The sequence below is a fragment of the Pogonomyrmex barbatus genome, unplaced genomic scaffold (genome assembly GCF_055798465.1).
Source record: "Pogonomyrmex barbatus isolate J1 unplaced genomic scaffold, ASM5579846v1 scaffold5, whole genome shotgun sequence".
Taxonomy (NCBI): domain Eukaryota; kingdom Metazoa; phylum Arthropoda; class Insecta; order Hymenoptera; family Formicidae; genus Pogonomyrmex; species Pogonomyrmex barbatus.
The window spans coordinates 7,460,210-7,532,298 of record NW_028297149.1 but is presented as its reverse complement, the minus strand read 5'-3'; the positions used below and the strand labels follow the sequence as shown (position 1 = coordinate 7,532,298).

At 33.8% G+C, this 72,089-nt stretch overlaps 4 protein-coding genes across 4 annotated transcripts; 3 read left to right on the top strand and 1 right to left on the bottom strand.

Moving 5' to 3' along the window:
* The first annotated feature begins 15,438 nt into the window (after positions 1 to 15,438).
* apd-3l (apidermin 3 like) lies at positions 15,439 to 44,311 on the top strand. The gene is made up of 5 exons (XM_011638878.3): positions 15,439 to 15,908; positions 38,911 to 39,640; positions 42,037 to 42,328; positions 42,418 to 42,765; positions 42,905 to 44,311. Exons 2-5 carry the CDS (start codon positions 39,629 to 39,631, stop codon positions 43,075 to 43,077), a joined length of 825 nt encoding a protein of 274 aa, XP_011637180.2. The 5' UTR covers positions 15,439 to 15,908; positions 38,911 to 39,628; the 3' UTR covers positions 43,078 to 44,311.
* Positions 44,312 to 51,279: 6,968 nt separating this feature from the next.
* Positions 51,280 to 54,375, top strand: LOC105427218 (uncharacterized). The gene is made up of 3 exons (XM_089081544.1): positions 51,280 to 51,704; positions 52,120 to 52,552; positions 52,922 to 54,375. Exons 1-3 carry the CDS (start codon positions 51,696 to 51,698, stop codon positions 53,179 to 53,181), a joined length of 702 nt encoding a protein of 233 aa, XP_088937670.1. The 5' UTR covers positions 51,280 to 51,695; the 3' UTR covers positions 53,182 to 54,375.
* A 5,939-nt stretch (positions 54,376 to 60,314) lies between these two features.
* LOC105427244 (uncharacterized) lies at positions 60,315 to 62,147 on the top strand. The gene is made up of 2 exons (XM_089081718.1): positions 60,315 to 60,974; positions 61,780 to 62,147. The coding sequence occupies exons 1-2, from the start codon at positions 60,653 to 60,655 to the stop codon at positions 61,938 to 61,940; spliced, it is 483 nt and encodes a 160-aa protein (XP_088937844.1). The 5' UTR covers positions 60,315 to 60,652; the 3' UTR covers positions 61,941 to 62,147.
* A 7,258-nt stretch (positions 62,148 to 69,405) lies between these two features.
* LOC105427219 (uncharacterized) lies at positions 69,406 to 70,633 on the bottom strand. Its single transcript, XM_011638880.3, has 2 exons — positions 70,469 to 70,633; positions 69,406 to 70,082 (listed from the first exon to the last, which is right to left on the bottom strand). Exons 1-2 carry the CDS (start codon positions 70,520 to 70,522, stop codon positions 69,657 to 69,659), a joined length of 480 nt encoding a protein of 159 aa, XP_011637182.2. The 5' UTR covers positions 70,523 to 70,633; the 3' UTR covers positions 69,406 to 69,656.
* Positions 70,634 to 72,089: the final 1,456 nt, after the last annotated feature.

Below are 72,089 nucleotides of genomic sequence, written 5' to 3'. Positions count from 1 at the left end.
CAATATTTATTGCGTTTGATTACAAGAACATGTATTAAATTCTTCGCCTTACTTCCTCTCACTACATCTACTGTAATCACGAGTTGGATATTTTTTTTTACTTCAATTCCTGCCGCAATAATTTTTCTTGTTTTTCATATTTTAATTTTTTATTCTATGTTTAAGTAAAAATTTCTTTTCTTGTATGTGTATCGTCATTCTTCGATAACTTTTAATATTAAAAATATAATACTAAAATTAATATTAAAGTTTAAATATTTTAATTAGTATTTTATATTTTAAAGTACAAATTTCTCTCTCTCTCTCTCTCTCTCTCTCTCTCTCTCTCTCTCTCTCTCTCTCTCTCTCTTGGAAAAGTATTTCAAATAAATTATATATAATGGATATGGATTATATATGATTGAAAATTAATTCAAAAAAGTTTGCAATGCATAAAGATGATATATTGACTCAATGCCATTCCTGAGTTTTTCTGCAACGTGTGTAAAGTAGTCGGTCGCGTTAGACTTTAAGCTAAAAGGCAGTGAAAGTGTTCCTGTGAAGCATGACAAGAGTAATGACATTCACACTAATGCCGCGCCGGAATATCTCCACTAGTTCAACATATGCTGATTTGTTCGAACTATTGGCGTACGCCATTTCTTCCCACCGAGCAATCACCATTTCTGTTCTTCTCATTGATATGAGATCATTGATATGAGATAAAAAGGTGATGATTTATGTAACGGATACACGCCAAACTCCCTCATAATATCTATAATAACATATCTATAATAACATATCTATAATTGTAACTCGCTTATACCACTCGTATTATTGCAGATATTTAGAACTTATATCTACGGTCAAATCATTATTAGATTATTTTACTATAAAGTAAAATAAGAGAATCGAGGATTACAATGTGCCGATAACTTTCGTTATACGTGGAAATGTATACGTGGATGTAAAAAAAATCTGAATTTACCGAAATTTTTATTCGTGTTATTTCTAATTTTCTAAAACTTTTTAATCAACGCATTGTCGAGTTGCAACCCCGAATTCCATCGCGCTGCGTAATCAACCCCGCTTCAGATATATCTAATCGGCAATCCGTTTCCGGCTTATGTTTCTAGGCCATTTAGAAATTCGATCGGTCCATCGCGGTTTCTATTGGTGGAACCGATCTAATTCGCAACACGGCAATGCTTCCTGCGAAGATCGAAATGAGAGCAGGCTCCAAAATGGGAAAAGGCGTAGACGCGAAGTCCGGTTTTATTACGAGAACTTATCCCAACACACGCGTACACATGAGGTGGACATGTACACACACACGCGAACGGCATACACACGCGTGCATTTACGTGCGGCGATGCATGCTCAACGTAACGATCGCATGCTCACGCCACGTGATTACCATTCGGAATAGAAATTTGTAGCACAGATAAGTTTCGCATTTGGTGTGCCGTTAACGTGCAACAAACGAATATTATCATAAGTCGACAAATTAGTTTTAAACAGCTAGCAATTATATCGTATATTACCGATTGCACCAGTTGATGAGCTACGATTTTTTTTTCTTTTCTAAGTAATTTACATAGATTTCTCTTAATAATGTCTGATGCTGTTTCTTTATGTTTCGTAAAGTACTAAAAAATACTGATGGAAAAAGAAATCGAGTGGCCTAGTTTAGACCAATATGAAAAGTGTTAAGAGATAGAAGGAGATAGAAGGAAGAGGAGAATGAGCCGGAAAGGGAGCCTATAATGCGTGAATTATTCGGACAGAAGATACGACATGGACCAGCTGTTGCTTATTGCTACTTGCACACATGGTGCCGACTCGTTACGTCGCACTTGTTGTAGAGCGAAACTTACCTTAAAGCATGCATGAGCAATGCGAACAAACGTGAGCTAACGAGCGATAGAATTCGAAAAATGATTTGAAGAATCTTCTGACTCTTTGTTGAAATATTCAAGAAAAATTCTATAATTATTTGCAGTAGAGAGATTTTCTTGCAGGTTTTAAAGATAATTGAATATTCGCAGAAATCACGGAATTTCACGTCACTTATAAACAAACCAATACAAATAGGTTGCGTTACGCGATTGTAATTTCATTTTATGATTATATATAAAATATGAATGAATGATTATATAAAATATCAATGATTATTAATATGACGTAGTACATGCATTAAGTTCATAAAAATATAATAACAATTTTATAAAAAAGAAATTATAGATCTTCTATTTTCTATAATTTTTACTGTGACAGAGACCAACAATCGATTATGCATAAAAATAATTATTATGTAAATGAAAAAAATATACAATAATAATAGTAAAATAGTAAAAAAATAGTAATAAATAGTTAAACAACAATGTCAAAATATTTTTTTTTAATGTTATTATAAATGTTATTATAAATGTTATTATAAATGTTATTTAAATGTTATTATAAATGTTATTATAATAAACATTAATTTATCTTGAAAACAGCTGCTGTATTTTTTTCACTTCTTTATCACTACTTGTTTTCTTTATATTCTGAAACATTATTTAAGTTTTGATCTAAATAATATATATTGTAAATATAAAAGCCGTAAGATTAAGTAATCAATGAGATTTGGAAATGATTTTGGGAAGTCGTCGTAGCCATGCAGATTAAATGTCACGATTCGTAAACAAAAGATTCTGTGTTTAAATCCGAGTCGCTTTCTTTAATTTTTCCAAACTTCCTATTGGGGGCTCATCCGAATTAAAGACTGTGAATTGAAAAACGAGTTGATCGAACAAAACGATACTGGATTGTACATCTCTCTGAATTGCAAGTGCAACGAGTATGAGAGATTGAATCCGGAGAAAGAATTGAGTTTGAGAGACAAAACATTGAACTGTGATGTCACTGAGTGCAACGAAGAATAGAATAGAACTTTTGGATAAATATCGTTATTAGAATAGTTTTAGGAAAAAGCTCTAAAATTAAGTAATTGATAAAATTTGAAAATAATCATCTTAGAAAGTCATTGTGATCATGTGTGGACCAATTGTAAGTGCTGCGATTCAAACAAAGAATCCTAAGTTAGAATCTTGGTCAATTTCTTTAATTTTTTTAAAATTTTTTTAAAATTTTTTGCAAAAAAGTACGCTGTTAAATTTTTTAATGTAGTTTATCAAATTTAGATTTATATCAAAAGAAATAAAATTTTGAGTAATGGCCGCATTTCCGCATATCAACAATTATAAATATGTAAAATATAAATTTTCTAACAAACTATTTTTGTAAAAAGCAAAAGCTTCATTAATATTTTTATATTTTTTCTGTTCTCATTCGCAATAAAACAGAAATAATAGTATTGTTGCCTACATTAAACAAGAAATTATTACGAGAAACAATTTCACGCACTACTGTTTCATCAAACGAGCTTTAATTTCCGACTAATAAAAGAATAGAGATATTTTAAACACAATGTTCTCTCTGAAAATGTCGCTGGTTTTATAACCAGCTCTCTTTATAGAGGCGTAAGATAAGTAATTTTTTTGGAAGCAAAAGAAAATTTGCTCGCTCAATATTCCAGATTACTTCCTAGATTGCCTACCGGATTTTAACAATTTAGACGAACCTTCCTTTGTGATTTCCTTACCTCTCTGGAATTCGTGAATCCTTTGTATTGGCCATACTCAATGTTTCACTTCTTTTCTTCTTTCTTTTTCACTCATTCTATTCTCGGCCATTTCTTTTATCTTCTTGTTCATATTAGAATTAAGGAAATTGAAATCTCTTATTCTCTTACAAAGTCTTTCGTATTGTCACAACTTGACAATATTTCTCTCTTATGTTCTTTGTGTTGTGTTGTGTTGTGTTGTGTTCTTTATTTTTCTTTTTTCTTTTTTTTAAATATTAGGCTCATGGATATTTTAAAAAATTAAAATAATACATGTAACAATTTTGCATAAGTAAAATTTTAATTGAATTAACGAATTCTTATTATTATTATTATTATTATTATTATTATTATTATATTTCGCATTGATTTATTTCACTAATTTAGTAATTTAGTAATTTTAATTATATGGAACGAATATTAATCTCTTATTATACCGACGTTTTGGAAAAAAAATTTTGGAATGAAAATCCAAATTCAATTACTACGATAAATATTTTTTAATCATTTAATAATTAAAAATTCTCGTATACGCTACATAAGTACCTACATAAGTACAATCTGTTTCCATTTTTTTCCATTTCCAGTTAATTCTCTGCCACTTACAGTATTACTCATATAATTTTTTTATATAATTTTATATAATTTATACATGACAATAGCTATACTTTAATTTAATATCTATCATCTAAAAAGATAAATATAAATTATCTTGTCTTCTTAGTATTGCTTAATACATAAATTACTGTTTCAAATAGCGTTAGAATATTATCCTTATTCCCTGATCCGCTTTATAGCTACTTCACTGGTTGCATTTTCGTGCCAAAATTGCGAATGGGATTGAAAATAGAACAGAAAATAACGAATAGCGGAGAAAATGAAAGCGCGATAATAATTCGAGGTGAACCTCATTGCTGGAAATATATTGGATATCGGACTGACGATATATTATTCCATTGCATATTCAGGGAATGCTAGCGCTTATACGATTTATCTTTTTTCTCTCTTTGTCTATCTTTTTCTATTTTATCCTCGGGAGGCTTAGAAACGTCGATTTGCACGATGGGTTCCTCAGGGCAATCTCAACGTGTCAGAATTGAATTATGTGACCGTCGTGTCACCACCGCGCTATTGCAGTATCGCGACAATATTATAATATTGTCTCGTAGTTTTATTCGTTGCGTTTAGTCCTGTCACTTATTTACGCGTTGAGGATAAAATGACATTTCTAGAGATTAAACTTAATACAAATGTGATAAAAATTGGAATTGCGGTTAGATACATTTTATTATCATATTTTTAATATATTAACTTCAATTATATACAATCATAAAAAATATACAATTGAAAAAAGCTGTATACCTGCAGATTTATATTCTAATTCTAAATTTCTAGCTGATTTTTTATGCACATACAGAATTTATTAGCGACAAGTTTATTTTTCAATCCTCTTATATTACCAATTTTTTCCTATTAATGTTATCAACTTTTTATAACCTTTATTATTTGTTCATTTTTTATTATTTTTTTATGTTGTTATTTCTTTTCATATTATTTATAATATTAATTTTTTCTTATTAAACACGTCTGTGATCAATTGCATGGTTACACAAAATTAATCGCATATTGCACAATATTGTGTTAGATGAATAATAAAATAGGTTGCATGCCTCGTTCTTTATTCAATCTTAGCATACATAGAAGAGAAATATCTCGCAAAAATCATATGATAATATATAATGGTGTAATGCTCTTGGATATTGAAATACCGTAAAACTTTGCGCCTTCTTCGTGCATTCTCTCCACGCCTATCGCCAAGCTCCTTATCATAAAGATGCACGTTGCAATTTCGATAAACACCGTGAGACATTATCTGCAAAATTTTATATAAATGTTTTCTAAATATTTTTATCGTTTGTTTAAATAAAATAAAATGTAATAATTTATCTAAATTTAGAACTATTTCTATTAAAGATTCTTAAATTTCCGCATAAATATTAGAAAGAAAATACTTTAATACGTGATATTTTTAATGTTTTTATCGATGAAAAATTTAGAAGAAGGATGTAAAATTACTTGATACTTTCCCTTGAATGATCTGAAGGGCATATTAATAAATAAGAGAATTATACGCAAAGTGGAAGTGCAAATATTATTGTATTTATTCATTTATTATTTAAGTAATTTAAAAGTAAAGAAACTCATGCACGTAACATGGATGAAAGGATCATTTACTTAGTTAGGGAAGTTAGTCGTCTTGTAGATCCCGTATCTTTAATTTTCAAGCGAATATCTACTTCCACGATTCACCAACTAAGTAAAGCTAAGGGATTCGTCGGAACCGCCAAATCCATGAATCAAGCATGACGGCCACAGTTTGCCGAAGGAGCAAGGACGGTTTCGCTTGACGAACGTCTTAGTGTTGTTACTGTAAGCAAACCTACGTTGAAGCTCACCGTTTACATTGGTGCAAGCCGTATACCACCGTGGATGGGCACGAAAATTTCACGGATCACCAATACGATCTATCTCGAGTATTTTGCTAACATGGTGCAAACGAACGCCTTTAACTCCTTCAGCTCCGAGAGAGAGAGAAAGATCCTTCGCACGGCATTCAGAGCTCGCTTTGACGCGATATCCGTTTCCTCTTGCGAGTTTCTTTAAATATTTTATGATTTCTAATTTTGCCGTGGCCTCATTTGATTCAGAAATCTTGATCTTCTTCTTCTTTAAAAGTTGGCACAGAAGAGTAACACCAGTAGCAAGTAAACAATTTTTTATACTTGCGAATACTGTAATTTTATTTATATTCATAAAAATTGCGAAGTTACTTAAACATTGTTTTTTTGCATTATTTTTATGCATTATATTACTATAAAATTTTTTTTATTAACAATTGTTGGAGGCATTTACATAAAAAAATCAATATCTTGTCCACCTTCATATTAAATACGATAATTGAGCAAACTATGTCAAGTCAATCAACAACATGTCTCTTTTTTGCGGAGATGACTAGAAGAAATATGCAAATAGCGAAATAACAAAGTTAGGAGCGATGATGACATTGTACAAAGTAAAATTATAATTCGCAGAAATGAGATACTCTTGGATTCGTGCGTGCATTTCACAGTAAAGCACGCCCGGAATTTAGTTAAACAATACGAAACTTTGCGAAACAGATTTCGGAATTAGAGACAGAATAAAGAGAGACGCTGCTCGTGACTTTGCTTTGAAAAGGAAGCAAATTCTAAGAGCAATGTTAACGTATATTTTCCACTTTGTTGCTGCAAAATCTCTTGAATTAATGGACATTTAAGTGACTTTATACAAAAGGGCTTAGTGAATAATATTCATATAATTAAGAAAAATAAAAGAAAAACTTATTGAATATTTTTATCTAATACCAGATATATAAAAATTGTAAATATATTTATAGTGGTAGAGATGTACAAAGATAAAAAACATATAAACAATTTTTTCATTAAAACAGAAAACTTTATTTCTATTAATTGTAATGCGTGTAAAATAATATTATCACGAACAAATTTATATTTATCTTGGATATTAATGAAATACCACTTTGTGAATACATTAATAAGATAACGCATTTTAATTGCACTCCATCACACATCATAATTATCATTAAATCATGAAATTTTAAATAAATATTTTTTAATTACATGTATTTGTTCTTAATTAAGATAATATGTATTAAATAAACATATTTTAATAAATTTAATAAATAAATTTTAATAATTTATTATTATTTTAATAAATAAATTAAATAATTATAATGCTTCAAATTAAATATTCTAATGAAATCACAGCAAAATTCTACTGCGATACTTGCTTTTATGATAGATTTACGAAAGATTCTTTAACATCGAAGATTGAAAAACGATTGTCGAGTGGCCTTATTGTGGATTTCTTTGGAATTTGCTTGTGCCCGCGCATATTATGCGTGAAATCACGTTGGCGCAACGTTAGCTTTTATTCTGTCGCGCGCTTATTCGAACTTACAATTATATTCCATATGTCCTTATCGGCCTTTCAAATCGGTATACTCGATATAGGCACAGCTAATGCACGATAATTGCAAAATGCATCGCATTCCACGACCCCGCACTTAACTATGCGTATATTATGCACGATAATATACGCACACATGTATGCGCAAACACACATACGCGCACATATATCACTATTTTAAATTAATTGCAAACACGTCGCAATCACTTCAAGTTGAGTTAATATAAAATAAATACTGCATGTTAAGAAACAAAGTTACGAAATATGTAAACATACTCATAACTCTATACTTGACGTGTAATAACTGTCCATAATTAATTTATTTATCATTCACCTGACGATAGAAAGCGTAACGCTTGCGCGAATTAATTGCTTTTCATGTCGGATCTGCAATATATCATGAATTTCGCGCGATTTCCGCGCAGGAACAATTCCCATCGATTGACAAGGGGATGCGCACCACCGGAAATTAATGAAGCGCGTAATTGACTGAACTTCAGAGAAGCGATCAAGCTTCTCTGCTATTAAAGTGGCTTCAGATTAATGCTGCACGCGCCAAAATCCGACCGCGAAGTTTAATAATCTCGAATCTTCGGCAAAACTTTATGACACATCTTCAAACTTGAAGTGTTTAAACCGCTTATCAATTTCTAGCAACTTTAAGAGATCGAGATATGATTTTGGCGTGTGAAACCGCCCGTAAATTTGCGTTGAGCTACATAATCGTTTATTTTACAACTTACTACTCATTAACCGAGTACTAATCTCCTTGACGAAATGTTGACGAAAATTCACGTATTTCGTCGGAACATTTAAATTACTTTCATTCATCATAAAACTCGGCCATTATTCTGTTTCTGTTGCCTTTTCATAACTTTGTCCTTAATTTTAATGCGTTAACAATGAGTTCTGTTGCAAAAGTTCTACCCGTTGATGTCTCCGAGTTTATACCCAATTATCAGTTTAATCCTTATCCAAGAAAGAAAATGCAATCAGCGACTAATAATTAAACTTAATTACGTTACTAACAAAATATCGAAATGATTCAGTTACTTAATAATTATTTAATAATATTATTTAAAATATTAGCACATTTGAAATTCATATGAATTGAACGAAAAATGTATAAAAGCTTATATTAAAAATATGTCAAACTATTTTAAGTCTTAACAGATTTAAAAACGAGATATGCAAAAATAGTAATTATACTATATGCATATTAACGCATAACATTCTTTTTAGTAATTTGCTGATAATCATCTGGACGCGTTCGCAAAAATAATAATACGGCATAAGAACGGTCGGAACAATAAGAAATTGTGCAATATCCAAATTTTATTTTGTTGTGAAAATTGTACAAATACCGGAACGATTACGTTTAATATCACCTTTCACTCACCGGCAAGAAAACGATATACGGCTCCTTGTTTTTCTTGACCGGTGTCGTCGGGCCATGCGATTCAGCAAAAAGAACTTCGCACGACTGTTCTAGACATTTTTACATCAATGAAATAAGCGTGGCTGTCGGTCGACAAGTAGTCAGGTTCGATCTCAAAGACGCGGAAATGAAGCGGCGCCAATGCGACGAGAAACCGCCAACTATGAAAATTCTCCGGGCATTTGCGGAATTTTCCGCGAGTATTCGAATACTCTGAATTTGCACGGAGCAAAGAATGTCGCTGACTGGAAATATAACCGATTCGAGTTATATATAGAACACACACACACACACACACACAAAACACGTTGATGGATTCCAATTAACGCGTGTAATGAATGATGAATACATGATGAAACGATAATATGGACGAGCCTATTTAATAGCGATATAATTGAATAATTCAGGAATTATAAATGTCTTTTATAACAATTAAAATTGTGATTGCATGTATTTTAAAACTAAATATGTTGTTATAAAAAAATAGATAAAATACATATGTTGAATTTTTCAGTGTCTATCAAGCACCGCGCATTTGATAAAATCTGAGCAAAACAATCTCCGGTAATAATAAGTCTTGTGAAGCGTTCCAGAATTCTTTCGGAAATGTTCCTATTCTTCAGTTTTCGCGGTAGTAAACACGCGTAATTTACTAGCAGCGCGCTGTAACGAGGTGTAAAAAAGACATTTCGAAGTAAACCGACGCGCAATGCCTGTTTGCTCGTTCTTCTCTACATCCGACACAAATAGCATTGTTCTCGCTTCTCGTTTAAAATATAACATGTGATTATTCGAAGAATACATAATGTTACATGAGACCGAAAACAATACAATATTTTTTGATGATGAAACCTTAAAGTTAGCTTAGAGAAATGATAAATAATAATTTAATAAAATTTAAATAATAATTTTAATAATAACTAAATAAAAATAAAAATTAAATAATAATTTTAATAAAATAATTTAAAAATACTGATTTTTTTTTTAAATACTTTTTAATTCTTTTCAATAATTTATATGAAAGTAACATATGTGTATATATGCAGAAATTTAGAATGTTTTCTCGCAGTATTATCCAGAAAAGTGTTACGTTTACGAAGCAAGAATATTGCTGATGATTTGTATCAAATCGATACTGTCGCGAGCGATAAGGATCGTCGAGAAAACGCGGTTCGTTTATTTCGCACCTTTCTGTTTTTCTTCGACGACGTCGACGATCCCGATACATCTCGTTAAAGCACATAATTAAATTTACTTCATTGGCACTTTCCCCGCAGTTCTGTGAAAAATGATAACATAATAACCCCAGGCTGATAACGTAATGCATCGAGGTGCTTACGCAACGAATTCCCACCTGTGTGGTGCGCCAATCGCGTTTCTCCATGTTTCGCCATCGCGCTTAGCACATAAAAGTCAATGTAACTTGCTATCCGCACCCTGTCGCTCGTCTTTTTATTATCTCTTCCTTTTTGAACATTCATCGACGGCCAACTAATTGAAATTGTGCGTATCAAAATGCCGGAAATAATGGCGAAGTATACGCATAAGACAGAGTGAAATTCATAACGTCACATTTGATTTCCTTTCAATCAATATTCAGCCGTACGTATGTGTCTGTGGAGTAAACGCTTTCACTATTACTGAGAAAGAAAATACTTCGGAGAACACGATCAAAAGCATGATAACGAGTTTAACCGACCGAGCGAAACCAAAAAATAATTTGTAATTTTTTTAGTAGTTGATAATTTTAACATCTGATGCAAAAATGTAAGAATAAAAATAGATATCTTTTTGTTTTTATACGTGTTTACTAAATTATAAATACTTGTTATTAAATGATATACGCTACGCAGATTTAAATACACGAATTTATTTACACTCACTTATCTTTCTACGACAGAAGTTTCAACGTACATTTTCCACTGACAGTTAACTCTTGTTCGTACAACATGCAAAAAATTTACGTTATTAAATTTAACCGCCTCTTCACTGGATTCAGATTAAATATTGCGTAATTGAAAACATCGCTTACTAGCAGCATACAATGCTTTTCATATCTCTGTTGTTCCATTTAGTGCTTTAAACTGCTTAATTTAATCTCTTCGATTACTTTATTTCATTATTTCACTAAATTGACGTTCTCCTGCTTGTCTGTGGGCGTACTTTGCAATTTAGCCTCTTAACTCCGCTATGCACATCACCTTTGGCATCACAAGGGAGTAATTATAGCGTTCTTTTTCAAGGCCGAATTACGTGCCAATTAAATTACATAGTACCGAAAAGTATCAAAATGTACTGTGGTCTATGCACTTTATTTTTATATATTGCCGCTATGCACATCAAATTTGAAATACTAATGTAATAAATGTAATTTAGAAGATTAAATGTCAAAACTATATATTCAAAACTATATATAGTCATATAATAGAAGTCACATAGAAGATTAAATATTTTACTCATATGATGATGAGACTCGAGATGAATATTCAAGAATTTTCTTGATTAAATATTCTATTTTGAACATTGTAATTGACATTTTATTACTTTACCTTTTACTTTATGACATTTATCCTTTTATAATCATCGACTATTTCAATTAACTTTATGCCGTTTTCATAACTACAATAATTACACTATTATGCAATAATGTTAAAAATTCGCAATTCGCGTGTTGTTCTCTTCTGTTGATGTTATTGCACAATACGCGTAGACAAGGATTTACATTACGCAATCGATTTCTCGATGTATTATGTTATAAGACATCAACTTCAACAAACGTGATGCTCAAACGTGATGTTCTTCTTTTTCCACCAGAAAATAATCATAGTCTTACGTAAGCTATCGATGTCAGTAATCGAGAATCGATGTATAGGCAGAGGTACACAGTTATAAAACTGGCGTGGTTGCAGTTATTTTTATCAATCAAGTTATCTGTCATAAATGATAGCAAATCAACATGCGAGAGAAAGAATTAATCGTCATTTCGCGCGAAACAGCGCGCGCAATATTACTATGAATTATACCTCTCTTTGTGGTTCTGCTGCTGCTAAATCCCGCACGTTTAATTATTTATAACTCGTCGATCAAATGCGTGGTCCCGCAAACTATTTTATGTGCATTTCAACAATGTAAGCAAAAATTATGTAGGGATGCATTATGTATGTGCTCGAAATTTTCATGATTTGTTTAAGTAAAATAAAAAAGTAATTTTTTAAATAAGGTAAAAAAATAATTTAATTTTTCAATGTTCCTGAATTTCACATTATTATCTTTTTTACACTTTATACGTTGCCATACTTGCGATGATCGATACAAAACGGTTGAAGCAGTAACTATTTATTAGACGATAGGAAATATATGGCTGTAGAAAAAGAAAAATCTGACAGCGCATTAAAATCGCCGTGTCAGCGGTCGCCGGTGTTGCACGCGTCTAGAACTATCGTATTATGCAATCGCGGCTTGCATGCACCGTTGACTGCGCAAGGTCCCGCGACCGGACTCTCTCGAAGAGGAGTTAATCGAGCGTGGACGAAGTAGCCCGGAGAAGAAATTATCCCGGCGTCACCGCGGAAAGCGATAGAGAAAAAAAAAAGGAGGAAAGACGACTCTTTATACAGAACGTGTCCCTCCCCCTCTCCCTCCTCCTCTTCGTTATCCCCTACGTCTCTACCTTTTCCTTCTGAAAATCCTACCTACGTCCCGCCCTGCCGCCCTTTTTCGTCCGTTTGCTACTTGACACTGGCGTTCTGCCTCTTTATCCACTCGTCTTCCTCCCGCGGAGAATCCCTTTCGCATCCTTTCTTTCTTTCCTCTCTACGAAGCCGGCGGAAATTAACGACTCGGAAATTCTAATTCAATGGCAAGGCTGCCGGCACGACCCTAGGTCGCGCCTTTCTTTCTTTCACGCCTTGCGGCTTCCCGTCTCTCTATTCCGAGACTCATCCGGTGTTTTTGTTACACGTTTCTTCCGCCGACCCACAAAAGATCTTTCTTCCCTGGCCAGCCGAGATACAAGAGGCGGATAAAAAAGGCGTGGACCCTTCGCAGGCGATTAAAGTGGTAACGACTGCCTCCTCGCGATAATGATGATGCAAGAGAGGAGGAAAGATGAAAGATACAGATGCATCCTGTCCCAGGCTGATAATGCCACTTTATTTACCATTAGCCATTTTTATTAATCTAAATGATTGCGACTTTTAATAATAATTATTATTATTATTATTAAAAGTCGTCATTATTATTATTATTTTCAATGAAGAAGAAGTTTATAAATGTATTAGTTATAAAAGTAAAAGTTTTTCGATAATGTTTGTAAAATAGCTGACTATTTTGAAATACAATAATGTGCAAAACTAATCTTTTTATTAATGATGAAATTATACGAACAATTACGTACTAATGTGAAAATATGAGGTATGCTATTTGAATACTGATATATATCAACTATAAATAATGCGAATAATTCTAAAAAAAATGTAATTTTTGAATACGCGAAAAACCAGTTTATCGGTTGAAAAGTCGATTGAAAAATCAATACAGTATAATAACTGGCTTTATATTTTCTACAATTCTTGCGTACTGTGGTAAATAAATGATAAAAAATTGTAACATACAAATCAAATATGATTTTCTGGAATTTAGAGAGAATCGTTACATCTGGATTGCAGATTGCAGAGTGGAAATTTCAACGTATCGTATATTGCTGCGATACATTTTTGAAAGCTTCAGTTTTGGATACCGATTTGCGTTTTTTAGTTGCACAAAGTGCAACGTTCTGCAATGGATAATAAAACTATCAGTGATAGGTTTGGGAATAAAGCTACTGGAATCTTTTTGTTATTTAGATAAATTGAGCCGTACGTTTTCATATAAAAGTACTTTATGATATTAATTTATAGAGGTAATATTAAGTGCATTTAAACTGATAGAATATTTTCAAAATAATAATTTATATATCTGGTAATCTCATATAAATTAATGTAGAAGGAGTATTAATTAAATGGCCACTGATATTAATATTTTATTAGCGAGAAATATTTAGATGGTAGCAAATTTATCTTAATTGCTTTTTGTCAAATTATTATTCTCACTTTCTCCATTCAGTAAAAGCTTACGCATTAATCTCGATTTTTGTGAATTAAAGCATCCTTGAAGAGCATCCTTTTTCTACTCTCTAAATAACAATTTTGCAATTAAATTCAAAACGTATAAGTATATGAAAAACTCTACGTGAAATTATTGCGAAAAAAGTAATAACATTTTTATTCGTTTATTGAGTTGACAACTTCATGTTTCCACACATATTCAATATTAACGCACATAAACTAATCAATCATAATAAGTCAATGACGAAATCAATAATTCAATAATAAAACATCTAAAAGCATGCGAGTCGCATGGGACTTATTGAGGGCGGCCGCTACACATGTGCATAATTAAATGCCTGATGTTTACAGCATACCCGATTGAACTAATAATGTGACGAGCGGACTGTGAAAATCATTCCGCGTGTTGTAATCGGATTAACTTTCCCGTGGACATGAAAAGCCACGAAAAATACAGGCGACGCGTGATCAAGTTGTCTGCATTTGACGCGTGACGGAACCAGCGCAACGCTGAAATATCATGGTACGCCAGCGACGATAGAAGTCGTTGTTGGATCTGTTGAAAAGATCTCGGGTTCTCTCGCGTCGAAACTGATGGAACCACAACAAAAATAGGCTCAAAATAACGCTGGCAGCATGTTGTCCCGTCATTGAAACCCCGCCGCTTCGATTCGGAATACGCGGTTCTTCATGTTTATCTCCGACGCGAGAAAAATGCGATTTTCGTAAATCTGAATTTCCCTCCGAAATCCGACATCAGTCTATACGGATACCAGTGTTAATCGAGTGCAACTCCGATAAGCTGATTGCGAATGTATTTGCATGGAAGTAGATAGGGATGGGGGAGGGGGAGGGGCGACGAAGGAGATTATCGGCTCGATAGAAAACGTGATAGGGATAAACTGTATTTATTGAAAATTTTGTTTACCGGATTATCATTCAAGCGCGGCTTGTTTTACATGGCAATGTGAGTTTTACATCAAACGCGTTTTACCCAAAGAAAAGCTTCAATTGTTCCTTTTTTTTTTTTATAAAAAAGAAATCGAAAATGTACAGCTCGATTTATGCTGAAATAACGTGAAATTACGTTTTACGTTCAATTTACACAGCGTTGAGGAATTCGTTGGCAATCGTGCGCGTTCGTTAATAATGAAGTTATTGAACTTTGATTTCCGCTTTAGCATTCAGTCCGATTTCACTTGTGGTCGACACACGCCGAAACCTTTATGTAATACGCTGCGTTACGAGTGCGCCGCGTAAACGCAAATATTTTATTTGCCGCACGTTCGATTTTATTCAGCGATTAAAAGATTATTCTATTATAAAAACAATCTAAATAATAATTTGCAATTTTAAAGTTACAAATTGTGGTTGATTTTAAATGAAAATTAAAAATTATTCAAATTTACATGCAATTTTGATATATTTGGATTTTGATATGTACAGCTTCTCTATATTAGAGATGCAAGTCAAACTCATCAAAATATTCAAAATATATCTGAAGGATGTTTGAAGGAAGCTCAAAAATTCAAGACATATTTCAAGACATGTTGGCGACATTTTATCTATTTTTATGTTTTTTGAAATTCAAAACGTATTTAGGAGTCCATTCAATAATTTTGCGTGAGAATGAGTATTTTATGGGGGAAAGCTAGGAAGTCGAACCGGTTGGTCACCAGTGAAATCTCACGTATGTATATATACATTTTTTTATTTTCGTATAAATGCATCCGACCCCAATCGGCGTTGTGCGACCGACCGCATGAATTCCGCGGCCCGACTTCCGCCGCCGCGTGTGGGGTTACTACAAGTGAAGTAACTGCAGGGATTTTCTCGTAACAAACCATGCATGCAGCTACGTAACTACGCCGAAACATCGACTTTCTGCATGCCGATTATCTGACCATTTGTGTCCAATTCTCATTTCACTATCAAAGATTTGCGATATTCTAGAAACCGATCTTATATTTTCATAATAATATGAAACAGATACATAATTACTTAATCTATCGATTAAATATTTTGTAAATTTTTATGTTAATTATTTATTTGTAAACGCAAATTAAATAAATGAAGAATACACGTGGGAGAAAAACTGATAATATAATACAATTTATTGATAAAATTGACATTCCATCTTCAATTCTCTATCTTTTGTATTTAATCGGAATTCTTTTAAAGTATGTCAAAAGTTTTAAAGCCTATCAATTACATCGAACCCGAAACCCGAGAATAGAGTACTATCTTCACAGAGGTGCAATTATAAGTTATGATTATATTCCGTAATATATATATATACATATTTCTGGTATATAGATTTAGTTTCTAAAGTATAGAGAAACTTTGAGCAGCACATGTTCTCCTGTTCTAGGGACTAAATAAGTCTATATACAGCTTGAGTGACGCATTCTGTCCGAGATCACCAATACGTATATCCATACTTTCGTTGAAACCATCGTTGAAATTAATACATGCGTTATATAAAATACATAATCACGCTTTGCTTTTTTTAGAAATATTCACTACAAAGGAATGTTAGAATCAAACGGTCAAAACTGAATGCGTTGCCAAAATACGAATCGCAAAACGTTTCATTGCGTAACGCTGCGGAATCCTTTTACGTGAACATTTGCGGCGTTGCGAGCTCGGATTCGCGCATGGTGAGCACAATTGAATTTCGCCAGCCGCAAAATTCAAAATGTTCGTGACAGAACGTTTTGTAAAGCCAATTCGCCCCATTAGCAGTACTGAATGATATTTCTTTTTTCTATAGATTCTGAATAATTAATATGGATTATAATGAGTAATTCGATTGCATGATTGGATCTTCATTTGAAATCCTCTTGATACTACAGTTTAATTTTCTACTTTTGCAAATTAATAAGGATTTCTAAAACTATAAATATATCTTTGAAGAAATATACAAGTTATTTTGCTGAGATATTATTTGTAAATTAAATATTAAGTTGATATGAAATTAATAAATATATTATAACATTATAAAAAAACATTTTTGTGTAAATAACTTGAGTTTAAAGATAAAAATTAGGAAATTGCTTTTATAAAATTATTATTAAATTTACATTTTTTATTTCCTATTTGCAAATAAAATTAATTTTTTGCATTAAGTTCTTATCATTTACTTTATATAAATTTATTCTGACATATTCTTATCTAAGAAAATAATTTATAAAAGCATAGTAAAAAGCAGTTTCATGATTAATATCATAATGGTCAAGGTGAGCGATTTCCTTGAAGAGTGAACGCAGTGAAAACTTCGCTATTCTTGTCTCATTACAGATCAAGAGCGAAAAACCCGCAAAGCTAAGAAAGTCGAGTACGAAGCTTTTTTTTGGCATATCAGAATTTTTCTGTGGCCTTCGACACGAACAATTACAATCAAGCTTTCCTTTCCTTCTCGTTATTCTTGCGTCGTAATTTAAAGGAATTAGAGGGAGAGAAAGCGCAATAAAGAAAAGATGAAAGGACTTGGATGCAATTTGTAAATTTTTTATAATGCAATTTACCTTCTATCGTTTATCTGCGCGTGGGTACTCATGACATTTGCGTTTTTCCGCAAAAACTCGAATTCTAAATCTCTCGATTACCGTGCCCGATCTCTCTAATCGCAGCTGCAGTCACGGTAGCGGGCAAGATAGTTCAGCTGAGACCAGCTCCGGACTTAGGCGTGGTTTCTTGCGTAACGCAAAAGCGAAGCGAGTAACCAGCGCGCGTTGCATATACGTACGTGTGTGCACCGCGCACAGAGATATGTCAGCCTAATGGTGTCTATCTAGATGCGTGTGGTTTCAGCGACCTACCGAGAAAGAGAGAAAAAAATCTATGTTCACCCGCAAGCAACCTCCTAAGGACGGCCGATTCTCGCGAGCCAGTAATGGAAAGTAGAAAGCCGCGTATAATACACGTAAATTATAGCCATCGACCTTCGATATATTAATAGCAAATACTGTATAATTGCTGTCGCTAGGCGAAAGCTATTCGCGTGTCCTTAGATTATCAAATGATGAAAAACGTCGCCGAAAAGAATGAATATTTATGAATTGAGAATAAAAAGAGCGACTGAAATTAATTTCGGTTAATTTTGTAATAATTAAATATAACCAATATGTTAGTTTACAACTACTTCCAAGTTTTATCTCAGTATCTATGAATTGAAGAGAAAGGCGCAGATTTACAGATTACGTGTGATTTCTTATCTGCATGAGCGATTAATGACATAAATTTTATTTCTTTAAATAGAATTTAAAAACTCAAAAAATTTAATTAAATATTGATTTAAACATGTTTATTATAATCATATAGCAACTTGCTATATGATTAAACTATAAATAGTTACAATGTGATAATTGATGATAATGATTATCAAATTACCTTTGCCTTTCCACGGAATAATATTTTAGTTATTTTCTCCTTGTTGCATTCGATCGCTCATAGTAATTTTTATAGTAATTTTCGGATGGAAAAGCTTAGCGAGTTACGAGAGAGTCACATCCCTCGTCCATAACGGTTGTATAAGCACATTTTATGCTGCATATCATATAAAGCTGCCATATGAAACCACATACTCGTAGCGTATATCAATTCCCACTAGCGCGGGATATGACGGGTTTAGGTTCATGTAATTCCCTTTGAGAATTTCCCGATACCTTTGTTAAACGCGCAGGATTGGGTTTATAGTTGCGGAAATTCTCCTCACTCCCATTAACAGATCAATTAAATGAAATCCTCAGAATTCAATATCCAGCTTGAAACTGCGTGCACCATAAAAAATTATGGGCGGCACAGTTTAAATTCGATTTGTTGCAAGTTGCAAGGAATGCACTTTTTTCTGCACGCGCGAATTTCTTCTAGTACTTCGAACTGTTCAGAATCATGAAATTCCCGTGGGAAATGAACACATAAACGCCTGCTTCTACTCGTGTTAATAAAATTCTAATTAAACGTCGGCACGGATGATCGTCGCCAACTTCTTCCGTAATTGCAGTTTTGGAAGAATCCCCTGCGGAGAGATCTCGCCAGGTCTTTCCTCTCGGCGCAACAGCCGGGAAAGAAAAAATAAAAAATACGACAGGCGGTAACAGGCGCGTGGAACGTAATTAGAACACTTAACGTTATCATTTTGAATTCCGAACGGACGGAACACAGTCACCGTTTTCCACTTATAGGGACGCGACTTGTGCAACGCACAAGCGAATTTATCTCGCTCGTTACACGCATCGGCCGTTCTATTAAAAGCATTGGAAAATAGTTTTGCAATTTCTCGAATATATTTTCGTCGGACGTCGGACTCACTGTAATTTAATTTAAACAGAAATGCGAATGACTCTTGATATTTTTAGTATAAAATTTTTACAAAGACAAAACATTTTAAATTTAACGAGCTGTTTACACACACACACACACACACACACACACACACACACACACACACACACACACACACACACACACACACACACACACACACACACACACACACAATTATTAAATTAGAATCCTTTTAGATTTTAAAATGACTGCAGAAAATTAACTTTTATTTATCCCTTTCTACATTTTTGAATGTAATTATATATTTTGCTATTCATAATTAATATATGTATTATTTATTAACCTAAAATATTCTAAATAAAATAAAATTACAAATAATAAATGATATAACAAATTAAAGCAAGAAAAGGTTCTTGTATCATCATTTTAATTGCTTTTAATATGCTATCACATTGCATATTAAAAAGAATTAGATTCTTAAAAGGCATTTCTTAATATATGATCGAAATATTAAGCGTTGTTCAAGATGATTTAACAGAGAAAATAATTTAAAGTTTTGTCAGTCTTTTCTAATGGATGTACCGATCACCAACCACCGTACTTGTAAAACTATTCTTAAACGCACATATAGATATCCCGTTATGGAGACGTAATTTAATCATAAGAATTTGCATTCAGGATTCTTTGCGGTTTTATCATATTTTTATATAATCGTAACCTCAATGATAGCTCATTTTCATTGATCGTAATCTGTTGTTGTTACGATAGTTTGCTACGCATTCTCCAGGTTTATTGAATTGGAGATAGTTGTAAATTTTAGTGCTTCAAAACACTTTTTTAATAATTATATTTAAGATTAATCGCCGACACATACATGTGTCTACATGTGACATTTTATGTTATATAGTTTTCTGTTATATATTTATTTCTTGTTTACTGCATCTTTTATTTGGAAGTGAAATAAAGCAAAAGCGAAGAATATAATTGTTATATTTCATTTGATAAGAGTGATATCAACAACTTCTAAATGACACCAGGGAGAAACTAGATGGATCGTCGCTACTTCGATAATCTTGTAGAAAACCTGTTAGTGGTAACCTTGTTAGTGGTAATTTTGAAAGTTCACCATTTGAAAAATACATTAGATATTTTCTCTGTCAATTGATAAGCTGTATCCGAATTCCATTTTTTATTCGAAACAAATTAATTTGGCTTCCAATAAATTATTAGATTTTTTAATATTCATCATGGATTTATATTTGATGTATTATTTTTTTATCAGATTTTTTTAATAAACTATTTATTTAATATAGCTGTTATGATAAATGACGTAGGCAAACATTATTCCATTTTGAATTAATTTTCCACGTGATTAAAACTACCTATTGTGACGGTTTACAAAAGCGTAATGTTAAAAGTCAAGAATTTTGCGGTATTACACAATATCCCGAATGGAGAAAACAAAGAATTAATACATTGATACAAAATATACGCGTATAATAATCCGCGAAACGAGACGGGTTCATATTCGAGGGTTATTCGAAAAGCTGTGCGTTGTACATCCGACAGGCATGTAACACAGCACTTCGGAAGGATTTACGAGCACGGTTTTTACATTCACCGATGAATACTGGTAACGCGCATTCCGCGGATTTTTCTTTTGCACCTAACCGCACGCACGCACGCACGCACGCACGCACGCACGCACGCACATTCGACTGCGTCCATGTGTGCGTAAACAAAAGAGAAGGCGAAAATGTGCGGCGATTAACCCGACGTCAAGATGCGCACTCGAGATATCGAAGCTGCCCCTCATTTTTGCTTAGTTGCCTCGAAGAATCGCGATCAACGATATATCATCGTTTCCTCGCACTGGAGAAAGCGGACTTGTAAAGCGCAGCCTCGTGGCGTAAACAGAACGTGCATGCATGCATGAAGCTTTTGCCTTTCGGGAAACATACAATGCCTCATAAGACTTTCGATTTTTAGACATAACATTTCGCAACCGCGCGAGACTTTCGACTATTATTCTAATCTCATTGAACAATGCTCTTAAATTAAGCAATCCATGTATTCTTGTGCTTATTCTCGTATGATTCTTTATCAATATCCTTAGTCTAATTTTATAAAAATAGAGATATTTCCAGATATATTTCCAGAGATATTGTGATAGAATTGTAAAATATAAAATATATATATATATGTGTGTGTGTGTGTGTGTGTGTGTGTGTGTGTGTGTGTGTGTGTGTGTGTGTGTGTGTGTGTGTGGTGTGTGTGTGTGTGTGTGTGTGGTGTGTGTGTGTGTGTGTGTGTGTGTGTGTGTGTGTGTGTGTGTGTGTGTGTGTGTGTGTGTGTGTGTTACATATAAAATGTAAATATGTGTTTAGGAAATGTTATCTCGGTTTGAGAAATTTCTTTCTCGATTACGAAACTATCGTGAACATTTGTTTGCTTTCTTCCTAATTCTTATTTGTAACCATTATTTTCAGAAGATAACTTTCAACAATGCATATTATGCACCGCATTGAGCAAATTATATGTTCCGGTGAAACCGTAAAATTGCTCCCGAACTCCAACACTAACAACTTCCTCGGTCAAAGTATAATTTTACGAAGCATTTGTTCGAGAGTCGATCGTGTGCATTAATTAACGGCAGTTTAATCGTATTGATATTATATTTGCATCATCAAACTCAGCAATTCTATCAAACTTTGTATTATTAGTAATAGAAAAAAAAAGAGAAAACAAAAGAAACAAATTGATTATACCAACTTCTTTATCGATTTACATATCAATATTTATTTTCGCTACAAATTTATTACATTTTTAGATGAAATACCGTTCGCAACTATATTTTCTAAAAATATAATAATTATTTTATCGATTAACACCGCTTATATTTCAGAATTATTTTAAAAATTTTGAAGTTAACAGAATGAAAAAATAATGCTATTTTTGATAAATTAATAACCGTATATTAATAAAAGAATAATCAACAATTTTATTACTATTTTATTACATTTATTCTGTATTGTATTTACACATACCATTTGCAAATCACAATTAATTCTTATATAAAGTAAGTAAGCATTCAAATCTTGAATGCATTTTGAAGTATCATAGTGCTTAGTTTACAGTTGAACAATTGTGAATTTTAAGGATTTCTAAGAAATGAAGAGAAAGCAGTATAAAGCCAAGATTTAACTAAATTTAGAGCATCTGAACGATTAATACTTAATAAAACTGAGCATTAGAAAATAATTAAAAAATAACAAATAATTAAAACTTAAATAAATTTTAAAAATCTTTAATTTCGAAAAAGATAGAAGAAATATAGATAATATATCAAAATAAAATTTTTCTATAAGCTCGTAAATTATAAATTTAAAAACATAAAATCTTTAAAATATCTCCCTTTTATAATTATCCAAAATATCTAAAAACTTTTTTAGCTAGATAATTTCTTTTTGCGTTTCTATTTATTGTATCTTTATTACATTTTAAATAGACCAAACACTTTTCCGGTTGTATAAAATCTCTTCCTGTTTATTGCAAATTCATAGCAAGTAAAGCAAGGAGGAAATGCGCTTTCATGCGTATATATATATATTTTTATATATATTTCTTCTCTCCATATCTCCAACGGTATTTGATAATAACTCAGCAAACAGACTGATTTGGGTTAAATTTCGTATCAACGTCCGACGTACTTTTCGTGCACGGCCGATGTATGCATGTTATACGTACCACGGTTTATGGCGTAAACGCTTCCGTAGACATTTCTCGCTATGTTTGCTCACATTGCACAGTCTAACATTACGCCACGATATTTACGTTACCGGCAACGAGTCATCCAGTTGCTTCCGGTCGTGTGCAAATAGGGCGATTCTCGCGCTACTCCTGAAGGCATCACCAAGATATAAATGCGGTAACGCCTTCAGTCTAGATTCTATAGCATGAACTTATCGGGAGCGAGGCGGTAAGCATGCTATCATTGCGCAAGCAGCGGCTTACAATGCCTTCGGATCGGGCAAAAAGTACACGGTGAGCGAGCGAACGAGCGAGCCAGCAGCAGGCCGGCCTATTCCGCCGATCGAATTATCGAGGGGATTGGTTGTGATCGGTCTCGTGTTCATTGCCTGGTCGCAATGTACGCGAGAGTCGCGCTACAATTTCGTCATGAAAAGGAAAACGGCTGATGAAAATCCTAGTTTCAATTGCTGCACACTTCTATCATGCGTTGCGAGTAGGAGCCAAGGAGTCAAGGCCAGGGTTGGATTCTTCGTCAAATGCAATGTAATCTCTATTGTTTGACATTTCAAGAGATTGTTTAAATTCAAGAGTATTTTTTTATATATACATTATTATAAAATTACTGCATACTAGGGCGTGATTCTTATAAAAGTAATAATAAAGTGAAAGCGTGGAATTAAATTTTACGGTTTATAGCCTTGAGATTTCTTACTTCTGCAAATCTAAAATATCTTAACTGTAAAATTACATGTTAATTCATAAGAAACGATCCATTTACTTGTACAATTCATCAAATTATTTAATAAAATACTTGATGTCTACTAATAATGTTATTGCTTTTTAATAAATATTCTTCAAATATATATAAAATAATTATCATAAAAACAAAAAATAATTTATAAGCTTTATATTCTTAAAATAATTAAATTTATTATTTGAATGACATTTGCTGTTATTATAGTCTTATTGCAGAATGTAGAAAGATAAATCATAATTTCTCCACGAACGAAGTCGAAATCCTGAAAATTTAGCTGAGAGAAATCCTCTTTAAGCTCATCAAGCATACATAGTGATCTCCGGACTACTAAAATGGCAGAAAATGATACTAATTCCAAAGCTACAAAGTTAATCCGGAAAAGTAATATTAAAATGTTATTGAAAGAAAGATTCTTTAAACTAAAAAATTAGTACGTTTGTAAAATAAATTTTAAATTTTATGATTAAAGCGTAGAATAAATTCTTTGAAATTTCAAAAATAATTTTATCTTTAACATTGTCACTTTATAATCTAAACTATGTGGAAAACTTTATTGTGTGAAGAAATTTAAAAATCTCCATATAATATCCTTAAAATGTCCTTAAAATCTTCATATAATATCTTTAAAAAAAAATCTCTTTGATCTAAATTTATACTGCACCAAGGGGCAAATTAAAAAGATAACAACTTTTTTTCTTCGTCTAGCCTTAAGTTTTGATTTTATTTTAATGGATTTTTGTTTATTTAAAAAAAAAATTAAAGAACGTTTATATGTTTCTACAGAAATTTGTCGGCTCGCTTAAAAAGATCGAATTTCCTAGTTCAATTCGCCGACTAGAAAAGTAACCTCGAGTTTTGAGATATCGTATCCGAATAAAAAGCTCCCTACGTCGACCAGGAAGGACCCGAACCGCCATAGAATAGATATTCGGCCTAATCGCAGACGTTATCGATCGCGATCGAGGTACAGTGGATAATGGTCGATCGATAGTGCTATTCGTTATTTGCTGCTTTAACCTACAACGGCAGTGAGACGGTTACGATTACGAGTCGAAAGGGAAATCGGCCGCATTTACGATTCGCGAGCGAAAATCCAGCGGGAAATCGAGTATCTTCGTCTGATATTTTGAAATGATGCTTGTCTTAACGACTTGCGGCGACCACATCAATTTTGATTGCATTTCTACGATAAAAAGTTTCTATTCACGAGACATCGCGCGGTGCTTTCCTTTTTTCGTTTTTTTTTCTTCCGATGAAGGATACGTCGGCGAAACGATAGAATGGACAATTTCCGACAGTCTTTATGGATCGTTAAGGCATAAAAGATCGTCCCACTCTGGAAGCAACACTGAGATTTTGTCAACGCGCGACGGAGGTAGCGGAAAATGAAAGATGCCGTACTTGGCGACGGCAACTGCCGCTTTCGTGGACGCACAAATACATGCATTATCGACTGATATGCATTACGTTGCAACGTATTATTACGAGGAGAAAAAGAAACAAAAGAGAAACGGACGGCTACGAATGAATAATTTTGCTCTCGTCGTGGATATTTTGCGCGTTTTGAAAGGCAAAAAAGCTCACGTTAATTACCTAAAATTAGTATAATTATTTTTAAAAGTCACGCATTACAGCATTATTTTAAATTTATATTTTATTATTTAGTATTTTTATAAGTATCAAAAAATACATTTGCATAATAACTCTTTCGCAAAATATGCAAAATTAAAAATGGAAGATTGAATAAAAAAAAAAAAAAAAAAAAAACACTCGCTTTACATAATTTTCTATTTTGGAAGTTTCGCTCGTTTTAGAACGATAATATTGTATGACAAACTGTTCTCATAGTTTTAGCAAATTGGCGACGACTCGAACGCACCGTGTCAAAAGTTTCTGCATGCCGGGAAAGTTTTGCGGCACTTTAAAACGTCGCGTAGTTACGTCACTAGAAACGAGCAGAATGTTCCTCAACGTATCTCTCACTTACATTTAGAGCAATAGGCAGTAGGCGTTTTTGCCTGAGATTTTATAGCTCGTAATCATCCGGACGTTAGGACTCTAGTTAGAATAGCTATTACGCGATGGGAGGAATTTAGGTTTCGTGTGCTTCTGCACTGTCTACCTGCTGGATTGTACCTCTTTTCTCTCAACTTCGTAGATGGAGCGATTATTTACCTTGTCTTGGCTCATTCAATATTTATTTTTTAAATGAATTTATCTTAATTTTAACATATGAAAGCAGCACATTGTTCTATTATCATATTTATGTCGGTTTTATGTAACTCTTTTATTTTTACTGGTACCAACATAGCTTCACATTTTTCTTTGTTATTTGTGTAATAAAATGAGATCTCCGTAGAAAGCTTTTTTTTTATCAAATAGGATTACACGATTAATTAGTTTGATCTTGAGAAAAATCTCATTCTATTTGTTGCTCTTTTTATGATTATAAGTATGTCACACACAATACGACTTTACGAATAATATATGGGAAGGTCGGCAAATGTGAGTCAGAGAAATTGCGATATTAATAACTGACATAACATTACAGTTAGCCGAAATGCGCATTACTTAGCGCCGGATGCTATGCTACAGGAAAGGTAATCTTAATAACGCAGTAATAGCCGTCCCGGCCCGTAAAACTGCAAAATTAGTTGACTACCGGTCGCAGTCGTTTTCTTACGCGGTATTATGGAGAAAATCAGATATGAACGTGGAATCTTGTGCGATCGTAAACGGGTAAGCGAGAGTGAACGGTAGAACCGCGATTCTCAATACCTGTAGTGTAGTTTGCAGTCTCAATCTACAAATAGTGACATAAGCAGATGTACATACGTGAATATTCGCAAATTGCCTAAATTTACCTAAATTTAACTACGTTACCAAACTCATTTCTTAATATTACGCTATGTCGCGTTCACGGACAATTTCTGTAAAAATATTTCCCTTCTGCTATATATTTTCCTTTTCTGTAAGGTTTTCTCTTTAAAAAAAAAGAAAATTTTAATTAAAACTTATCTATTCAATTTTTAACTTTTCTTGTAGGTTCAGCAAATTGTTAATAAGATAATCTGCGATTCATGCACGGAGCGTTTTATAACTGTCTTGATTTATACGACATTTTTGGAAGGAGATCGAATATTAGAGAAGAGTACATTAAATCATTCGTGCTGCAAAATGATTTTGATATTGCGCGACCAGTGAGAGCATATATATATATATGTGTGTCTGCCGGTGAGTGCACCACATGCTCTCGAAATTTATCGGTTTCCACTGTATTTCACCATGTCATCTCGGGAAACGGCTTCCGCTCCGCGCACCACACGAGTCTTATCTCCAACATAGCGGATAAAAATGTCTGGAGACGTCCGAGGGATGAGACTCGGACATCGCCGTTAACCCTGTATTCCGATATCGGCATAGTATGCCCTTCTCGTTAAGAGAAAGTAGCGCTATAAAAAGAGATTCTTATGACGTGTACATGGGACTAAAGAGCAACTAGAAGACTATCGATATCGGAAAAATCCATTTTAGGAAGAGTACATCCTCATACACTATGACACATCAATTGCAAAAATTGAATGATCGAATTCATCTCTCTTTTCCTTTTTCTTAGAAAAATATCGCCGCTATTGATACAAGAGCAATCTTCAAAATTGACTCGAACAATGACTCGAACCGTTGGATTTTTAGATTTCCAAAAAAAGATTTCGATGATTCATGATGAATTAACTCGTACTCAAGTACATACAAGGAGTCATGGAAAATTAATTGAAAAGATATGTTTTCACGATTTGCTTTCAACTTTAAATATTTTTTGCATTAAAAATTAATTAGACAGTTTGTGAGAAAGAAGTATCACTTTTCATACATATCCTAACACTAGCCCCTAATCGGTGGTTTCGCGTCGCGTATAAACCGGAAGTGATGAGGAGCGAAACGCAAATCCGTCGGCGTTGCGGTCCGCGCGACCAATAGACGCTCCTCGACTATTCTGCACGGTAATATATATACCAGTGTCCGCGTGCAATACTACGTGCTGCTGTCACTCGTGCATGTACACGCAACGTGCGCCTACCAGCGTAGACGACGACCAACCGGTCGGTGCAGTGCGCGGAATGCAGTTATTATTCAACGTTTACGCTCGCCTGCTCGCGAACCAAGTCGCCCCGTTGGAATCATTAATATGCGAGCAAGTATGTGAGAGAATTGTAGCGTATCTAAGCGCGCGTGCGCGCCTGCTCACGGAACAGCGATTCGACACCGATTTGTTAATTTATAAAAATCAGAAACGAGGGGCAAACGGACAAGGCGAGAAAGATCGGCTGGCGACGGTTCGGCTTGCACTTGAATTATGCGAAATCTCAGCTGAAAATCTCGAAGTATGACGTTTCAACGTATTTTCAGAGTCTCTTATAGAGAAAATAATTAATATGAATAAATAAGAAAACACTCAACGTAGATGTGAAAGTTTAAAACTGATCGTAACGAAGAGTAATTGTAACGCTCAGGATAATGTATAATATAATATTACGTTATAAAATTTATATGTGTTTAAGATTTGCGTAATTTGTTACATAGAAAGAACGTTATGTATGCGTGTTACAAAGCAGTTTTTTAATGAAGAAATTTTGAGAAAATGGAGAAAGAGATTTGTTTAATGACGAGTGCATGGCGATGAAGATTATTTAATGTCACATCTGTATTGTAGAGCATGTTGTTAACTGGTATATTGTCATAAATGAAAAATTAACGAGAGGAAACTACGGCATTCTGAGCATACCATGGTCGTTACACATACCTGTACTTGAATGTTCAAGAATTTATTTTACACAGGCGTTTAATGAGTAGCAGAAGATGACGTTTAAATAGCTCGTTTTGTTGTTTTTTCACGTTTTAGCCGTTTAAATGAAAATTGGAATTTTATAACGAGCTTAATCGACGAGAAAGTCTCGTGAATACTTTTATTTACGCGCATATTCTCAGATAAATAATGCTATTTCATGTCTACAACTGATCGTCAATCGTTGTATATTTTTAACTTTTTTTTATCTTTTCCTCTTACTCGAAAAAATTTGTAAAAATTTACAATTTACGTACAATGTATATCTCCTTGATAGACATATGCGCCGATTGTAATTACATCGTAATGTAATGTAAGAATCAGTAATGAAGAGTTTTGATTCGGGGTGAATTCGATGAGCATTACTCGTATTAACACTCGATACGACCACAATACCGCGCATTAATGCTAAACGCATCCGCTCAATGCCGATGCTCTGTTAGCATTGAACGCGATTAGAGATGAGAATAGGAGTGCGTATCGTCCAGACAGAAATTACAGAGTGTGCTTCCTTCGTATGTAATGCGTTACAAATAGGAGGCTAAGTAGATCCAAAAAAAAAATCAAGTCGGAATTCGTCGGACGAAAACACGTAACTGATCATTTTCCAATCGTAGTCAACGCTGTGTCGATTAGCAATTGATTATAGTACTTGCGAATTAATAATTGCGTAATATAACGGCTATAAGTTTCTGTCACTGCTTATGTAAACTCCGCGGCGGTCATAATCGTAGAGATTCCTAACATACTTTCCTTAAATATATACTTATTAGAAAAGACTTATTAATGCGTCGTTTCACGTACTGGCTCGCCCAAGTGATATAATCGGAACAGAGCAATTATCTGCCAATTTTATCCGTGCCCGGCATACGCCACGTGAAAATTACGCGCCACGATTTCCTATTTCCTCGCAAATTAATCAGGCTGACAGCGAACGAATCACGACGAAAGGGCCAAAACGCGGATTTCCTAATACAGTTAAGTAATGAAAGCATGCGCTCCGAAAACCTCTTTCTCGCCAGCATTGCTACAACGCACTTTCCTGCAGAGTGACTATGAATTGATAATTAACCACTGAATCACACTGGGCTTTATGACCGCGTGATGCCTGTCGACTCTCGACAGCAGTATAGGTAAAAGTGATTTAATTACTTTCTTTTTATTTTTTTCTATGAAATCTGCATCAAAGAATCGATGTACATGTGAACACTTACATAATTCAGTTTTTTTTTTTTAAAGAAGATTTACTATGTGAATTCTTCTTGCGTAATTTTTTCTGATACGTAAATACAAAATGAACTTAAATAAAACAAAAATTATACAATTCGATATATAACAATTTAATAAAGCATAATAGCCATATTTATTTCTTATACAATTTTTTTAAATGTTATGTGAGATACTATTTTATTTTGAAATCAGTATAGTTAAAATGCATTTCTGCATACTTTTATATCTGTGCAATCAAAATATACCATTATATCACAAATATATAATATATGAAGATATTTAATAATTTTTCATATAATCTTCATAACTTTATTATCTATGAAAACAATCAAAATTACGTTGATTACAAAACATTATTTATAAGTGTTTTGTATAAAGTGTTTATAAATGTTTTGTATAAAGATGTATAAAAAGTATATGAATAATTTATTAATAAACTTTATATATACTTATAAAACGAATGTACCTTCAAAACAAAAATAAATAAATTTAAGAGAATCTTTTTAAGCATATTTATAAATTTTGTTTTAATATCTTTGTTTTAATTTCTTTTTTTTTATGGGACACATATATTCAAATGTATAATGTTTTTGTAGTAAAATTATATTATTTTATATTTTTTTATTCAGAACGAAGTATACGTTGAATTAATCTGAATGATTGTTAATAATTATCATAAAATGATATTTATATATGTGTTTGCTAGAATTTTAGATTAATAATGAATCTTCATAAAGTGTCTTATGCAATCAGACGTAGATGGACCGAAAAGTGTTACATTCTTGTATTCTTGTCTCGACAGGGGTTTTAGCAAATGAATAGCTACAAAGACTGCCGTATCTGAAGAGGGTACCTGAATTTGATTAGACTCAGATATTGATTAGATATATCCGAATAGAACTTTCTATTCTAACTTGAAGAAATTGTATACATACTTTTTTCTCTTTAGCGTAATTAAGAATTTGATACGATAATTAACAATTCGATTTTAAATTGCAGCTAACGAGATAAATATTAAATAATTAGTTTGATCTATGAAATCGAAACTTCAAGTATATAGAAATGTTGCAAATACTTTTCAACATTTTTATAATGTATTACATAAAATAACGAGCTATATGTGGCATGTTTATTGATCCAAATAATATTAATAAATTACATTATGAAATGTACGAGCAAATAATACACATGTTAAATAAAACAAGACATTGAATCTTTTATAGGAAATACGATTATTCATGATGCAATAATGACAAAATATGTTATTTAATATGTTTTCCAATTTTGTAATAATAATATATTTCAATTATGCCAATTAAATACATTGACAGAAACAGAATCGCACCACAAATATCTACGGCTTCTTGCAACAGAATATATTTACGCCACTGCAAGAAAGCTAAACTTACAGATCACATAAAAAGATAAACTGCTGCATTAATCTTAACGCTAAAGATGTCGGGCAACAACTGGGCCGAGAGAATAACGACTGTCGGGTCAGGTACAAATTGTCGGTGGTTGTTGCTTCGGGAGAAACGTTTAGTCGAGAAGAGAACGAGATAGGGAGTCCCACGACGAAACCAACGTTTAATGCAAGTATATGCGTGAATATGCGTGACCGTGCGGCTAGTAGAACACGGAAATTATAGCCCGGTCACCGCTATTGCACGCCGCTGCTGAGAAGTCTGTTCTTTTCAGCTACACTTTCTACGCTAGTTTCTTTTTTTACATCCCTTTGCAAAACAAGTATACGGACTGTCGCAACATTCGCGCTCATACATCATTTCATACCGAGTGATTGTAGAAAAGTGCAGTTGACACGTTGACAGAACCGCCGTTATACCGTCGAGAATTGTAAGTGCGGTTCGACGTGGGAAGTGTTAAATGTTATCGGATCGTTATCCCGGATCGTTTCGTCGTCTCGTCCGTTCCAATTAGAAGGCGTATCGATACTGTTCGTTAAAAAATTAAATTATCGGCATTTTAGATGGTTCTCTCTCTGGCAAATGTCCAGCACAATGCGAATTCATTTTCGTCGGCGACGGCAAGTTTTGCACGTAACTGCGATGAACGCTCGATCGACGCTGTGGTCGCTCGACTAAACTCTCACGTTACATTTGCCGTGAAAACGACAGAAAAAAAGAGCGAAAAAAATGGTAATAAGTAGATTTTTTTAGTGGGTTTCCAGCTTCTATGAAAAGATTTCCTGAATTTACGTACCAATTTTGTGTGCTGCACAATGAAATAAAATAAAAGGAAAACATATGTGGACTTTCATTTGGTTTAACCTAGTAGCACTGTATATAGCGTAATGAAATCAATATATTTTTATCTTTTTTGAGAACAATAGTGGAATTTCTTTTAATCTCTCTCGTAATATGTGCGGCGATATTCTTAATTCTCAATAATGGTCGTCCAGATATAAAAAGTGACAGTAATCAATGAAAACGTGGAATAATGTTCTTTCCTTATTTGAAAGGATATCAAACACATAACAATTTATAAACGTTATTGAAAAAAATCTTTTTAAGAATTTGAAAAAACTTAACGATCTAATGTCTTTTATCTCGTCATTTGTTCGTCGTCTAATATTTTATTATTTTAATTAATATTATAAATTATTTATGTAACATAAAAAAATCAAATTACACATTTATAATATATATTTATTATAATTTTAATAATTTATTATTGCTACTTTAAATTAATTATTATATAAAATTTATTAAAATTTCATCACAGTTTTCTGAGATAAAAACGTTAGGAGTATAGAGTTTTTATTCAGTGCAACCGCAAGTTAAAATCACTACGGCTATTTAGCATATCACTACATCGTGATGGTGTTTCTTTTATAGTATTAAATCACCCTTGCGCACTTTTCATCCCGTGAAGATTTTAATTAAAATTTCATTTAATTAATCCTCTTATTTATAAATATGCGACTTGACGAAAGCACACGCCACTATTACTCAAACGTGAACGAGATTTTGACGCAAGCAATTCATTCGGCCGATGATATCTTCAGACGTGTCGTTATTAATATGTCAAGGGAAATGTCAAATCGGATAGGACAGAGATTCTAACGGACACATTTCGATCGTCCGTAAAAATGCACAACGTAAGCGACAAGAATGCACTGTGTATCCAATGAAGTGATATTCACGTACGAAGCGGCGCGTTGAAATCAACGCGCTCGAGACCGAGAGCGGCTGGCAGAACACGGAAATGATGGGCAGTTTCTGTGCTGAAACACGACGATAGCCCAACACTATCCCGCTCTATCTATTGCGTAAGACCACTTTCTTAACCTGGCCGACGGTGTGCAACAAAATGCAAGGAGGCGTGTATCGCTCACGCTGATCCATCGTCTTTTGTGACCTCCTCATTTTCCTTTTCATCCATTTTCAAAAAAAATCCTCCAATATTTCCTCAATGAAAGTATTCTCTAATTAGATCTTTTTCTTTCAGGGTAGATAGTCTTTATAAAATGCGCCTTTGCAAACAAGAGATATATCCGTGATAGCTGTCTTAAATGACATAATATCGGTGTATCGCTTGTATTTATTTAGTTTATTAGAGAAAAAAAATGACATAACTACTAAAAAATTTTATAACTGTTTAACACGTTTGTGGTTTGCCGCTGGCGGTAAATCTACTCGAGGTTCAGCGGCGAGGAACGCGCTTAATTTTCAGCATCAAATAGATCCTTGCAACTTGGTTGAAAGTTTATACCTGTACGAAGACGCGGCGACGTTGATGATACCTGCGATACGTGACTGAAGGTGTAACAATGCCGCGCTTGCCAGAGCCATGCTGTAACGCTCGTACTTAAAACTTAAGCGCAGCTTATAGAGCATCTCTTAACGTCAAAGCGCGCGAATGATGGTTGTCGGGTGAGATAAAATTTAATTTGCACTTAAATTTTAAATCGCTGTTCTTAAATGGAGAGCACGCAGTGGACTTAAATAAAGTTCTGACAGAAATGCTGTATATTCCCTTGCGGCAACCGAAAAGGCGCAAGATGCTTTTTTCGATATCTTAATCGCGATAAAAATTGGAGAGAACAAATCATTGTAGATTTCAGCTGTAAAGCGTATGATTGCTTAATGCGGTATTTGCCATTTGATAATTCTGACTTTAACTTTCTAATGTATACTTTAAGCGAGATAGAAAGCTATCAAAGCGCGAAATATGAGCGAGGTGAACACGTTAAAATTAAAGTGATCGAAGTTTCCAACTTGGTCTTGAATCAATTAAAGTTAGTACATTAAAGGAGCGTCGTGCGTTGGAGTACTGCGGTTAACCGTTCCATTACGCGTTATATTATAGGAAATGAATTGACATAAACTGCAATTACTTCTACTTCGCGAATTCACTCGTACGTTATGCCAACATAAAATGATATCTGGATACAACCAGTGAAATTCTATCGAAGATAATCCATTTAATTGCAAATTTTAAGAAGCATTAAACTTTTCAAAAATTATAGTTCAATGCAATATTTTAAAACAAGATATTTAAAACAATATATGTATGATTTGTTATTACGATATAAATCCAGTTAGATAAACATTATCAGCAAGAAAATTCTTTCTTTTTCAATTGTATGAGGTATTCAAAAATAAATACGTCAATAACGTATACTTAAACCATAATCTTATAATCATAATAACTTATCTATGCATTAAGCGGCACGGACTCACTTGACCTGAATGACGCAGTAAAATAGCATAATTAAACATACGCCGCGGTTTTTTTTCTCATTTCATAGCTTGTTGCGAAAGCGTTTTGTAAATTAGATCGTTACTCGAACACTTGATACTGAATGCGTAGCCGGGTGTATGCAGTGCTGTTTCGGTAATACGCGTAGCAACGGTGAGCAAATGGATCATCCAATGTTGCATATATCGAGATGCAAATGCAACGTGCGGATTTAAACCTAAGAGCAAAATTAGGTTAATCTTGATTCTCGGCACGTTAGTAATTCGAATCTATTAATGAATCAATCAGTGATCAGACTTGTGTTAAATCCATTTAGCCAATTGAACCTAAAAGCGATTAATGCATTACTGTCGCGAGTCCAGCAAACTCTAATTTTGTAATGATTAATTCTACGAAATTTCCATTATAAATGCAATTTACAGTGACTAGAATTCAAATAGAAAAAAAAAACATGTATAACAAATCTATCTTCTGTTTATTTAGTTTATTCCTTGAAGTGCACTCAAAGGAAGCGGAAAATCAACTAATAATCATGCGATACCCTAATAAACCCCTAATAAACGTATAACATCCGAATGAATGCTATGCGAAATGCAGGCAGGATGATACGGAGATTTTTCAATGCGCTAATTGAGCGATGGATATAGCATGCATATGCAATCATTTTTGCTCGCTCATCGATGAGCCGACTTGTTTACTGTAACTGGTAACGCGTATGCGCGCTACACCATCACATTACATAGGAGGAAGTTTCTTCTGGATCTCGTACGCCCGTGCGCGCATTTTGTTTCATGAATAAAATTTCTCCAATTTCACATTCTCGTGTTATGTAAAAATTGGAGCAAAAGCGCGATGCGTATCGCTGCTACGACGGCGATGGCGGCGGCGTAGATATTACAGCGCGAAGTCGCGGCATCGCTTTGCAAATGCAATGTTACGAAGGCCTGAACGCGTGTGCGAAGAGCGATGTGTGCACGAGTCGTCACCTTAGGCGAGGGGTATTCTTCGCTGAAAATTGAGCTGGCAAGGCTGGATATGTAGGGATGGAATACATAAACCTGTACACGGCGAATGCATCGCTCGTGATATTGCAATTCCTGATATGAATAAATAAATATATAATATAGATGAGAACGAGCGCTTGTACGTGTAGTATTTGATGCAAAAAAGACATGTTATAATTACGATACATCGGATATTTGCTTTAGATAAAGAAGATATTCACGATAAATAATACCAGTTATTCATATATATATGAAATCTTCGTTATCAATTTGAGTTGAAGACTAATGAGAAGAGAATACAAAGAAATTAGTAAAAAAGAAGAAATAATAAAAAATAAAATAATTAAAAACTGTATATTGATTTTAAAGTGCGAGACATGAAATATTATGTTTAGTGATCGTTAATGATATTACTAACTTTTTAAATAAATAATTTGTTATTAAAATTGTATATGTATAAATTTTACTATTTCGGAAATTATTGTAATTTATTATTAGCAAGTGATTAGCAAGTTACAGAGAAATTTACAATTACGATAAATTATAATTATTACATATGGTTTTTGATTTATTTGCTTATCTCGAATATATATATATATATATTGTCTCGTACGTTGTAAAAATCAAACTATGTGAATAAAGTTTTATCGATAAAATAATTTTAATACCGAGGTAATCCTATATCGCGCGCCCCTTTTCAAACGGAGTAAATCTCGGCACCTCCATTTCGATTCGATTCACGAGTATATCGGATCTGCACGTCGCCGAGAAAGTCGTTTTATCACAGAAGCGTATCCCTGAATATTGATCACGCGAGCCAATCGATACTCTATCGATTTGTGAAAATCGCTCAATAATTCAGAACAATCGCGGAACTGGATTCTGACTTTTGATTCCGATAGCAACAGCGTAAAAGTCGTAATTGTGGAGCATGATTGTTAGTTCCACAAAAACATTGCATTCAAATGAGACAACGAATTAATAATTGTTCTGCACTCAGCGAAATTACAAGTTAGATCGATGAGATCGGTTGATCGCGTAATTGTGCCATAATCACGAATTCGTTCTTTCAATCGCTACGGACAAAGTACACTGGATCGATATGCGAGAAAAGCGAGAAACACCACTGATTAGATAATTGCACGATTAATCGATTAATGAGACAATTACGCGCGTGAAATGTTTGTCCGGATCAGCTCGTTCGAGAGAGAGACCGACAAGAGCCAAACGCAACTGTTATACATCGGATTTATATATTCGAAACCGGTCAGGACTGCCGAACGAGAAAAGATTACGTGCACGGGCAACTTTCGCGATAGATCGACATTTTTTCGCGGGCGCCAAATAATATAATGGCTTTCACTTCGCGTACCGCAGAAATTGCGGCTTGTATAATAAGCGGGGCATCACGCGAAAATGAAAAATAATTAATCGGATGCAATTAGCCGCGTTCCGTTTCAGCGCGCTGCACTTCAACACTTTTAAGGTTGAGATTAATCAGCAATTGCTCATCGCTGTTGTTACGTACATATCGAGTTATGAAAAGTGTATGCTAAAAAAAGGAAAGTATATATATATATAGGAAATATGCGGCGCGATATACATACATATGCGGCGATCTATAAAAAATTTTCATATATATGCATGGAAACAAATTAAAAGATCTCAATTATGATTAATGATAAACAATTTTTAATATACATGCTTACAATGCACGTATATATTCATTCTATATGTTTATAAACTTATCTAACATTTTTAATTGGGCGTTTTCACATTCCTGCCAATTTTATGACTGATTATTATAATCAAGATCATTATAATCAATATCAATGATACTTTTATATGTGTTACAATTATAAATAAAGGTGGAATTGACTATAATATTTATAAAGTAACATTTATTTTTTTTAAAATAATAATATGTATAACAGAAAATTTAATTAGTGCAATCTACGAAAACGAAATTTGAATGTGAAGTGTTGCGTATAGATAAATATAGACAAATTATATCTCGATATAAACAAATTATATAGCGATTATAATTTCAATTGATCGCAGTAACAAACAACCCTTTAAGTCTCTTAGATTTTGTGAGCTTAGATTTCCAGCATAATGTTCCGTAGCAATTGAAATTAGTAGGCTGAGGTAATAAGTAACAAGCGGACGGCTGCGGTGGCGTCAAGGAGGCGATAGGCAATCTATTTAGAAAAGAATTCAGGTCTTTCGTTTCTTTTTTTTTTTTTCTTAAGGCCATTCAACGACTTGTAATTTCAACTCTTTAGAACGAATCAGCATTTGCGCCAAACGTGAAACTCCTTTCCGATGCGAATGTCTCGTTTCTAACGTAACGAGTGGGCCGTAATCAGGACCATGCTTCACCATTCTTGGATCTCCTTCCTTTCTTTTTTCAGATGAGACGAACTTTTCGTGTGGCAGCCGCTCGTGTCCAAATGTAAACTTCAGAGTTACCGTGATTTTTACTTGGACATTGTGCAGATAGTGATTTTCATGAATAGTAATAACTTTCGGTTATTCGGACATTGCCGGTTTCTACCTTTTTCCTTGCAACAAAAAATCGTCTGCATTCAAATGAATGTAGAAAATTGAAGTCGACCTATCTTAAAGCGAGCACTGTTGAAATAAGTACATTACACAGCGCTATCAATTAGCCGAAGATCCCCGTCGTGATCTCGAGGTCAAGACGTCATTTTCACCAAACTTCGTGACTCTCCATCAAATCGCCTTTTCAGATTTCTTCAGCATTAAAAGTTGCGACAAAATAATAATACCTTCAACTTCAAATTGCATTAATTTATCATATAACGTCACAATTTTTAACAGCCAATATCATTCAAAGTTAAAAAGTAAAATAATGATTATAGTATATATTTAATTATCATGTTGCCTCGACAAAAGTTTGTCAAAAAGTTACCAGGAAACAGAAGTATTTTGACTTACAACATTCCATCTTTAATCATTTTTAAGAAAACATCTCTGTCATATTATCTTATTATGCTCATTAATTACTACGAATGTAATTGTTTGCTTTATTTTTTTAATTATCATCGATCGATTTTTCTGAATATCACAGACTTTCGTGAAACACTCCGAAGTTTCGCTTCATTCGATGAAGGAATGTTTGTCTCTATAATCTAAAACGTGAGTCCATCTCGCAATCGCGGAACAACGATTCATCACTGACGAGAGTTGTCCAATTAACTAAAGTGATGATCATTCTGAGCTACTATTGCTCTGCTTGCTGTCAGCACTGCACCTGCGCCGTCTACCGTAACCGGAAAGGACTCCGCCGTAAGCGTTAGCCGTGCGAACTATGCAACGTTCGTGCATGCCGTGCACCACGCCTGCAAGAAAGAGAGTTGTATCGTAGATGACCAGGTAACCCGGGTGGTGCTCGGTTGCACTTGGTGTGGCCCGTCGCGTAGAAGCCGAGCGTGTAGGCCAACGCCGCCGCTGGTGGGGCGGGAGGAGTAGGAGGCTGCGACCATTAGACGTGGACATAGCCGCCGAATACAACTCACAACGGGCAACCTTTATCTAACGCCGCTATAAAGGGGAGCCCCCCTTCGCCCCCGAACCAGGTGGTGGGACTACGGCTACGCTACGGCCGCTCGGTACGCGGTACGTGGATTATAGTTTTTCTGGAGGGAGGGTGGTGGAGCGCCTTGCTTGCTTTCGAAAGGATGGTGATTGTGGAGCGTGTCCAGAGTAGAGTTAGGCGTATATAAGGCCCGCCGGCCCGGCCCAAGTCAGTCATTCACCGGACTACCAGCCCAATACACACACCAAACATGAAGGCCTTTGTGAGTATTCCATAACGGGGGGGGGGGGTTGGTGAGGTGTTCGCGAGATGTTTAACTCCGTAATCTCTCGGCTTTATCATTTTTTCGCGCCCTTCGATCAAATTTTATTGCAATTCTGCATTTCTTTGTACTTGTATTTGATCTTTGTTCGCGATTCTGTTGCTCTGACAAACGGCTATTCGTTTACTTTAAAATCACGTGTTTCTTCAAGATCATCGTAGTCTCTTGATCGGATACTTGTTTTCGTTGCCGTGATTAAACAGTGTTAATCTCAAAACTCTGAACAATTCTTAAACTGCTTTGAGTCCTTAACGATATTATTCGTAAATTCTCTGCTCTTCTTGTCTAATCACTGCGAAAGTTTATCTCTGCAAGCGTTCATCCCCGTAATGTTTCGTTCTGGCGCTTTTTAATTGAAACCAAACAAAGAAATTAAATTAATTCAAGATTGCATTTAGAGAGATCCTGCAAGGTATCCGCAAACGGAAAGTAAACACGACAGGCATATAAGAGCTTTCGTTAGATAATGCACGTCTCTCTATTAACATTGTACCGTTACGTTTCTTTGCTTCTTATTGCATCCGCGGTATAACCGACGATGATTCAATGTCACGGTTGGGATACTCTCGCCGTTTTTCTCCTCGCAGACAGACAGACGCACAAACAGACGAACCAAGATGACTTTCATTCATAAAGCAAAGAAATCTTACCGCATCACGCGTCGACCGCTCTCGGCGAAAACCGGTTGTGGTAGTATCATCATCGCCATTGAGTAAACGGACTAACTCGCGACCGGTTCTATTCCGCATAGGCGCATCTTCATTCACAAATCTCGCGATCGATTGTACATACCTTGTCGTCATCCTCGCGCTCTCTGCCGTCGCATTTCTCTCGACTTTCCCCGTCGTTTTACGTACGCCGCGTCCATTGACTCGAGATAACGCCGGAATTACATTTCTACTTCACTCGTCCTGGAAACGTAAGGCGCGTTAACTTGCGTATCATTATCTTAATAACTGTAACATTAGTCGCATTATCAGTAATATTCTCGATAACGATATTCTCGATCGTTATTACGACAGATCTCAGAATGTCTTCGTAATTCCTCATGGTCGATGGAAATGTACTCGGCGCTTGATCGCGCAGGCGATTTTGAAATCAGCACGATCGATCCTTTTCCGATCGCGAGGTCGCGGGAACGCTCGGTCGACCACGTCACACGAGCGCGGCCGCGAGATAGTCGTTCATTCCGCGTAAACGGGATGTGAAAGTTTCACATCTTTCAAGTTAGACATGCATAATTCCAGGCCGCGGTGCCATTTAAGTTTGCAACAGTCTCAAACCGGGCGTGACACACGCGCCGTCTAATACCACTCGCACGCGATCGCGAAATATCGATTACGTACGCCGCCGATATATCTAATCAGCCGTACGGTTCTACGGTCGCGCGAAACAACACTTCCTTTCTAAACGCCACTTCCCGTATTACGAACCGCGAGCATTACGACTTAAACGTATCTCGCGAGACATGACGTAAGTCCACGCCGAAATCCAGTTCTCTGATATGTTCCAAAAGATTTCTTAGAATTCCAGAGAATTAAATCCTGATTAAATACATTACTGTTTCGTGACTAATTACGAGAAATTAAGTCTCTCGGATGTGAGAAATCACACGACTGCTTATCGATTAATTATTAATCTCGTGCAATATCTCGTATTGCACCGATTCATGCGGATTTTATGTAATCGCGACTACTACTTTTTTTACGATTCGACGATACGTGTTGCGCGTGCACCGGCCTATTAACGGGACTAGAAGAGTTTTCCTAATACGGTCATCAGGAGTGGTGACCAAGGTAATCGACACGGAGGGAAGGGGGAATCGTGGCGCTATCAAGCTGATTACGAAACGTTACAGTGTATATATAGTTACGAGTATCTAATCTCGTCGATGCATTCGCACGCTTTCTCATTGCATTTTCATTCACGTAATCGCGCCGCCCTCGCAGTAAAACAACACGAATGCTCAAGAGGATCTAACTCAAGCGACGAGATCATCTTGGCGATCTAGAAACCTTCTCTTGCGCGAGGCCGTTTCCGTCATTTTGATGTTCGCGATCGCGAATCGACGTTCGTGGAAATCGAAAGTGAAAGCCGCGATTATATTGCTCGGACTTAGCGGTAGTCAAACCCGGTAATCGGCGCGAAGCCAATGGAAATCTAGATCCGTAACAACGATAGTCCCAATGCGCGCTCACAAATCGCTTCCGTAAACCGACACTCAAGAGTTGATGCAACACCTATCGTTTAATCTTAACTTGAATATCAGTTTTTTGTCCCACATTTTCGCGAATTTGTTTTTCACGTTGACTGACACTTTCGCATCTCTCTTCCAGATTGTGTTCGCCTGCTTAGCCGTTGCGACGGCCCGCGCCGGTATCGCCCACGGCGGATATGGCGGCTATGGTGGCTATGGTGGCTATGGTGGTGCCGGTTTGGCCATCACTGGACAAGGAATCCATGGTGGTGGTGCCGGTCTGAGCGGTGGACTCGCCGCTGGTGCTGGAACCGCTGCCTCCCTCCAGGGTGGTGCCTCCAGCTTGGGATCTGGTGGTCTTGGTGCCAGCTATGCTGCTGGTGCTGCAGCGGCGGCTGGTGCTGCTGGAGTTCAGCAGATCGTTTCTGGTGGTGCGTAGCTACGTACCAAATCTAAATCTTTTACCAGCGTAACAATGCAAGACACACCGATGTTGAACAATCGCTCGCTCTTCTCGCAGGAGTCATTGGTGGCAGGTCTGACATCGGACCCGCTGAGGGACCCAAGGCCAACGTTGGACCCCAGACCGGACCATCTGATCTCGTAGGACCCCAGGAGGGAGCCAAGTCCGTTGGTGGACCTCGCACTGGACCATCCAGTCTTGTAGGACCTGCTGCCGGCCCATCCACCCTTGTTGGACCGTCCCAGGGAACCGCTACTCTTGTTGGACCATCCCAGGCTACCGCTAACCTCGTTGGACCCAGCTACGGAGGTGTTGCCTTCTATGCCGGATCTGGTAATGTTAACGGTGATGATGGAAGCTCTGGAGCTGCTGCTAACGCCGCGCCTGGTGGTGGTCTCGGAGGCGGTAATATACATTCAAATAAACACATTAATTTAATATAAAAATATTTAAAAGTCAATATAAAATTTAGCCTTTCTCTTATTTATCTATTTATATACCCATCAAATATCGAGCTGTATGCTAATGATATTTTATTCAACAGGTCTCGGCCTTGGTGGCGCTGGAATTGCTGTCATCGGTGGCGGTGCTGGACTCGCTGGTGGCCTCGGTGGCGGTGATGCCGGAGTTGCTGTGATCAACGGACCATCTGGCGCCATCCACGCCGGACTCGGTGCTCACGGAGCCATCATCCCCGCGCCCATTGGCAAGTGGTAGACGTTTTAAGACCCCAGCGATCTCGGCTCGGCGACGGCGGCAAACCCACCACAGTCACTTACCGGTCTCGAACGATCCTCAAACGCGCTCAACGTCTTCTTCCCAAAGCTTCGTCCAGTCTTGGAACATGATCGGAGCACAATTGGCGCTAGTGATATGATCGTCAGACACTCGGAACACACACGAAACGGTCGATCGGTCGTACTTATGTACACCGCGGACCGATAAAGCGCGATCCGAAGGACAAATGGATAAGACTGTTGAGAACGGCACCGAGATTTCGGCCACTCGTGATTCGCGGCTCCGTGTCATTTTCTCCTCGTTCTCGACCCGCTACAACCGGGTAAAATTTAGTCAATTACCGTTCATCGCGAGACCAACGATAAAGGAAACTCGGCACGGGCCGTGTTTTACCGTTCTCGGCAACACGAACACCTCGTCGCACCTCAACGGACTTTGACGCGCATTCCGAATTGCGACCGTGTGACACAAAGCCACCCGTATCACACGCGTATCACACTGCACCACCATGGACCTAGCAAGTGGACAAGCTTTGGCACTTCGTCGTCGAATCAACTGGATCTGTTCTGTTTTCTGAACACCCACCGTTGGTCCGGCTGAACCTTCTTCTCTTACGTCTTCCACCATCCGTAAGGCCGCCGCTCTTCACGCACATATCTATTTCTCTCTTTTTTCACGGATCGATCGCGTCAAAGCGCACGTTCCCGCATGTTGTTATACTTGCTATACCGCCGCACCACAAGCATACATATTATTATTACTCGCGTTCATGCGCACATATGTTCTTTTTATATATATATGTATACATATTATTACCTATTACTTTTCGCGCATATATATATATATATATATATATATATATATATACATGAACACATTGCCACACGCGCGCACACATACACATACACTATATTTCTATATGTGTATTCGTATATATATACACACAACTACACATATATTATATAATCGTGTTATATGTTAGTGAAAAGGAGAGACCGGTAGATTATGGTAGGTAAGCCTTTCTCATGAGTGAATGAATGTAAATAGATGGCTCGCCGCCGCCGGCCCCCGACCCCGCCCGCCCTCGTCATACCCTTTCTTTGCGATCACGACTAGCACCCCACCACCACCATAGATAGATACCACATATTTATAGCGTTTATACATTTATACAATACTTTATATAAAATAAAGCATCAGTATTTAAAACTCATTCTTGTCTATTTGCGAGCGTACCTTCCACCATAAACTTAATAATAATTATACCTCTTCCTCTTTATAGGGAGAAGATATTCTATTCTTTACTCTCAATTATATTTTTAAGCTTTTAATCTTTAAATTTTTATTTAAATTGGCTTTTTGTTTGTTATTTAGTTAAATTAATTCATCCATTCAATTACTTCAGTTGAAAGTAATTACTATAGTAATAAGAAAAATGCAGCTAAAAAAACTTAGGTAAAATATATGATAGAAATTATTAATCATATTACATAAGGTGCTCAACTATTTCTTATATGATGTTCCATGTATGTACGAAATTATATACATTGAGTAAAATATATTTATATATATATATATATATATATATATATATATATTGAATGAAAAATTAATATTTATTTACTAATATGATTTATCTCATATGATTATTGATTTGCAGACTATTGAATTTTATGACAAACAAACCGAGTTAATTCAAAAGCCAAGCACGGAAAAAAATAGTAACTCGAATCAAAGTTGATTAATCATTATTACTACTGGTGATAACTGATGTAACTACTACTGATATAATGAAGAAAAAAAGAAACTGTAAAAATAATTGATTAATAGCCAATAGCAATAGTTAGTAAATGCATTAATAGTTTTAATTATTAATTTTTTTGTCTGATTTAGTACTATATTGTCATATATTTCGTGCACATATCAGTCGTAATCCTTATAAAATCGTCACATGTACACAATTATTCGCAGGATTTTAATTATAAAAATTAAGCTTTATTTAATATAAATAAGAATTTATATATATGTCTAATGAGAAATCTTAAGTAATCTCAATTAAAATTTTGTGATACTTTTTACTGAAACGTAATCTAAGAAATTAAGAATTTTGTAATTATAGTTATTAATAATTGCAATCATAAATACTTAATTACATATCAATAAATTTTATTTTTTCAGATTATTGCGACCTAATACATATTCTAGTCACATACAGATTTTATGGCTATCTGTATCGATTATCTATAATTAATACAATGCATTTTTTATTGAGACATTGGCGAATATGATGGCCAGTAATAAGTTTCTCCGACATTAATTTCAACACTATAATGTCTACATTTGCGCATATAATTAATAAATCTATTGATTAAGATATTTATTGAAAAAAAGATGACAAATATAACATAATTAACGAAAATACTGACGTGTATTATTAAGAATAATATAATATATGCAATATATTGCAACTTATTATCTTTGTGTTTTATTGTGTGCTAGAAATAAAATAAATGTAATACTTTTTTTTAATTTACGAATTACTTGAAAGAATTATATTATAGTTATTTAACAAAAAGTTTATTTGAGTATTGTGTACTTTAAAATTTTATTGTTGCAAATTATCTATTTTTTTATAATCATACAAAAAATAAAAAAAGATTTCTTATTTTTGTTATTTATGTATATCATATTTAATTATATCTTATAAAAATATGTTTACTTGTGACGTGCATATTATATAAATTGTGAAATATTTAAATTAAAAATATAAAATAATGATTCTTATTTCATCTTCATCTTATTTTTTTTTATAATAATGAAGTATCTTCAAAGCAATAAAGCAAGAATTATTAAAGTCAAAGTGTATTAATAAACATTAATATATTAATTTTATTTATTATTTATTAAGAATTATGAATTCTAATTATGTAAAGCAGAAGTACTGAAAGATAAAAAACTTTCTTTTAATAAAGCATTAGATTGCAAATGGACCGCCTGTTGCGCTAACTTGCTTTAATAAAGAAATTTGTTTTGCTAATGTTCACGTTAAAAGCTGATAACGATCCCTTTTAAAGTTTTACCATGGTATTTAATTCGTGCGCTTAATAGGTAATGGAACTACAAAATGTACTTGTTTCAATTTTGTAAAACATCTTTTGATTACAATATTCTTGAAGCTATTTATGTTCAATTTTCAGAGAAATATTATATAATGAAATGTACACGAAATTGATAAAATTGTAAATATATGAATATTTATTATTATCTTCTATGTATTATTATTATCTTCTGTATTTGCTTTATCGTTCTGTATAGAATATTTACTTATTAAATGACAAAATATTATCTATTGATATTAATGCAAGCTTTGTTATCTCAGTAGTTTAATCATTTATATCAGCTAGATATAAATTATAAGCTTTGATACAAACGACCACTAACGATGCTAATTAAACCAAATTAATCACAAAGTGGTCGGGCTTTCTCCGTTAGGAGCAGATAATTGTCGTTGAAGCATAGAAACCAATCTGCTTACTAAACAGACAGCGAAATGAATATGATGACTGAGAAACGAGAATAATTAAACAAGAAATTATGCATACATGTGAAACAATTTCCATTTTGCAACAAATTGAATTGAGTATTCCGGCGTGTTCTGCTTAGTAGAAAATAAGGTGATGTTGCTTTGCCAAATTTATCGCAAATTGTATGCTAAACGCATTCATAAGAGTTGTAAATATTTTCCAATTACATCGAGTATAGACGTACGACTACTTTTACTTTTCACTTCAGTGAACTACAAATAAAGTAAAGAAATGTAAGTACATGTACCAATTGAATAGAATTGAATAGAATCCATTTAATGAAGGAAATATTGATTAGTAATGTGAAAAAAAATAAAATTGAAATGTGTTAAGATATTCATGATTCTTTTTATATCCCGATTTCATCGTTTTTACTTTTCTACGACGAGAAGTTATTGACACTTGAAAAAGAAATCATACTTTTTCGAGCAAAAACACTTATCTTTTAAATGTATATTTAACATAAACTTTAAGAATGAAATGAAATTTAAATAATACTAATTCAGATTTTTTACTCTATATTGAAAGTCATTTTTAGTTAACTAAAATTATTGTCACATATTTAAGAATTAAAACAAAACGGACATAAATATTATTTTAAACAACACATTTTTCTCAAATATCTATCTTTTTAACTAATTTCTATTTTTTTCTAAGCTAATGAAGTATTTTCTCTAATTTTGTATAATATAATTTTAAAAATTTATCACATATTTATTTTTGTGAATAATCTGAATATAGTTGCCGAGCAAAAACTTTTTAAATGTTTTGTAAGATTTATTATTACTAAAGCTTTAACAAAAGAGGTAAAATTATAAAGAAAGAGAAGATACATAAATTAATATTTTCTTATTACAAATAGAGATTGTATATCCAGTCAAATTTGTTAAAACAAATATATGAAAAGAAATAGAATGTTTCCTGAAATAAGTCAATAAAGTGTTATCAAAATCTGAAATAATTTTCATGATGCAAAAAAAGAAGAAAAATACGAAGGGTGTATAACATCGCTGTAAAGCATCATAAGCTGTGTCATAAAAAACATACCTTTCGTAATGATCGTCAGGGAATAATTAGTAGAGATGCCGGATACGAAGAGGTGCGGTCCTTTCACTCTCGAGGGTGTGTGATTATTGCACGCGTTTCTCAGAAGAATCTTTTTACAAGGCGTTATGAGGTTGTTCTATTTTTACGGTCAAGGTTGCCTTACATCCAGAAAAGATTTATTAGTTTTATATATATATATATATATATATATATATATTCATGTATTTTATACATATCTTTACGAATATATAAAATATGAATTATTAAAATATTAATTTTCTCGAAAAACTTTTTTACTTTATAAAAGAAGTAATATAAGTATTCTTAAATACTATTTATAAATTGCAATATTTTCGTAATTTCTTTTGTAACTAATTGTAATTACTTTTTTTCTTTTTTAGTGAAATTGAACTTTGGCAAAACACATTTATACTTCCCATGGTTTCATACAGAAAGGCGAGTAGGTTGCATGCTCCCATAAACATCACGGTGCATTGCATCCGTACTCCGCTGCAGACAATGACTGCAAATGTCAGTCTCACCATTAGCATTGATCACGCTCAATCGCAACGGGGCAACCGTACCTCCTTCGATCACTCCTCGTAAGTACGAATTTTCAGAACGTGAGGCAGCGGATAAAGTCGTATGACGATGCAACACTTTGTGAAACATTTACAGACACGTAGTGCAACTTAAGCAGAAAAGATCATATTCAAAGGTCGAATTTCCGATTTCTTTCATGGATATACGCGTTCGCCCTCTATTCATCTGGCAATGCATTCAAAATGCCTCTTTAACTTGCCGGCGCCTGTATCTTCTTCTACGATCTTTGAAAATATATCGTGCACAGATATCGTTTTTAGATTTTAAGTTGATTATTACTTTTAAACGAATGGAGTGCTATCTCAAGAGCAAACGTAAGAACTAAAGTGTTTTACATAATGTATACAAAATTATTGTTAAGAACGAATAATTCATTCAATTGTACAAACAAAGCTGGAAATTAAATTTTTTTGCAGCTAATAATATTTAATAATGCGCATCAAAATATGTTGTATTGATATAGAATAATAATATTACTGCAAGATAAAATTATAGAAGAAAGATTTTATACATAAAAATTCTTTTCGCGAGACATGGATTCGTAGAAGTTCTCATGGTATCCTATGATTGTTACCAGAAACCAGAAAAATATTCACATGGAATTAGAGCATTAGAGTTCGCGTCTTTTTCATCGTACCCGTTAAAGGTCGAGAGCGTTATGTCAGTTGGCTTCATCGATTATGTATCATATTGAGAAGCGCATTAATTCTTGAGAGCGCGGCTCTTTCCCAGCCAGCTCGTCTCGACAACCGTGTCGATTCACCTTGCACATCGCATAAATTGCAACCTAGAACTTCATATTACGAACTGCATTTACAGCAGTATACATTATTATAAATATAATTATAATATAATTACGTTTTCCATTAATACACGGAATACAAAAGAAATATTAATTTTAGATAAAAGAGAAAGTTCGAAACGACCAAAATGGTAAAAAAAAAAAAAAAAAACTTTCAATAATCTCTCATTACATTGAGCAACTTCATATAACTTGAACTTTTACTTCGATTTTTATTGAATATAAATTTTATTTTACGCACGTTGAAATAGACAAATGTAATCGCAAATTGCATATTACGTAAAATTTTGTTCATATGGTGTGATATATGATACATATAGTACAATTATATTTATGATTAACTTCATATCTGTAAGATCATGACCTATGATCTTATAAATATATGAACGCTCTTATAACGAGCACAGTTAGCATTAGCGTATATAATCGCATCTATTTCGACGTTGCTTGAAATCCTCAGTATAATTACGTGTAACGCTATTGCATATGTAAGATGCATTATATTTGCGGATTATATATGCATGACATATGTATATATACAAAAAGTTCTTTATATTTTGATACATTTATTCCGTTTATTACGTATTTTTTCGTCTATTAATGATACTTTAACACTTATAATCACAATTAATAATCATACATAAATATCTTTATTCTATGTGTATTATGAGAAATTTTTGATGAGATTACAAAATATCCTGTATACAGTCTCTAATCTTTGGGGTTAAGGCTCAGTTACCCTTCTCCTGAATGACTCAATCGCTCGATTAATCTATCCCGCCTGTGGTCACGCAATTTAGATTTGAAATCCAAGAAGCAAATTCTTTAAAGAAATTTGTTATTCTCATTCTTTCTTCATGAAAATTGAATTAATTTCCTGATTTGTTTAAAATCAATTCCTTACATGAATTAATGGAAAGGATATTTTTGTTTTAATAATGCAGTTATATAATGAATTCTATAAAACAAAAATAAATTTTTAAAAATACATGTAATTATGCAAACAAAAATTTCTTTTAAAATGATAATCTAATTAAAATAATTTAATAAAATAAAATTACAAACAAAGTTTTAAAGGAAACGAATCTCGTAAAATTGTGCTAAAAATTATTAAATTATGATATAATTATTATGATATACATTGAATATATTTGTCATTACATCGCGTTGTATGAATTTATTTCGTGGTGATCTCTAAAAATGTTTTTTTTTTCTTTAAACGGAATGTAAAAGGCTTCAAGTAATTTGTTTACGAGAATGTGTGATACCTGATATCTTCAGAAAACTAACTTTCGTCACCATTTACCTTCTGCATAGAGATGGAAATCGGTAGCCGGCGAACTTTACGCGAGAGAGAAATATTTTTCGAAGCTTCAGCGCCGAATGAACTCATTTTAACTTTTTCCCAGGGTTTCGTCCGTGGAAGTCATTCGATGAGACGACGTCGCTGAGGATGGGTGTGTCGGATGTAATCTTATGATGTGATCTTACAATGTACGAGATTCCTTCGCAAACAAGCGCAATTTGAAAGGATAAACCGGGTCATACGTATATATAACGATTGCATATACAAGTAATTAACACGTGCAATAATGTTGAAAAATGTGAGAATTTACTGAGTTTATATATTTCTTTTTATATTTTATATTTGTGTTACTCAATCTTTTTTAAAGAGGAAAAAGACTTTTTTAAAAAGTATGAAAAAGCTGCACGTAGCTTTTTATGATGAAGAAAAACATAAAAAATTCATATATTTCAACGATATACAGACGTACATATACAGAATGAAATATTTAAAAAGAGAAAAAAATCTCTGTTACTTTAAAACAAAACGAAACGTATTTTTAAAGATAAAATTGTATGAAGAAATCACTAATAAAATAAAAACAAACTGAAATTTTATATATATATATATATATTTTATATATATATATATATATATATATAAAATTTCAGTTTATTTTTGATATTGAAGAAATATTATTATTGACAAATTTGTACGCGTATATGTATGTATATATATAATATTATTATTGACAAATTTGTCAATAATAATATTTCTAGAAATAAAGGAAATATGTAGATGCTCTTTCAAATAATTCAATATCTAGAAATCAATAAATGAAAAAAATATTCAATATGTATATATAAACTTATATTAAAGAAAAAAGAAGTAAGAGAATAAAAAAAGAGAATTGAAATGTTTGATATACGAAACGCATAGAATTCTGAATCTTAAAAAATCGCAAGATAATTGAATAGAGTGTTCGATTACGTTCAATACTAGTCAGCAAATCTAGTACGTATTACTCAAACAAAGGAGACTGTTTCTGAAATTTCTAAGCCAATAGTTCCTGGCGAAGGTCATATAAAGGGTCCATGTCCAAAGGTGGGTGGGTGTGTCGGATGGTGACCTTCTTACACAATGAACGAGAGGCTAACATCGTCAACGGATATGATTTGAAGGGATCAGCGAGGGCGCGATCGGAGATCCTAGGAGGCGTATATAAAGTCCGTCGAAGTCGGCCTTAGGCACATTCAAGCAATCACCGGCCGGTACGATGAAGATCGTAAGTATTCATCTCGACGGTCGGAAGTGCGCGCTCTTGTCTTTCTTTCTTTTGTTGCTCATGAAACAATCAACGTGCCGCAATCGGACCGTTGTTCTTTCAGCGGAACGATGGAGTGATATAAAGTGACAATCGCGTTGCGAATTCGTAGTTCATTTCTATCGAAGAATTGAGCAAACAGATTATGATAACTGAGTAATCTTATCTTAGCGGAAACTCCACGATCGGCTCCCTGCTTGACATCATATAATGAAAATGTAGCTGTAAAGCTAAATTTTGTGGAACGTGTTTCCTCCCAAAATAAAGTCTCTATTGTTTAAAGTGGAGAAACATTTGATGTAATATTGTATATTGACTTGAAAGTTCTCAGTTTTTATTATTGAACTTACCTTGAATTGAAATTCTTCATCTTTAGTTCATTTCGTTTGCCTTGTGCGCCATTGTTGCTGCGGCACCTCGTGAGCGACGAGAAGCTATCTTGGGCGGCCATGGATTCTATGGAGGCCATGGAGCTTATGGTGGTCACGGAGGTGGTTACGGAGGATACGGAGGTGGTTACGGCGGTATAGGCGGCTATGGCGCACATGGAGTAGCTGTTACCGGACCATTCCTCGGAGCGGCAAGTGTTACGGGTCCACATGTGGGCGCCACTGCTATTTCCGGTCCAGCGATAGGTCCGGCTCGTTTAGCTGGATCGATGGCTGGTCCTGCTCACGTATCTGGCGCCGTTGCTGGACCAGCTGTCGTAACGGCATCGGTTGCTGGTCCAGTGCACGTGGAAGGCTATAGTGGTCCTTACGATGGTGCCTACGGAGGTGGTTATGCGGGTGGTTATGGAGGTGGTTATGGTAAGTAATGTAATTGATTACAAAGTTTTATTATTTTTTTGAAAAACAAAAAGTTGAACTAATTGCAAGAAAAAGTTAGTTTAAAAATAGATAAGTAATCTAAATTAGAAAAATTATATGAAAACATGTGAAAATATATATCAAGAAATTTGATATAAATTACATTCAATAATTTGAAATAAGTTAATTTCAATAATCTGAAATAAATTTTACAGAGAATATTGTATACTATAATATTGTCATACAAGTAAATCATTTAAAATCATTTGCAGTTTATTCTTAAAAATTTTAGAACAATTTTAGAACATTACGTACTAAGTATGATTTCATTAATTTTTTTAATGTTTACCTTCTTTCCGTTATTTGCAGGGGGTTACGGAGGATACGGAGCTGGCCTTGCTTATGGAGGCTACGCAGGGTATGCCGGCGGCCACGGAGGACACGGAGTAGTTGTTGCCGGACCAGCTACCCACGGCGCGGTTCTGGCCGGACCTCATTCCGGAAGCGCGGCTGTTTCTGGACCGCATGCCGGTTCGGTGGTAATTGCCGGTCCTTCCGGAAAGATCACGGCTCACGGAAGCGGTTACGGTGCCGGCATCCATGCTGGCCACGGCCACGGCCACTGGTAACACGCACACAATCGTCTGCAAAATGCAAAAGAAAATCATCTCTCTGAATCATCGTCGGGCTGAAAATAGAGATTATTATTCCCCTCGCGGTTTTCTAAGAGAGATTGAAAAAGTATTATGGAGATATAAAATTGCATATAACACGACGGCGCTCGTCGCACTTGATGCTCTCGGTTAATGGTGCGCGCATGGATACTTACATCTCGTTTGTATGAATGTGTGAATAAATTTATTCTTCTTTATAATAGAAATTATTTGTTAATGTAAAATAATCCAGAACAAATTATTTATATATAATATAATACCTGGTATAATTTAATTTTGACTTCTATTATCTAACAAACTTTGTAAATACAATTATTCATAAATGATAAAATTAGGCTGTACAATTATATAAAACATTATTTCGATAAATTTCTTCGAAATCTCTTGATGGAAAGTCGTACAGAAGCTCTGTGTATTAAATCAGGCCAATTATCTTAGACAAATTACAATTTCAATCTGATTAACTAATCGATTTAATCTTCTCTTTTATTAACCAAGCTTAAATTATTCATGATGAAAGCGATGGGTAATGCGGTACGATTATATCCGAATTAAAATCTGAGTAACTCTTTGCTACTTTGCTATTTTAGCATTACCGTTTAAACTTTACAGGCAAAAGTATACGGTAGCGCATTGCAGACTAACTCGTGCATGAAGAATGTATTTATATTTCAATGAAATATAATTTATATAGATTATAATATAAAAATAATAAGATTACTGAGACTGTTTTAACTTTATTCACTATCGCACCATTTGCACATTTATTTTACATTAATTTTAGTTAGATAATGCTCTAAAATTTTACATTATCAGTAACTAATAACTATCGTAGTTTGCACAATTAACTAAAATCTGTAAAACATTATCTATGCACAGTACTACTATTTGAACGATTCGCGTTTAGTCTAAAACTTCTCACACTACTTATTCCGCACTTGCGTTTTATCTTATTGTGATTTTTCGAACGCGAAATATGGAAATGGCGATACGTAACAATCGTTCGTATTTCATTACACTGAACATCGAAACGGCTGCACGTTTTACGTCGTGTATCGTTCAACTAGATCGTTATCGTTGGCACCGATTCGTAGTGCTCGATAATAGATCACTCGTGATGTCCACTCGAGCACGCTCGCTGAACGCAAGGAGTCCACAGTCGGGCAAACTGACATAGATCCGGCGTAAATGCGTGTCTTAATGCAACGCGTAATGATCGTTGCGGTAAAGGGTAAGGTCATCATGAGCATGACTCGATGCGGACATGGTCCGTCACTCACAAGCTGAACATGAAAAGTCATGGTCAGAGAGAAAACTAGACAGAACGATCTGTAGAAGATTAATATTAATTCGGAATTCTACTCTACCTCTTATTATCCGGAATGATAATAATTTATTAAAATATCTATTTAATGAAATATAAAATCGATTATCGTGCATCGAAATTTTACCTCAATATGTATGCATTACAATAACATATTTACATATGTCAACGTTATAATGTCTGTATTATTGTAGTACAGTATAATAACTGATGAGGCAATTATGCATCAGAAAAAGCAACGTACACTACTTTTTTTCGCAATGATATGTCTTTTCTCTACAAAAGGTTTCTCTTTGCCAATTAGAATTTATACATTTAAAATAAAATCACATGTAAATAAAGTGTATATATTGATGCGGTTTATATACTCGCATAATCTTTATACGGTCAATGAATCACAGACAAAGATCGTATACTAAGAAGATATCCGACATAAATTTGAGTATCAACGCATTGCTCTAGCGAGCAATTTATACAGGATTTGCACAAATCCTAGTATAAAATGTGATTTACGATATCTATTACGCGCGTGTGTAATTTATCGCGCCGATTTACAATTGCCGAGTCGTCACATGGATATTTAATCTCGGATTTACGTGTGTTCTAGCCTTTGTCCCCCTTCCTTTTTTTTATATAACAAATCGCTATCGGAAAATGATATACCCCATGCTTTGTTCGCGCGGGCACTCTCGGGCGGAATATCGAACGATACTCGATCCCTGGCTTTCGCCTTATGGGAAAACCGCGGCCCGAGCCGCGTCTCGACTGAGATAGCGGCGACGCGACTATGTAATCTCGCGCGTTTCATCATCGCGATGGTAGCTGCATTGTGAGAATGCACCGAACTCTCGCAAATTCCAAAAGGTTACCCACTTGTAATCGGCCGCCCACTGTCTACGAACGAATAAGAAATGGGTCGAGCAACAGGCCGCGGAAAGCCGAGGAGAGCCGTACGGCGTTTTCACGATAGACACGCGAATAATATGCATTGTGCATCGGAGCACAGACGTTAATTACTATGCGTTGACAATAGTGAGCGATAATCGATCGCAAATTAGCGGGCCTCCGTAATAGCCGCATTACTCGCAGGCGGTACAAGTTGACGAGCAATTGCAATCGTGGGAAGATACTGTCCCAATTAGCGCTTGAGTTTCTAAGATTTGCTTAACGATATTGTGCAGCAAGCACAATTATGGAAGAATTACAGAAATAACTTGCTAAAATTATGATCACGATTATTACGTCATGCTAATTTAAATTCCTTCTCTAATAATATATGAATAAGATTTCCCTAATAATATATGAATAAGATTTAGACACTATGTATAATGAAAAAAAAATGAAAGAAGATGAAGATAATTTAGGACATTTAAATGAATGAGATATTTTAAATTAATGACAATATGATCTTGTTCCGTTTTCAAATTATTTTATTGATTTTAAATCTTACATGTTATGTCTCATATTCTTAGAAGTTTTTATTTAATTATACGCATTTATATTTTTAATGTAGATACATTTTAATGTAACAATAAAATTATACTAATAAAATAAATATTTTAATTCATTACTTGCCTATAAGATAATACATCTGAATAATTTTACTTAAATCTGAGATGAGATAACATTTAATATTAAAGCTATGTAAACTAATGAGGTAGATAAGTTTTAACGTAAAACAACTGGAAGGACTGACTTTCCCTCTATACAACTTTGCTTTAGAAAAAATTAAATACATAATGCATCTTGCATTCAATAAAGAGATTTCTTGAATGTTCTAAAATTTGCAAAAATTCAGTATTTTTCAAGAAAATACATTGTAGTTTTTAAAATATTTCCTTCCGAATGAAACTTATAAATTACATAAAATTAATTTATTATATTTAAAAAATTTGAAATAATCTTATTTTATTAAATATTTATAAACAGACTTCAACGTATATCGTATTTGATACTTGAATGAATATAAGTAATTAAAACATCACTAAATAACCAAAATTATAATATACCGAGTTGGGAGCTGAGAAAGAAAGGTAAGGCAAACTAGTTCGCGTAATTTGCACGTAGTTTGAATAGATCGTCATACGTATCGACTATACGTCTAGCAACCCTGACAAAACGTCATTGTACTCACGTTTTCTGCGAGACGCATTTATAAGGGTTTGAAAACGACGGGTGCCGCGTGTGAATTCGTCTTTGTTGCCTCCATAAATCACGAGTCTTGTCGCAGGTCAGAGTTACGACCGAGACCGATCGTCGTCAGCTACCGGATAGCCGGTAGCATTCCTGCGGAGATCGATCTGGAGAGAACATAAAGCAAGAAAGCCGGATTGTTTTCTCTTTGCAAACTCATTCTCCTTCTCTCTCTCCCTTCCCTTTTTTATTATACAACGACTAGGCGAAAATGACGCGAGGCGTGGCCGATAATAATGAGGCGAATAGGGTGTGCATAAAAAATCGTTAACGGGTTGAATCGCAGAGCTGCTGCTAGATCGCGCAAGGTCGATCGATAGATCCTTCGACAGTCGTAACGCAGATCCGCGAGTGACGCACTTCATTTCGAATGCCTACAGAGAGTCAAAAATAATATATTAATCTTTGCAGAACGCGAAATTAAATATTAATTGAATAAATATTTAGTATTTCCAAATTTTTAATTACTACAAATAATACATGCGTAGATTTATACATATATTTAATCGCGAGATTAAAATGTTTCACATGAAACATTTTAAAATCGAATTGCTGATGGTAAAATCGTACGGATAACAATTAATTGCAAAATTATTATTTGTAAAAACAACTTTTATTTATTGAAGTTTTTTGATAATGGATATTGCAATCAAGTAATTTTCGTAAGAGGCTTGTAGCGCGTAATAATTATTTTTGTAATTGCTGAGCGGAACAACGTTGCCACGTACATAGTTAAAAATATTAAAACGTTAATTCCACGCCATTTTTCATTACCAATTTAACGCGATTATATTCACAAAAATCTCAAATTTATTGTTAAAACAGTAAAATAAATATATGTGTGTATATTTTTCTAGCGAAATTCTTTGAAAATGTGGAACATTTAAATCACGAGAAAATATATACGCACGTCAAGTATCTACCTAGTGTACTATGGTATGTTACAACTGTTTTGTATTTTTCATGAAAATACGACTCACCTTGAATTGTAAATATTTCAAGCGCCAAGCGGTTGTGGAGGTCTCTTTACCGGAAAGTTCCGGGGCGGAAGTTACGCGGGACTATCGCCGCTTTGTCACATCTGGATCGCGTCGATATAATAGAATTTTCTTTTACTCTCGTTAATGCAACTGGTTGACCAGCGCCTAGCGTGTCGTCCGATGACGACGGAGACTATTGCGATTCGGTGCAGCGACTTTCCGTTAGCCATCACGAAGGAACATTGTCGTGCAAGTTGATGCTAAGTGAGCTTTTATAGCCCCGGAATACGGGGCGGATACATAGGATGGCGAACTTGCGACGGGATCAAGGTGGGGCTCCTTCGTTCTATACTCGCTTTGGACCCGTGTGACAACATTTGAAGAAAAAAAAAAATAAAAAAGAGAGAGAAAGAGAGAGAGGGGGGAAAGAAGGAAAGCTCGATCAATCGGATTGAAAATACACGCAACCTCGAACGGAGCCAGAAATCGCGACCGCGCCCAAACGAGTAGGGGTGAACAATGATTCAAGAAGTTGATTTTATCACCTTCGCGACTCGAGATGTTTATTGGCGATCCGAAGTCGCGATTGTGTTGGAGATGGAAGGGAAGGATCTCCTTGAATGGTATTGTAAATCAATTCTATAATAAATCGCACGATATTTAATGCCATGGTAAAAATATAGCTGAAAATTGTGCGAAGAAATCAATAGAAAAAGTCGATATGTAATGATGTTAAAATAATGATTGTTGAGATGTACTACTAAGAAGTAAAATAAAGTAAAAAGAAAATAGGTGTATTACTGCAAAGAGATATATTTGTAAAACAAAAAGGGGAAAAAAATGGCGATTTGACAGAACAGAATAGAGCAATCTATTGCATTTGGCAGACAAATAATTTGAACTCACGATCAATCAATCTGAATTTCGTGCACATTGAAAATTTTTACATTGAATACGATAGGCCATCATATTCTACAACGCTTGAAGTGGAACTCACTTGGCAATGTTCGATGATTGATGATGTACAAAGCTAAATATACAGCGATAGCAATCATCACCGTGATGAAAACGTGTAACATTGTAGCCCTGCTCGTCTGATGCATTAGCCGAATAATAATCCGTTAATGTACGCGATATGTACATGATATGTACGCCTGTAAGCAACTTTGATAATCCCTTTATGTCACGTTTCGTGCTTTGTAATCATAAACCAGTTGAAAGCGATATCAGGATACATAGATATGTAGCCAAAAATCTACTCGGCCACTCGCATTTCAAATATGCTTTGATAACTAAGTAGAGTACTGTATGCCATTGTCAACAACATCGTTACAGTGACGTGCTTTATAGAATTAGTTTACAGATTATTCTATATGAGAATGACGCCATGCTCGTGATAATAGTTACAAAGGTAACGCAAAACTATAAATTTGATATGATGAAATATTAACAAATAAAACAAATAAAAATTCGAACGCTTTGACATATTTCATCGATCATTAGACATCTCGTTTGATTAATAAAAAGTAAAATTGCATTCTAGAAAAGATACGGTGCTGGAATCTCGCCAAATTCTATGTGTGTAAAAATGATTTGGTAACCAAGAAACTTTGAAAATTATTGATATACGTTATAATATAAGATACACAATGCACTTCCCGTCTTCTTGAGATGAAAGAAATTACAATGAAGAAAATTGACGAAATGTCCAAGTTAATAAACTTTATATTTGTCGTTTTTCACGTTCAGACACGTCAGATGCAGTTCTTTTGAACTTTCTGATTCAATAGACGGGATGACGATAGAAAAAGCGATAAAAGAGTTTCCGTATTGCTCAATCAACAGTCATCTTTGCGTTCGAGGCTGTGCATGACGTCTGATGATAGAGCTGCAAAGGATCCCTAGCACTGCGATCCTCTACCACGAACTTGATGGTATCGTCGCACCCGGACACGCACACTCGTATCCGACAACAATAGAGCCCTCATTCCTGGCGACAATCTGCAAAGCCCGGATGATGCGTAGGCAATGCAATCCATGCCTCGCTTAGACAAATGTGCGATACAACGCAATGGAATCGTTAATGGCGATAGACGCGTGCTCGCCTACGAACAGAGAGAAAGCAGGAAGAAGACATGCATAGGATACGTGAATCGTCTTTAGTCTCAAGGTCATTGATGACTGGATGCTCGCAATGAGTAGCCATGATCTTATCCTTTAATACTTCTCGAAAAGCGTTACGAAACGCATCTTGATATTAAATAATACATTTTATTTGATAGCCTCGTGTATATTTTTTTCACACAATGCTCTCATTATTATTTATATGTGTTTTTAAAACGACCAATAAAATAAACCAATAAGATAATGAAAAATAATAAAATTTTTAGAAATCAAAACACTAAATACCGTTGGTAAGAATCCTGCCATTCTCTTTTGAACAAGTTGATACAATGTCAATCACATTATACGCTAGCGAACTGTAGTACAGAAGTAAATATTATTCCAAGGCATCGATTTAGTCTATTGTTGTATGTCTATTGATTGCGCGAGTAAACCGAGGCATAATGTAACGTACGAGACCATAAACGGATGCGTTGAAATGGAGCACGAGCGTGACCCTCGAGTAGACATAACTAGATTTGCGGCGAGGTGAAACGTTAGGTGTACTCTAATGTCACTAACACCGTGACTGACTTAATGCCGATAAATCAACGAAACATTGTCACCGTGCGTTTAACTCGCGAAGAATGTTTGGCGTGTCCTGTGCCCCGCCCTTGGGGTTGGCGGGAGCGTTGGGGGGCCCGTTCGAGGAAACAATGCCCCTATAAAAGCGTGGTGGACACCGGTCGACAGCAGCCACATCCACCTCAGCCATCGAGACAAATTTTATTATAGCTAGTAACCATCAATCGTTTCCCTCTTCGTCATGTGCACCCTGGTCGCGATTCTCTTCGTAGCGGCTCTGTCGGTGGCAACCGCGGCACCGTCAGGTTATTTGGGCCATGGTGCCGCACTAGCCGGACCGATTTTAGGGCCCGCGACCCTTACAGGTCCCGCTAACGGACCGTCCGCCCTCGCCGGGCCGGTGGTTGGACCCGCCCGCCTATCCGGAGCGGTCGATGGGGGTGCCGTTGTTACTGGTGCTGTGGCTGGACCGTCGATCGTTTCCGGTAGTGTTGCTGGACAAACGGCGATAGCTGGCCCGGCTCTTGGCTATGCGGCACCAGCTTTGGGATGGCCAGCTTATGGTAAGCAATAATAAATATTATTATTATAAGATAATTAATAAACGTTATTATTATAGAAAAACGACAATGAATTTTAATAACGTAACAGATATTATTGATATTAAGATTTCGTCGTTTCGAAAAGGTTTTATTTAAAAAATTTTTAAATATGAATTTTCAGTTTGGAATATAAAGAGATATTGTATGATACGAGCATGATTTTGATAATTAATCGATCAATTACAAGGCATATATTATTTTACTAGAACATTATTTCAATATAACGTTGCCAACGTTTATTATTATGTAGTGAATCTATATTTCAATATAAATTTATTTTTTTTTATTTTTACAAAAGTAATAAAATCTTCTTTGTTTCATTCACGTTTTAATAAATTTACTCTTTGATCTAAAAAAATGTATTTTGTAATTTTTTATTTGATAATACTTTTTGTATGACGAAATTTAATTCGCATGTTGTCTTATATTTTAACTTTAAACTTTATTCTAAATAAATTTGATATATGATTCTAATAACTAAATTTTCTCTGTAGAAAAATATATTATTTTAGTTATAATTATACATGTGTGTGTGTGTGTGTGTGTGTGTGTGTGTGTGTGTGTGTGTGTGTGTGTGCGCGCGCGCGCGCGCGCGCGCGCATACACGAAATAGACAGAATAATTTAACTAATTTGATGACTAATTTGTGTTAAATATGAGCACAAAGAAAATTATTGTTTAACGAAATATTACTTCGTGTCTAGAACGTTAAAAATAACATTATTATTTGTACCTTAAATAGTGAACTAATTTTTTTACTTCTTAGGTCCATATGGAGCAGTGCTTGCTGGTCCTGCTGTAGGTCCAGCGGCTCTCGCCGGACCTATCGCGGCTCCAGCTTTGATCGCTGGTCCATCTGGTAGCATCGCTGCTGGACACGCCGGATTAGGTGGTATCGTTCGTGGATATGCGCCTGGACATTGGTAATTCACTTCACCCGGCAATATGGACCATGGACCTCCGCGACTGATCTCTTAGATGCCTGCAATCTCATTCATAATCTGCATCACGATCTGTATCACGATCTTCGTCATTCGGCGTATTTCTCATTGCTCTATCTCTTATATATGTACATAACAAAGTTTCGTATATATAACGTTATATATAATAATAATAATAAACGTATGGCACTTCTGGAACGAAACTTTTGCCTATTGCATTTTTTCTTACCTTCATTTCTAATAGTAAATTTATATGCATAAGATAACTTTATCAAAATCTATCATTTCTAAAATAAAATATTCTTCTAAATATTAAAATGGAAAGATTATCAAAAAATAATACTTTTTAATTTACTAAAATACAATTTTGACGCTTCTTTAATATTTTGTTATAGATAATATTGAAATTGATTAAAAGCAAACTATATTAAAGGAATAAAATCTTTTTCGCTTCTTTTCGAAAGCTTATGCAAAGTATAATAGTAGTATTGGTAAATAAATAAAATTCAAATGCCGAGATCTATTGTTCTGGCAAGTATAATACTTCCTTAGGAGCTAATCGGGACCGGTCGACGGTTTCTATTTCGCGGTCCATTGTACCACCATTGGTGCCGAGGTCTCTATTGCGCGACGATACCCGTCCACCTTCTTCGATAATTGTCGGAAATTGCCTCAATGCTATACCAATCAGCCGCATTCTCCCGCGTAAAGGGAATGGGCGTTCGCGTGGATACCGAAGCATTTCCCTTTTCACTTCGGCTGCTTGATGCACATTCGCGCCGCGACATTCTGCGCATACCCGTCCTTTAATCTCCGTTTTCAATCACGGTCAGATGAATGCAAGGCATCGCGTTATAATGACGCTGGCGCATCATCGTCCACGAGCTCATATTTTCCATCTACCTTTTGCGGCTGCGAAAATGATGGCAACATTCACGCGTCTACGCGTACTACCAATTTAAAGATTCTACTCTCTTGAAGAAACATAGTTTTGTTCAATAAATACGTATAAATTCTTATAAAAGCGAATTAAATTGAAGTCTTTTTGTAGGCACTGTCTATGATAAAATAAAAGAGGTATGCAAGCAAACATTCGGCGTACATTAATAACAATAAAATTAATAAAAATTGTCAATAAAATAACTGATTTTTCTTAAAATTTTTTAATTTTTTATCCGTATCTAAATAATATAGAAAACTATTAATTTTATAGCAGATAGATAAATAATATTATCTAATATATTTTTTTATGATATGTATTTCTATTTTAAAGCACTTATTGATTTATGATTGTAATATTGACATGCATTATAATTATAACTGAATGCTATATTTAGCATTATTTTACGAATTAAATGATATAACTTTTTTATACGAATTGAACCATATGTTATTGTTCATAAGAAATATATTATAGATAAAAACGTACGTAAAATAATTTTTAAGGTATTAAATTTTAACGAAATAAATTTTAACAATTGGAAAACACACTTAGATAAGTTTCAGCATTGCTGACTCATTCTTAATTCTGTCCCATTCACTTTAATATTAAACTATATTAATGATACACATGCACGTGACTATATAAAATTTGCACATTTTTTGCATTCATTTTAAGTAATAATGGAGTAAATAATAATAGTTTTATTATATAGTATAAAATAAACTTTAAAAAAATATTATGCTCATGAATTCTTCATTTAATGTTTACAATTAACCATCATCTAATATAACATAATGTCTACAGACATTATTTTATTATAAATATTTAAACAGATTGTGAAGACATAATTATATTTTATAATAAAAGATTAGTAGTCGGTTAATTTTCATATTTCTGGATTGTGAAGAATTAAACGCAAAAAGTAACATTTGCTTAAATAGTCATAGAACTCAAGTTAAAATAAACTTTTTAAAAATCTGTACTGATATCTTGAAAATCTGCTTAGTAGATCTTCATTCACTTCTTCCCATTCCTATAGAAAAAAATGCAAGATAATCAGTTAATAATGAATGCATTCTTTATAATATGTGTGCGTGTGCATGTGGTGCGCGCGGATGTGTGTGTGTGTGTGTGTGTGTGTGTGTGTGTGTGTGTGTGTGTGTGTGTGTGTGTGTGTGTGTGTGTTTATTTATGTGCTGCACGTAACGCATGTACCATCTACGTTTACATGCCATCGTCGTTCTCTTCTGAATTTGTAATAGAATGATCTCCAACAACAGATATAGGAGCAGCTATAACAGCTCTATGAGCAGCTATAGGAGGCTCTTGAGTGGCTACTATCATTATTATGCAGGAAAATATGATCTGAAAGGATTGAAAAATCATAATTTTAGTTTTTAAAATGTATTTATTGTACAAAAATTGTATTAATTATATAACAATTGAATATGTAACAAATAAAACTTATAATATGTTTCAAGGAAGCTATTTTAAAGAACTCTTCTTTTACCTTTTCTTAATTTAACTGATATTATCTGCAAGAAACAAAACAAAATAGTAATAAATAAATAAATATTAAACGTTTTTTGAAACAATATATACATATATATATATATATATATATATATATATATGTATATATATATATATATATATATATATATATATATATTTACTTAATGTATGCTAACAAAACTGTTGAATTAGAAACGCGAGAGAAGAATGTTTACTGAATATCGTGCTCTAAAATACTTAAATTATTGTTTAACATACACATTAATTATTGTTTTAACATTACGGCATTATTAAAAATTTTATTCTAAAATTTAAAAATTTTATTTTCAAAATCTTTCTATTTAACTTGTTTAACATAAGACGTTTTCAAGTAATATTTTTGAATAATATTAGAAATAGTGATGACAGATTCGAATTATTGTATATCATAATCTCTCTTTTGCATTTTAATTTCTTATATGCACTCTCAATGATTTTCTACGAAAACTGAACTGTTAAATTTTTGTTACAACTTCTTAATCATATGAAGCCGAGCTTTGCAAAGATAAGAATTTTTAATTATAAAATCTACAAAGTTTGATTTTTTAATTTTTAATTAAGAAATGTCTAATATTTTATTACTTTTTTATCTAATTTAAGATTACATCGATGAAATTTATTATGCTATCGAAAGCAACAATTTTATACTAACAAGACAACTATACAATTTTGATGTCTTCTTATATCATAAATTTTTAATCGCCACTATATATAGTCATCTCAGTCAATCTGAAACATCAACTTCACTCTATCGATTGAGATTTGGGACGTAATGGCGTAGTCCTGGGTACTTTAGGAAATGGCACAGCCAAATTACAAGACCTGTTGCACCTGCGACTGCTGTGGTTGCACCAATTTTGCCTTCCGTGATCATTGCCTGATCCGTAGCAAATTTTACAGCTATATTTGGATCCATTGCAAGTCCCATGACTGTGAATAAACTTTTTCCATATTTAGCAACAATAATTGAGTCTTCTGTTAACAGGTCCGCTATAGATATTACAGCTATTGTATACAATATCTTTCTGTCACAGATGACAACTTTTGATAGTCCCAAATAATCCGAAGAGTTAAATTTGTATCAGATACAAAAACTATTTTTGTCGTAAATTTGAGTTAAATAAAATAGTAGATTTGATATAAATAAAAACCTCGGCAAATTATGTATTGCAATTTCAAGTGGCTGAATCTACGGATGTAATAGTCGCACCAATAGCTGCGCTTGCTAATGAAATTATGGTCAAATCCGTCTAGTGAAGTGCAGCAATGAAAGTGCACTCGTAAAAAACATAGACGACTCAGCGATGTCTCAATAAGAATTGAATTCTTTATCGGCTACTTCAAATACTTTTTCAAGCTATTGCATAGATATAAATTAAACATCCAAAAAATATTCTTTTATTTTATAGTAATCTTATTAAATTGAAATTATATTGTGTATAATTAAGTGCATTTATTGGAATTCAAATTACTTTTTTTAATTTTTTGTTTTATTACAGGTATATTAAGGTGCATTAAACATTTTTTAAAAAGTTTCTGCAAACTCATCTACTCAATCATGTATCATGTGAGTTATAGCAAACATATCTTACTAAATATATTTGTTACATATACATACAAAAATAGTTTTTGTTATTTACCATACATATCTTCAAACTTAGTTTTTAAAATGTTTTGATAAACTTTTTATCAATCAGAATTATACAGAATAACATAGGTTTAAAGTTTTTTCTAACATTTACTTTAACGTTTTAGGAATAAACAAAACATATTTTAACACTATCACTTTTCTTTCTCGTTATTAAAGATTGCCTGTAAGTAAAGACTACAATGAAAGGAATTGCTTATGAGAAAATCGGTGAGATTGCAACTGGCAATCCGTGGAAAATCTACGAAAGAGGATTGAAAAAGTCACTGTGGAAATACAGTCGCTGAAGTTGCCCGTAAGCGCGAGCAACTTTATTGTACTTCATCAACCGAGTGGTCGAAGGGGAGCTTGTTATGTCGGAAGTAGTCGTCGCGGCGTGCTTGATGAGAAAAGTTTAATCTACTAGTCCGTAATGCGTTTTTGTGTCACTCGTGAAATATGAATCGAGTTGCATCGATCTGTTTTTGAATAAATGTTGCTGCTGGTCATTTCGCATTTAAAATAAGTAATGAGTTACTATAAAAATTCTTTTGGATTTTTATAGCAACCTCAACTTTCATGTACCTGATTTGGATGACTATTAAAAACCTAATGCAAAAGCGTGCAAGCGTTGCTTTGCCCGCATAAATTAATGCATAACGATGGTAGCAACATTTTTACTTTTTTTGTCGCGAATCATTTTTTTTCCGGTTCCAGAAAAGAGGACTGCATGATAACGCTACTAAAGTCGCAACGACAACGCCAACCGTCGAGCTATCCATGCACCACACGTCCGCAACGAACCGAGTTATGCAAATTCGCGTACACGCAACTCTGTATCCGTTCTCATTGGCCGGGACGGATGCATCGTTGATATTGTTCTCAAATCACTCGACGTGCTGACATGGGAAATGGGAATGAACGTACAGTGATAGTAGCCGACGATGATACGCTCGGCTCGATGTGATTATGCCCTCGAAATGATACGATCCGATTGGAAATAGATTGATTTATGACGCATTCAGCAATACGTCTGAATTACTTGCATGATTTTGCACGAACAACAACATGTCATATATACTGTCATGTTATATATACTGTCATATATACACAAAATGATGTTTACCTTTACATACTTAATTCTTTAAGTTGAAATAATTATTTGATAAAATTATCGAATTTGTTACTCGCATTAATTTTTCTGAATATAATATTTTTATTGCGATAGTTGACTTTAAATTATTTAAAAATAAAAATCAGCTCGATAAATATTCATCTTTTTAAACTCATTTTACTCATCGAAGTTTCAAAAAACTTTTCATAATCAATAAAATTTATTAAATTCCTCCTATTCTGCATAGTCTGCTTCATAAAAAACATAAAAAACATAAAAAACATAAATTGTAATAAAAGATTTTTTATTTGTTGCGGCTATATTAACGTTTATTTTTCTTTTATTGATATTGAAAAGTCGAACGTCTGCCGATAGATACATTTAGTGTTCTGTGTAAGCAATATAGGTGAATTTCTGCGGTACGTGCTCTAACTGTGATTGCGATTCGAGTATCCGTGTGTAGGACCATCGTCGAACATTATAGGTAATAGCGGTGGCATTATATTTCAATCAGCTTTTCTATTCTATATATACATATATTCACCAATGCTAAGAAACTTGTCTAAACTTGCTTTTTTGAATGGTGATAATTATATGTCAAAAAAGAATCCTTACTCTATTACTAATTAAATAGAATTGCAACTTATAACGGAAAATATTAAACAAAATATAAAAATATTCTCGAGAAACGTTTAGTATGGAAATAATGCTATTGGAGAAATGCTGTAATTAAAGATTCGATGCCTGGTTCCGATTCTGCTAAATAGAAATTCTCAGCATTCAAGTAATTCTATTCAACTATTAATTTGATCGTGTCGTAGGGAGTGTGCTAACAATGAAAGTTATTGGAATTAAAATTGCATTTGACAATGGCAATTGTTCCGTTAATATGTATCGACTCTATCTAGGTAATCATTCTAATATCAATATTTCCACATTAGTAATAATTTTCTTAAATTTTCCGTATCTTTCTGATAGTTGAAAAAGTTATTGTATCTGATTTTTAGTAAGAAAATTTTTAATAAGAAAAAAGTTTTTAGGTACGAAATGAATAACGGAAATGTTAAATACATATTTATAATAATAATAGTATAAATATTTACAATTGAAACATGTTTCAAAAAATGACTCATGCAAGAATAGTAAAACAGCAATAGACAGCGATAAGTCTTATCACTATGATTATTTTTTTACCTGTTATTATTGAAAAGACACAATTTGTTGTAATTGTTTTAATTGTCATCTACTGTTGCAACATTTTTGCTAATTACGACTTAAAATTTCTTATGTGTCATAAAAAATTGGAAAAAAGATAAACTTTTATCATTTAATATCATACAGTTTATCTATAATTTGTTATTTGCAAGATTGACTACAACAAAGTAACAATAAATCAAATAATATTTATATATAATATTTGTAAAATCGTATAATAATTTATTAAATTTGATTACAATGTTTGTAAGCAGCATGATTAGCATATAGGTTGAATAGAAATGTTATACAAGTCTATCATACAAGCAATGTAAATACTACACCAAAAATTCAATTGTTGAGATTATTTTTATTAAATAATTATTTTAAAACTTACTAATTACTTTGTGCGTTTACAATTTTGAACGTGATTCTAAGATTGTTTGTGTCTTTCAAATTTGTATTCCTTTCAACTGTTATAAATAAAAGCAGCATAAAATTTCTTCTATTATGTAAAATTTTATCTTTGATGTGCGTTGGAGCAAAACGTACAAATTAAAATTAATTTAAACAGGTCGTAGCAATATACATATATACATACATACATATACATATATATAAATTTATTGTATATAGCACATAAATCATATTTTTAAATATAAAAAAGAAAATTTATCAAATTTTATCATTAAATATATCTGTACTACGGCAGAAATAAATAAATGAGTAAAGTTACTTTATAATTTCAGTACAATGAATATTATCTGTCATTGACGTAGCGTGTTCAACGATACTCATGTATTTTTCTTGTCATTTAGACTACATATCCAGTATTAAACGTAATATATATTTATGCCATGATATATATGATTGTTTAGTTCTTTTATAAATTTTTTTAAAAAATTGTATTGCTATTGCCACATAAAAATAACAAATAAATTAAAGGTGAATTAAAGGATAGCTGATTAAAATAGGATAAAAAATATGTATGCCATATGATTAATAATATCTCCAAAATATATCAATAAAAATATAATCTTTTATTTTTTTGACAAAAAACAAATATTTTATAACTATTGTATAATTTACAAATAAATGAAATTACATGTTATTCCAAATTATTGTATTTTATTATTTTGCTTAATCAAACTTATTATATTAATAAGTATGTTAAGAACATTGTGCAAATTGAATATTTATGCATATTGAACTGAATAAATGTAATGTTTTAGCTTCAGTGACTTTCTAAAACGGATCGCAAGCTTAACGCTTAGCCGGATGCAACCGAACTTGATGCTGCACCAGCGGAAGTAGCACCACCACCAAGGCGGCCTCTGTAATTGTCTAAAAGACCTGGCGCTACCAAACGGCCACTAGTAGGAACAACTCCGGTTGTAACGACATCCGTGGCTCCACCCACAATTGTTGGGTCTGTAAGACCCGGGAAAAATCCTTGATTGACGAAGCGGTTCAATAAAGCAAACCTAGGTGGAATTTGTATACGTTCGCCAAAACCGGTACGGAAGTTGTCAAGGTACGTTCTGAAGCCGTCATAAGCATGTGATGCCGTAGTAGCCGCTGATGAGGCAACATTATGAGATAAGTCGCCAATTCTCGACAAACTTAGAAGGTCCACGAAATTGGGAAAAAAATCCTCCTGGAGGAATGGCGATGGTATTACTCCACCTTGTATTGCCTATAATAATTATATCAAATATTACCAATTGATAAAATGTTAAATTAAATTTATATAAATACAATATTATATATTGCACGTTATGTAATTACAATTATGTATAATATATATTAAATCAGAAAATATATCAGACAATAATATAAATTATATATGATATTAATTAGAATTCTTTTTTAATAATAGAGTTAATAGAGTAATAGAATTTTATAATTAATACAATAATAACACATTAATAATACTTATTGTTACTTTTACGTGAAGCAATACGTATTTGAATATGTTATTAAAATATAACTTTACCAATTTAATTTTCAAGGAATTTTTTTGTACTTTCAAGGGATTTTTTTTATAGAATATCATATATATATATATATATATTTACGTACATTTGCAGAAATAAGTATCAGAAATATTGCAGAAACGACGTGACTTTGAACCATGGTGAAAGATTAAACTTAAATAGTGTCTTATATAAACACTAATTCGACGAGATTCGCACGAGTTCAATACTTGTACTGAATTGTTAATTGCGTACAACTAATTGTTTCATTTGACGGTGCTCTTTTATACACGGAGACTGTATTTCTTCGTGCCAAATTCGTATCTCCAAATGTCTTTAAACATTGATATGTCTCGTCTCAGTATTTATCAGTTGTGGATCCGCGCGATTGTAATATACATGCGATAACATAAACAAAAAAAGATCTCAATCGGTTTCATATGCAACGATCTCACGTTTCAACCTGTCCTTGAAATACGTCCACGTATGCGAAATAAAATCGGATCAAATTTAAGTACATTAATTGACTGTAAGCTAAAATATACACGATTGAAATAAAAGTTTAATACTAACATTATCTTCATAAATAGTTTTGTATATAATTATCATATTTAAAATATTTTTCATATTTTTTAACTTGCTTTAGAAAATTTACACAATAAAATCATTATAACAATTTATTTAATAAACAGACGACGTTGTATTATAAAACATGAAATCAATAACTTTTCTAAATTATCCTTCTAATTTATTCTTGCAAAGCAAGCAAAATAGAATTTTAATACGTCGACGTACTAAACGACATAATTGTCAACCTCGCGGCGTATATAACATTTGGAAGCTCTCGGTTATTGTAAAATTTAATTGGGACAAAATTGATTATGTCCCCTCTCTCTCTCTCTCTCTCTCTCTCTCTCTCTCTCTCTCTCTCTCTCGCATTTTGTGATTCTATAAGCATGCAGCTCAGCGCACAGTTCACCGCGCGTAAAGAGACATTTCTCTCTTAAATCCTAAATTGAAAATAATGAGAAATATTACATATTTGTAGCAACACATACATGCAGAGTTTCATCATATCATTATGAAGTTAATTATCATTCAATAATGGGAAATGCATGTTATTTTAATAAAGATTGCGAATCACAAAGAGATAGTTTAATATTATTTTACGTACAAAAGATTACATATACTTTATTTAATTATCAAAGTACTTAATATTGCACAAATGTAAAAAATGGTATATAATAATATTGTAAGTAATAAAATTGTTTTTATTAAAAAAAAATTCGTCGATTTAATCAGAAATGCAATCAGATATGCATAAACTATGTAATTCTAACAGCATTCAACATTTTATTGTACTATAACTTTTTATAACCAGTGTTATTTTATATATTATAATATAATATTTCTTTGGCATGTATGAAAAACATTTATGTCTTAAAGTTATTAAATCATAAATAATAAATATTGATACTGATGACTAAATACGATGTACAATAGTTAAGCATTTAATATGTTATATGTAGCAAATTGCCCAATCAATATGTGAAAACCAAGCTTATGTTAAGTGATGTTGCATTATATCAACATGATATCAACATGAATACTAGAATTTGTTCAGTATCAGATTGCATTTGCAGCATTATTACCGAATATCTTAGCATTATAATGATGACGTGAGAAACAAAGACAGTTACGTAGAAAACGTCGGACTTGCGAAACAT

Coding starts and splice junctions, on each gene's coding strand:
- apd-3l (XM_011638878.3), top strand. Junction 42,329..42,417: donor TCAGCAGATCGTTTCTGGTG/GTGCGTAGCTAC, acceptor CTCTTCTCGCAG/GAGTCATTGGTGGCAGGTCT. Junction 42,766..42,904: donor TGGTGGTGGTCTCGGAGGCG/GTAATATACATT, acceptor TTTATTCAACAG/GTCTCGGCCTTGGTGGCGCT.
- LOC105427218 (XM_089081544.1), top strand. Junction 52,553..52,921: donor TGGTTATGGAGGTGGTTATG/GTAAGTAATGTA, acceptor CGTTATTTGCAG/GGGGTTACGGAGGATACGGA.
- LOC105427244 (XM_089081718.1), top strand. CDS start 60,653: ATGTGCACCCTGGTCGCGATTCTCTTCGTAGCGGCTCTGTCGGTGGCA. Junction 60,975..61,779: donor TTTGGGATGGCCAGCTTATG/GTAAGCAATAAT, acceptor TTTACTTCTTAG/GTCCATATGGAGCAGTGCTT.
- LOC105427219 (XM_011638880.3), bottom strand. CDS start 70,522: ATGGTTCAAAGTCACGTCGTTTCTGCAATATTTCTGATACTTATTTCT. Junction 70,083..70,468: donor TGATACTTATTTCTGCAAAT/GTACGTAAATAT, acceptor TAATTATTATAG/GCAATACAAGGTGGAGTAAT.